Source organism: Bos taurus, chromosome 15 (genome assembly GCF_002263795.3).
Source record: "Bos taurus isolate L1 Dominette 01449 registration number 42190680 breed Hereford chromosome 15, ARS-UCD2.0, whole genome shotgun sequence".
Taxonomy (NCBI): Eukaryota; Metazoa; Chordata; class Mammalia; order Artiodactyla; family Bovidae; genus Bos; species Bos taurus.
Genome location: NC_037342.1, coordinates 13458558 through 13530646, shown reverse-complemented (window position 1 = coordinate 13530646; position 72089 = coordinate 13458558).

The window sequence follows — 72089 nt, the reverse complement described above, 5'->3', positions numbered from 1 at the left end:
TTCTGAATGTTGAGCTTTAAGCCAACTTTTTCACTCTCCTCCTTCACTTTCATCAAGAGGCTTTTTAGTTTCTCTTCACCTTCTGCCATAAGGGTGATGTCGTCTGCATATCTGAGCTTATTGATATTTCTCCTAGAAATCTTGGTTCCAGCTTGTGCTTCTTCCAGCCCAGTGTTTCTCATGATGGATTCTGCATATAAGTTAAATAAGCAGGCTGACACTATACAGCCTTGACGTACTCCTTTTCCTATTTGGAACCCGTCTGTTGTTCCATTTCCAGTTCTGACTGTTGCTTCCTGACCTGTATATAGGTTACTCAAGAGGCAGATCAGGTGATCTGGTAGTCCCATGTCTTTCAGAATTTTCCACAGTTTATTGTGATCCACACAGTCAAAGGCTTTGGCATAGTCAATAAAGCAGAAATAGATGATTTTCTGGAACTCTTTTGCTTTTTCGACAATCCAACAGATGTCGGCAATTTGATCTCTGGTTCCTCTGCCTCTTCTAAAACCAGCTTAACATCTGGAAGTTCACGGTTTACGTATTGCTGAAGCCTGGCTTGGAGAATTTTGAGCATTACTTTACTAGCGTGTGAGATGAGTGCAATTGTGTGGTAGTTTGAGCATTCTTTGGCATTGCCTTTCTTTGGTATTGGAATGAAAACTGACCTTTTCCAGTCCTGTGGGCACTGCTGAGTTTTCCCAATTTGCTGGCATATTGAGTGCAGCACTTTCACAGCATCATCTTTCAGGATTTGGAATAGCTCAACTGGAATTCCATCACCTCCACTAGCTTTGTTCATAGTGATGCTTTCTAAGGCCCACTTGACTTCATACTCCATTGTGCACATTAAACTAATGCAACATTTAAATAAACTATATTTCAAAATATTTTATTTTCCCACTTATCAAAAAACCTATTTTTCCTGAATAAATGGCATTATAATTCCTCCATGAGATAAGCAAATATCTAGAATTTGTTCTTGATCTTTTCCTTTTCCTCATGCTACACACTCATCTTTCACTCTTTCAATGGAGTGTACCTCTAAACATCCTTCATATTTATCTGTATATTTTCATTTGCACCTCACTGTGTGTATCTAAGACACCACCATTCTTTGATACTTGGCCATAATTCCCTTTCCCCCCTTTTGCATCCATTCTCCTCTTATTAGCCAGAAGAGTTTATTAAATATATGTTAATCATATAACTACTCAACTTCACATTGTGTAGAAATAAAAGCCAAATTCTGTTCTCTGTTCTGAAGGATTTTCCATGATATGGTGCCTGCCTACTTCTCCCATCATCTTATAATGCTCTTTCTTGCTTCATGTGCTTCAGTCACATGGGCCCTCTCTTTTATTTAAACATGACAAATTCATTACTCCCAGATGAACTTTGAACTCACTGTTGTTTTCTCTGGAGTTTTAGTCTCCAAAGTTGTTCATGACTAATTCCTTATTATCATTCAGACTTTGACTTAAATGTGGCCTCCTCAGGGAAGCAATCTTCTGTCACACAATCTCTAAGAAGTGCGTCAAATGCACCCTGTAATTCTCTTAAAAATCACCCAGCTTTATCTTCAAATTAGTCCTCATTGCCATGTATGCTTTCTTATCTGTTTGTTTTCTTCTGTTTCCCCCTATTAAGATATAAAATTCTTGATAATGAGGATCAAGTCAGTTACATTAAATCCATCTCTTTCAGTACTATCTTGTAATTTATTAAGTGAGCCAAAAGTAGTGGAGTGTTTTAACAAAGGAATGATATGCCATGACTTGTATTTCAGAAGGATTATTTTTGCAGAAATTATTTGGTGAAGGAGTACAACAAGGCTCATTGTCACTCTTCTTATTTAACTTATATACAGAGTACATCATGTGTAATGCCAGGCTGGATAAATCACAAGCTGAAATAAAGACTGCCAGGAGTAATATCAACAGTCTCAGATATGCTGATGATACCATTCCAATTGCAGAAAGTGAAGAGGAACTAAAGAGCCTCTTGACGGGAAGCAGGAATGAAGGAGATGAGTAGTAGGGAGGCTTTTGCATTTTTTCATTGGAAAAGGATCTGAAGTAGATCACAGGCAATAGGATAGGCACAAAAAAAATGTTTGACGCATATATATTTAGGAAGAAAATCAGGAGAATTTAATATCAGATTAAAAGTGAGAAAAAGCTTAACATAACTGGTAGCATACTGTCTTGTGTATCACTGTTGTTGCCAGAGAAAAAGAACAACATGTTTGAATAGGAATATGTTAAGATACATCTTGGATATGTTGATTTCAGACATGCAGCTATAATATTAGGAGCAAATCAAGATATGTAGCAAAATATACAGAAACAGAACAGAGTTCTTTATGTTTTAGAACACATAACATATTTTAAATGTAGAATATTCATTTATGGAAATTTGGGTGGTGGGATGTTTTATGCAAAGTCAATATGTTGATATTATAAATTATGACAATCATTATCACGAATTGATCAGCTAGCTCAATTTTTGAAATAGTTAGAAAAGCGCTACAAAATTAAAAAGAGCAGCATTTTAAATTGTCCTGGTGAGGCTTTAATGCTCCATTTTTGTTCCATAAAATAAGGTTCTAAATGCTAGAGTGGCTATAATGAGGTCTTACTGGTATTTTTGCTCTATTTTATTATTGCCTTCAGGCAGGCTATGAGCTTTATGAATTTTTAGCTCACCAGAGCAGATATTTAGGAAAGGAAGACTTTTTCTTTTCTTATTAGTATTTAGTGCATTTTCCGTACTTTAAAATTGATTTAAACTAACAAAACTACAGAAACTCCTTAGCAGGGCCTAAAAAAATCATTTTATACTCAAGTTCAATATTATCTTTCATACCTCACTCTTTTATAGCTCTTTCTTTGGAGGGCTATTTGAAAATTCCCCAATACAGCATATTTTTATAACTACATATTTGCTTGAGCTGATTCCCTCTAGTTGCAAGGTCTTTCCTTTTCCACCTTCAAAATTCAGTTCAAATACCATGTCCACTATGAGACCTTCCCCAATACCAACTATTTCCTTTATCCCTAAAGGTTAGATCCTATATAGTTTGTAACAAGAAACAAGGCCCTAATTTCAAGATCAGCAGTATCATGGGTAATTTGCAAACAAAATTAAAATAAAAACAAAAAGAAACAAGAAACTTACATGAAATTCTCTAATATCCTAAGAGACTTTTTCTTCATTCTAAATGTGAACCATCTTCACTGGGGAAAAAATAAAGCATAGAATATTGTTTCTTCAAAATTGATACATATCTCCAGGTCTCTTCTGTTTAACTGAAATTTATCTAACGTTCATTTACTTGCCTTCATCATTACACTGAAATGTTAGTTCAAACTACCATCAACTATTGTGTAGATTTCTATAATTGTATTTTAAATGGATTCCCTGATTTGTTGCTTACTAACCTTCAATGTGTTCTCTGGGACACGGCTTGGCAAACAGAAGCCCAGTGGCCAATGTGAGCATGCTGCCTGATTTTGTATGTCCTGAGAGTAAGATTAATTTTCTTTCACTTTCTTCGGTTGGTAAAAAATTTCAAAGAAAAAGTAGTAGTTTTTGACCCATGAAAATTGTCTGTAAATTAAATGTGATGTCCACATTTAAAGATTCCCATTGTTTGTGTCCCAGATCATATCTTAAATCAATAGAAACAATGTTATTATCATAACAAATATCCTTTTCATGAAATTAAACAGTTCTTATTTAGATAATGATGGACAGGTGGTTGAGATCACACATTTTGATTTCTGTGAATCTTTAAGAGAAGCCATAGTGTAGATTGTGGGGATGAAGTAAAAAATGGCTTCTGTACCCCAATACTGAATTCTGTGAGGTAGAATGTTAGGTAAAGTAGAAAAGCATAGATTTATTGCTTTGACAGGCAAAGGGGGCCACAATGGACTTGTTCAGTCGCTCAGTTTTGTCTGATACTTTGTGACCCCATGGACTGCAGCACACCAGGCTTCCCTGTCCTTCATTATCTCCCAGAGTTTGCTCAAACTTGTGTCTATTGAATTGGTGATGCCATCCAACCATTTAATCCTCTGTCATCCCCTCCTCCTCCTGCCCTCAATCTTTCCCAGCATTAGAGTCTTTTCTAATGAGTCAGCTCTTCCCATCAGGTGGCCAAATATTGGAGCTTCAGCTTCAGCATCAGTCCCTTCATTGAATATTCAGGGTTGAAATCCCTTTAGGACTGACTGATCCTCTTGTAGTCTAAGGGACTCTCAAGAGTCTTCTTTGACACCATAGTTCAAAAGCATCAATTCTTCAATGCTCAGCCTTCATTATGGTCCAACTCTCACATCCATACATGACTACTGGAAAAACCATAGCTTTGACTAGACAGGCTTTTGTTGGCAAAGTAATATCTCTGTTTTTTTAATGTGCTGTCTAGGTTTGTCATAGCATTTATTCCAAGGAACAAGCGTCTTTTAATTTCATGGCTGCAGTCACCATCCACAGTGATTTTGGAGCCCAAGAAAATAAAGTCTGTCACTGTTTCCGTTGTTTCCCCATCTTTTTGCCATGAAGTGATGGGACCGGATGCTTTGATCTTTGTTTTTTGACTGTTGAATTTTAAGTCAGTTTTTTCACTCTCCTCTTTCACTTTCATCAAGAGGCTCTTCAGTTCCTCTTCACTTTCTGCCATAGCGGGGTATCATCTATATATCTGAGGTTACTGATATTATTCCTGGCAATCTTGATTCTAGCTTGTGCTTCATCCAGCCCATCATTTAGCATGATGTACTCTGCTAAATGTAATACGTCATTTAGCATGACAATATACAGCCTTGACCTACTCCTTTCCCAATTTGGAACCAGTCCATTTTTCCATGTCTGGTTCTAATTGTTACTTCTCAACCTGCATACAGGTTTCTCAGGAGGAAGATAAAGTGGTCTGGTATTCCCATCTCTTTAAGAATTTCCCACAATAAACTAATACCCTTAAAACTATGTGTCCCAACCTGGAGGGGGAAGCAAGGAGTTTTATAATAATCGCTCAAAGAGAGAGTGATCAGTCTGTGGACATTCTTCTCATTCATTGGTGGTGAGGTAACTGCGAGTTCACATCATCCAGTCTTCTGGTTCCAGTGGTCTAAGGGGCTTGTGAATAGCACAGTGCATAATGTTAGTCACTCAGTCACTTCCAACTTTTTGTGACCCCATGGACTGTAACTGGCCAGGCTTTTATGTCCATGGAATTCTCCAGGCAAGAATACTGTAGTGGGTTGCTATTTCCTTCTTCAGGAGAACTTCCAAACCCAGGAATCAAACCCGGGTCTCCTGCATTGCAGGCAGATTTTTTTCAAACCATCTGTGCCACCTGGGAAGCCCTGTGAATAGCACATAATCTGGTGGGTGTTTCAAGGTCTGAAAAACCCCTCAAATATATTATTATGTATATCTCCTGAAGGGGAACAAAGACTGCCCCAAGGCTGAACTATTGCTTCTTTTGACTCTTCCACGCTTTTCTCTACATCCACCTCCCGTATCTAGTTAGCAACTATTTGAATCTGCTCAACTGAGCTCAGGGAAGACCTTGAGGCTGAACGAAGTCTGTTTTCTGTTATCAAGAAATGTGGGACATGGAAAGGCTTCTGTGCCCAGGAGCCCATAGGGTTCTGCTTGGTATCAGGGCAGGAAGTGGAGGTAGTGGTGGTAACATTTTCAGATATCAAGTAAACCAAGGCTTAACCACTTAGCAGTACAGTAAGAGTTAAGAGTATGACAACTGGCCTTGTCCTGTCAGCAGCAATGTAGTTAGTCTGCTCTAGGTTTTAATGTGAAATAAAGTGCCAGGTACTGCCGGGGTCCAGCCCCGGTGGATCCAGGGAATTCGAAGCGGGGACGGCGTCGGCGAGGATCAGGAAACAACTGCTTAATTAAACATCAATTAAGGATATACAGAGTAATAGAATAAGGATAGCTCAGTGAGGAATTTCAGTGGAGAAAAGAGGCTGAAATAAGGATAGCTCAGTGAGGAAATTCAGTAGAGAAAAGAGGCTGAATAATTCAGCCAGAAGGTAAGAGAAAGAACCACACGGGGAGACCAAGTTTCAGTGAACAGGGCCCGCACTTTATTTTCCAAAGTAGTTTTTATACCTTAAGTTATGCATAGAGGATAATGGGGGAAGGGGTAGAGTCATGCAGTAAGCCAGGCTTTCTTCCTGCAAACTTATCATATGCAAAAGTTTAGGTGATTTGCATCATTTTCTGGCCTGTTAACATTTTAAGACCCTTTCTTCAGAAAACTTATTTTTCTCTAAAGGTGATAAGTCAAGCGCCACCCTCCAAAAGCATTAGATAAAGTTGCATTCCTACAGAGCAAAGGTGTGGTGGGCTATAACAAGAAAAATAATTAACTCAAGGGTCCCAGGTTACAAACATTAAAGCTACTACTTACACCAATTATATTAATCAATACACTGCCAGGGATATGGAAACTTAGCAGCAAACATGGGCCCAACAAGTGAAAATCCCTTCACCAATACAATTTCTAATCAATCTTTTAACTGCTCAAAGGAATCTGTATTTAGACAGTTTAGAACATCTCATGCCTCTCACAGTTGGGAGGCTCTGAGCAATCACATGTGGCCGAAAAACCTATTCAGGCAGGCTAGAGGACTTCCAAAGGAGTTTGTAGGTTGAAACACTGTCACACCCAGGAATTATTAACTGGAGCTGTAAGCTAACTCTTTTTTCAGAGAGAGGTAGTGGGGGACAGCCCCCCATAAAGTCAGAGGTGTAGGTGAAAGCAAAAAGCAGAAAGTAGACAGACTCTGATTTTGGGGGTAGATGCTCAAGAATTTCCAGGGAGACTCCTGAGGCTTGATCCCGCCTTTGCGTATGCCAAGCCTCCTTCCTCAAGACCTTTGCCAGGGGCGGAGCTTGCTCCCCACAAGGTACATAGTAGGCAATCACAAGTAGTGTCTTATTATCGTTGTAAGTATGAAAGTACCTGAAACTGACATTCAGTTCTTTCCCCCTGACATTAGGAGTGGGCTGGGAGAGATAGATGCAGCTATAAATAAAAATTGTTTTCTTTCTTCATTTAAGTAAACTGATTTCATTCTGTTTCTGAGAAGTCGGCCTTTTTGGAAAGGCTATGTGATTTATCACATTCAATTTTGAACTAGGTTTCAAAAATTAATTTTTGTTTCCAACTCCATCACTTATCAGCTTATCACCTTATTGGGCTCCTGCTGGAAAGCATTTGCTAAATAATCCATTTTCCTTCAGAAAATAAACATGACTTGTATTCAGCCGATTAGGGAAAAATGTTTGTTTTCATTGCAACTTTTGGAGGTTTTATCTAAAAGTGTATTCTTACTACAAACATTTTCAATCATGGTAGTTTATTTTGATAGAGATGCTTTCAAAGGAACTGGTGTTTTTGAATAGATCAAATAAACATTTGCTCTTAGAAAAGATCTCGTGTAGCTATTTCGATCCTACATTTTATAAAATGTCCTTGCAAATGCATGCACACACACACAGTCAAATAAACATGTATACATGTAACTTTCATTCAATGCCTTGTCTCTGACATGTAGCATCATCACCATAATTAGTCAGCATTTATTGATTATCTGTGCTTTTCATTGCATGAATTTGAAATATGGGGAATAAGTGTATAGTTTTAGAAAATGATAATAACTTTATCCTCATAGTACCACTATCACTTAGGTTGTTTTGAGTAAGATACTTGCTCTTACTTTTTTCTCCATTAAAATTGCAATAAAACATTAGTTTCTTCATGCATATGTGAAATCATAATGAACATTAATAAAAGTCCATATTTAGTTGGGAAATTGACACAGAGTCCTAAAGAGACTAATAATTTTTTCATGGAGTATTTTAGGCTAAATTCCCATGATATAGCTTTAAATAAAATTTGTAAAAAAAAAAAAACAGAATGTATTAAGACATTATGATTGTCTTTTGGGGCCACTATGAATTACTCTGGTTACTGAAGTGCACAAAAGTTCATTAATCATCTGGTTCCTTCCATTTATATCTGATAACAAGAACAATAAAAACTAATAGAACATAATCTGTGGTAGGGCATAAAGGTTGGAGAAATTACCTATTGTTACACCATTTTCTCAGGAGGATATGGCTTTAAGATGGCATATTAGGTATTAGTCATATTATTTTCTTAGTGCAGTATGGAATAGTTTACATATAGATTATTTTATCATCAGTATGTGATATTTGGCTATTATTAGGCTTACTTGGTGATACATAGCTTTTTAGAAGTTTTGTCACATTTTAACAGAAAATAGGTGATTATCTACAAAATGATAGACTTACAAATCAAAGCAGTGAAATATCATCTCATTGTTAGAATGGCTATCATCAAAAAGTCTATATATAACAAATGTCACCAATGATGTGGAGAAAAGGGTATCCTTGTACACTGTGGGAGGGAATGTAAATTGGTATAGTCACTATAGAAAACAGAATAGAGGTTCCTCAAAAGACTGAAATCAGAACTACCATATTTTCAGCCATTCAACTTGTGGCTATGTATTTTGAAAAAGCAAAAACACTAATTCAAAAAGATACTGCACCCCAATATTTACAGCAGTGCTATTTACAATAGCCAAGATATGGAAGCAACCCCAAATGCTCATCAACAGATGAATGGATAAAGAAAATGTGGTATATATAAACCACATTTTCTTTTCTTCATATATATATATGTATGTAACAGGATACTACTCAGTAGTAAAAAAGAACAAATTGTGATTTGCAGCAGTGTGGATGTACATAGAGAATATCATACTTAGTGAAGTAAGTCAGAGAGAAAAAGTTAAATACAGTGTGATATCACTTTTCTGTGGCATTTAAAAGCAAAACAAATATATATAGAAAACAGACTTACAGATTTAGAAAACAAACTAGTGGGGAGAGCGCCATTTACCAGTGGGGAGAGTGCCATGTGCTGTGACATGGAGAGAGACGAAGCCTGAGTATTTGCTGGGGTAGGGGTAGGGATGGGGTACCTGCTGAGGTGGTCTGCAGGAAACCAGGCAGCTGCTGGAGCAGACCTCTTTCTGCCTTGCCTGGAGGCAAGCCCATGTGTGGAAGCCCATGTGTGGAAAGGCTTCCCATTGCCCTCCTGGTAGTTGCAGTGGTCCTTCAACCCACCAAAGGGTCAAAGATGTGAGGCAGCTGTAACTCTCATTCTTTGATGAGAGTGTAAATTGCTACCAACATTTAAGAAAATTCTTTAGCATTATCTATCATAATTAGGTGGGCTTGCCTCATAGCTCAGTCGGTAAAGCATCTGCCTGCAATGCGGGAGACCCAGATTCTATTCCTGAATTGGGAAGATCTCCTGGAGAAGGAAATGGCAACTCACTCCACTATTCTTGCCTGGAAAATCCCATGGACAAAGAAGCCTGGCGGGCTACAGTCCATGGGGTCACAAGAGTCTGAGACGACTTGGCGACTAAACCACCACCACCACCATAATTAAGCAAGAGCATATCCTGTGGCCAATCAATCTAATAACTGGGTATATACTCCAAAGAGATGCATGCATCTAGGCAAACAAAAAATACTTAGAATGTTTATAGCATGATCACATGTAATAGGAAAAAAAAACAAAAACAAAAACAAAAAACCTCTAGAATTAACCCAAAAGCCCATCAACAGGAGAATGGGTAAGTAAAGTATATATTTTTCAATAGAATAGTAATCAGCAATAAAATTAACCACCAAGTACTAGTCACGAAATCACAGTTGAAGATACAATGTTGAACAAAGAAAAATGAGAGTATACTGCAGGATTCCAATTATAAAAGTTCAAAAAGGTATAATATTAATCCTCCTTTTTTCTTCCTTAATTGTTTTATAATAAGAGTTTATGCTTGTAAGATCCTAGTTATACAGTTAATAGAGTTATACACAAAGATAGAAGGAATACAGGCAAATCACACTTTTCTCACTTAATAAACAGGATGTGCTGCTGCTGCTGCTGCTGCTAAGTTGCTTCAGTCATGTCCAACTCTGTGTGACCCCATGGACTGCAGCCTACCAGGCTTCTCCATCCATGGGATTCTCCAGGCAAGAACACTGGAGTGGGTTGCCATTTCCTTCTCCAGTGCATGAAAGTGGAAAGTGAAAGTGAAGTCACTCAGTCGTGTCTGACTCTTAGCGACCCCATGGACTGCAGCCTACCAGGCTCCTCCATCCATGGGATTTTCCGGGCAACAGTACTGGAGTGGGGTGCCATTGCCTTCTCCCTAAACAGGATGTACTAAGAGGCAAAAAAAGTTTTCAAAACATGAAGAACCAATTCAACAGTCTGTTTAAATGTAAAATAATACATCATTCTTTTCTCAAACTTTATTTCTTTATACAATGTGTTATATAAAGTTGAATAAAATGCAAAAATAAAATTATTTATACTGTCCTGAACATAGCTGTAGCTTGTCAGGCTCCTATATCCATGGAATTCTCCAGGCAAGAATATTGGAGTGGGTTGCCGTGCCCTTCTCCAGGGGATCTTCCCAACCCAGGCATTGAACCTGGGTCTCCCACATTGCAGGCAGATTCCTGACCATCTGAACCACCAGGAAAGCCCAAGTCAAAATAAAACCGAGGTCAAATTACAATTTAGGATCACACAAAATCTCATAGAATTAACATAAACGATGTTAAGTTGTTCTTGTGCAGCAAGCAGATTTGTGTGATTATACACTTCCACCAAATGTCTCCTGGAAATCTGAAGGACATCTTTGATACCTGTATTAAAATATAATTGTTGAATATTTCTTAATATTCCCTGCAATTAGAGCAAAGGCTATGGAAAAGACATATTTCACTTATGGTGTCTCTCACACCATATCCCACAAATCTAGTTTTCTAAACTTGAGTTTCCTGCAATTCAAAGCTTATTTACCCACTTTATTTGTCACTCTTGATGGATGTGCTTCTTTTACTCACCTTTTTCCATATTACCAACATGTTCTCCATACATGGGAAAAGGCAGATGAAAATACACCGTCATATATTACCAGACTCCATTATGATTCTCATAGCAAAGCTTATTTTTGGTAGTATTAAATTATCATATAAAATTTAAAATTATATTTAAAATTATATGACATAGCTGATACTAACAGTCTAGGATCATTCAACTTGGCTTATTCAACTTTTGAACAAGTTTTAGACATATACAATTTTATACCAGAAATTTATATTATCAATTTATATACTCCAATTCTATCACTGTATCATTTCATATATGAAGATACAGGAATGTAAGCCTCACAAAAGCACAATTTGGGTTCTATTAGAGGTGAGAAGTAAACTAGTAACTTCAAATTGTTCATTAGAATTGATTAGGATCATCTAAGGGCTTTCCTGGTAGATCAGCTGATGAAGAATCTGCCCACAATGCAGGAGACCCTGGTTTGATTCCTGGTTGGAGAAGATACCCTGGAGAAGGAATAGGTTACCCACTCCAGTATTCATGGGCTTCCATGGTGGCTCGTATGGTAAAGAATCTGCCTGCAACACAGGAGACTTGGGATCAGTCCCTGGGTTGGGAAGATCCCCTAAAGGAGGGCATGGAAACCCGCTCTGGTATTCCTACCTGGAGAATCCCCATGGACAGAGGAGCCTGACGGGCTACAATCCATGGGGTAACGAAAGAGTCAGACATGACTTACCAACTAAGCACAGCATAGCACAGGATCATCTAAAGGAGGCTTCTTGAAGAAATAGAACTTTCTTTTTATGTAGGTAAAATTAACATATACTTTGAATCTCTGTACATGATAACTTTAAGTTGTCTGATGTACATTATGTAGTTTGACAAATGTGTCTGCTTGTATAATAAACATTCCAGTCTAGATAGAGCATTTTTATCACCTAGAAATTTCCTAGTTCCCTTTAGGAAACCTATCCTTTTCCCCCAAGTTTTATTGAGGTATAATTGGCATATAATAACATCCTATAAGTTTAAGGTATACAACATAGTGATTTGATTGTGTGTATATTTCAAAATGATTATCACAATAAGCTTAGTTAACATTCATCACTTAGTTAACTTTTATCATAGATATAATTCTTTTCATGTGATTCTGATTTCTTTCATCACAGATTAAACTTTGCCTACTATTCAACATAAAAATTAATCCATATAGTATTCACTTAATTTTTATTTTATTTTATATTGGAGTATAGTCAGTTAACAATGTTATAATAGTTTCAGGTGGACAGCAAAGGGACTCAGCTGTACATATACATGCATCCATTCTGTTTGGTTTCTTTTAATCAACACAGGGAATTTGAGATATTTATATTGCTGAGTATTCCATTGAATTAATATACAACAATTTGTTGATTCATACTCTTGTTAATTAGCGTTTGAGATGTTTCCAGTTTTTTATGATATGGGATATATACTTTAGATTTTACAGCAGACATATATTTAACTTCACAAGAAAGTGTCAAGTAAATTGCCAAAGTGGTTATACCACTTCACATTCTCATTAGCAATGAATAAGACTTTATTTGCCCACTTTCTTACCTGGCTCAGACAGTAAAGCGTCTGCCTACAATGCAGGAGACTTGGGTTCAATCCCTGGGTCAGGAAGATCGGGAGAAGGAAATGGCCACTCCACTCACTCCAGTATTCTTTCCAGGAAAATCCCATGGGTGGACGATCCAGGTAGGCTACAGTCCATGGGGTTGCAAAGAGTCGGACATGACTGAGCGACTTCACTTTCTTTCTACATTCTTATTTGCCCCATTTTCTTACCAACATTTGGTGTTGTGGGATTTTTTATTTTAGCTATGATACTGAGTGTGAAGTGGTATCATATTATGATTTAATTTGCATTTTCCTGATGACTGATTTGAAGAAAAATTAATGTTCTTATTAGCAATTTTGGTATCTTCTTTTGTCAGGTTTCTGTTTAAATGTCTTGTGTATTATAAAAATAGGTTACTTGTGTTTTATTAGGGATTTACAGTTCTTTCATATTCTGTCAAATATATGCATTGCAATATTTTCTTCAAATGTAAGGTTTATATTTTCACTTTCTTAATGTGTTTCACCGACTCAGTGGACATGAGTTTGAGTAAACTCCAGGAGTTGGTGATGGACAGGGAGGCCAGGCATGCTGCAATTCATGGCATCGCAGAGTCAATGTGACTGAGCGACTGAACTGAACTGAACTGATCTGAATGTTGTATTTGATGAACAGAGATTATAATTTGAATGAAGGCTGATTTACAATTGGTTTATGCTTTTGGTCTCGCATAAATCTCTGTCTACCCAATGCCACTACGATATTATCCTTTGTTATCTCTGGGAACTTTTATAATTTAACTTTCATATATAGGCCTATCATTCTATAGTATTGCATTAAAAAAATATATCCACTTTATTTTCTGTCAATTTAGTTGTCAAGTCATGTCCAACTCTTTGCAACCCCATGGACTACAGGCTTCCCTGTCCATCAACAACTCACAGAGCTTGTTCAAACTTATGTCCATTGAGTGGCAGATGCCATCCAACCATCTCATCCTCTGTGGATCCCTTCTCCTCCTGCCTTCAATCTTTCCCAGCATCAGGGTCTTTCCCAATGAGTCAGTTCTTCACATCAGTTAGCCATGTCTCCTTTATTTTTTGATCACTGAAAATCTCCTTGCCTGAAGTTTATCTTTTTCGATGTTAATATATGCTCACCAGTTTTCTGAAGATGACAGCATATCTTTTCAAAATCTTTTTATTTAGAATGCAATATTTTAGACAGCATATAATTTGGTCTTGATTTTATCCACTCCTGTTTATATCTTAATTCATGTATTAGTTTAGTTATATTTAATGTAATTATCAATATGGTTTTGTCTTTATCATTCTAGTTGTTTCATATTTATGTTACTTACTTTTTTCTACTTTTCCTAACTTCTTTTATTTTAACAGAATAATTTTTAATGTTCTATTTCTATTCATCTTTTATACTTTAAAATCTATACTTTTTTAGCATTCCTTTTTTAGTGATTACTTTAAATATTATAACATATGACCCTTTTCTTACCACAATCTACTTTGGTACTTCTTCACCAAAATATAAGAACATCGAACAGTATCTATCTTGTCAGCTCCATTTTTTAATAATATTTTTGCAACATATTTGATTTTTACATACATATGAACTCTAGTAGAAAGTTATTATTTTTACTTTAAACGACCAATTTTCTTAGAGATTAAGAAAAAAGTTTCCTTTCAAATATCCATATCTATATGATTTTGCACTCAATTTTTGCTTTGGTTATAGTATGTAAAAAAAAATCCAGCATCACACAGTTATGTAGTTTGAAAAGTGATAAGAATTATAATATCTTTTTCAGATAATTGTGGATATTCCTATTTGATACTAACCAAAACTTGACAAATGTTAGTTTCTTTGAACTTAGTTTTAATGTGGAATCTGAAATGTGGAATCATGTAGATTCCACAATTAATGTGGAATCATGACTTTTTGTGGGTATTTTTTTTTAAAGAAGCAGCATACTTTTTATTATCTTAAAAAATTATGAGTATAATTGCTTTACAATAAAGTGTTAGCTATTGCTTTATAACAAAGTGAATCAACTATATATATAAGTATGTGTGTGTATAATATATATATATATAAAACCTCCTTTTCTCAATTTTTTTTTTTATTAAAAGATAATTGCTTTACAGACTTTTGTTGTTTTCCATCAAGCCTCAACATGAATCAGCCATAGGTATACAAATGTCCCCTATGTTTTGAAACTCCCTCCCATCTCCCTCATCATCCCACCCCTCTAGATTGATACAGAGCCACTATTTGAGTTGGTGAGGAGATACCCCTCGCCCAAGGTAAGGAGCAATGGCTACTCTTTGCTGGAGCAGCCGTGAAGAGATACCCCACGCCCAAGGTAAGAGAAACCCAAGTAAGACTGTAGGTGTTGCAAGAGGGCATCAGAGGGCAAACACACTGAAACCATTCTCACAGAAAACCAGTCAATCTAATCACACTAGGACCACAGCCTTGTCTAACTCAATGAAACTAAGCCATGCCCGTGGGGCAACCCAGGATGGGAGGGTCATGGTGGAGAGATCTGACAGAATGTGGTCCACTGGAGACGGAAATGGCAAACCACTTCAGTATTCTTGCCTTGAGAACACCATGAACAGTATGAAAAGGCAAAATGATAGGATACTGAAAGAGAAACTCCCCAGGTCAGTAGCTGTCCAATATGCTACTGGAGATCAGTGGAGATATAACTCCAGACAGAATGAAGGGATAGAGCCAAAGCAAAAAGAATACCCAGGTGTGGATGTGACTGGTGATGGAAGCAAGGTCCGATGCTGTAAAGAGCAATATTGATTAGGAACCTGGAATGTCAGGTCCATGAATCAAGGCAAATTGGAAGTGGTCAAACAAGAGATGGCAAGAGTGAATGTTGACATTCTAGGAATCAGCGAACTGAAATGGACTGGAATGGGTGAATTTAACTCAGATGACCATTATATCTACTACTGCGGGCAGGAATCCCTCAGAAGAAATGGAGTAGCCATCATGGTCAACAAAAGAGTCTGAAATGCAGTACTTGGATGCAATCTCAAAAACGACAGAATGATCTCTGTTCATTTCCAAGGCAAACCATTCAATATCACAGTAATCCAAGTCTACACCCCAACCAGTAACGCTGAAGAAGCTGAAGTTGAATGGTTCTATGAAGACCTACAAGACCTTTTAGAACTAACACCCAAAAAAGATGTCCTTTTCATTATAGGGGACTGGAATGCAAAAGTGGAAGTCAAGAAACATCTGGAGTAACAGGCAAATTTGGCCTTGGAATATGGAATGAAGCAGGGCAAAGACTAATAGAGTTTTGCCAAGAAAATGCACTGGTCATAACAAACACCATCTTCCAACAACACGAGAGAAGACTCTATACACGGACATCACCAGATGGTCAACACCGAAATCAGATTGATTATATTCTTTGCAGCCAGAGATGGAGAAGTTCTATACAGTCAGCAAAAACAAGACCAGGAGCTGACTGTGGCTCAGACCATGAACTCCTTATTGCCAAATCAGACCGAAATTGAAGAAAGTAGGGAAAACCACTAGACCATTCAGGAATGACCTAAATCAAATCCCTTATGATTAGACAGTGGAAGTGAGAAATAGATTTAAGGGCCTAGATCTGATAGATAGAGTGCCTGATGAACTATGGAATGAGATTCGTGACATTGTACAGGAGACAGGGATCAAGACCATCCCCATGGAAAAGAAATGCAAAAAAGCAAAATGGCTGTCTGGGGAGGCCTTACAAATAGCTGTGAAAAGAAGAGAAGCGAAAAGCAAAGGAGAAAAGGAAAGATATAAACATCGGACTGCAGAGTGCCAAAGAATAGCAAGAAGAGATAAGAAAGTCTTCTTCAGCGATCAGTGCAAAGAAATAGAGGAAAACAACAGAATGAGAAAGACTAGAGATCTCTTCAAAAAAATCAGAGATACCAAGGGAACATTTCATGCAAAGATGGGCTCGATAAAGGACAGAAATGGTATGGATCTAACAGAAGCAGAAGATATTAAGAAGAGATGGCAAGAATACACAGAAGAACTGTACAAAAAAGATCTTCATGATCCAGATAATCACGATGGTGTGATCACTGACCTAGAGCCAGACATCCTGGAATGTGAAGTCAGGTGGGCATTAGAAAGCATCACTATGAACAAAGCTAGTGGAGGTGATGGAATTCCAGTTGAGCTATTCCTAATCCTGAAAGATGATGCTGTGAAAGTGCTGTACTCAATATGCCAGCAAATTTGGAAAACTCAGCAGTGGCCACAGGACTGGAAAAGGTCAGTTTTCATTCCAATCCCAAAGAAAGGCAATACCAAAGAATGCTCAAACTACCGCACAATTGAACTCATCTCACACGCTAGTAAAGTCATGCTCAAAATTCTCCAAGCCAGGCTTCAGCAATACATGAACCATGAACTTCCTGATGTTCAAGCTGGTTTTAGAAAAGGCAGAAGAACCAGAGATCAAATTGCCAACATCCGCTGCATCATGGAAAAAGCAAGAGAGTTCCAGAAAAACATCTATTTCTGCTTTATTGACTATGTCAAAGCCTTTGACTATGTGGATCACAATAAACTGTGGAAAATTCTTCAAGAGATGGGAATACCAGACCACCTGATCTGCCTCTTGAGAAATCTGTATGCAGGTCAGGAAGCAACAGTTAGAACTGGACATGGAACAACAGACTGGTTCCAAATAGGAAAAGGAGTACGTCAAGGCTGTATATTGTCACCCTGTTTATTTAACTTATATGCAGAGTACATCATGAGAAAAGCTGGACTGGAAGAAACACAAGCTGGAATCAAGACTGCCGGGAGAAATATCAATAACCTCAGCAGATGACACCAGCCTTATGGCAGAAAGTGAAGAGGAACTCAAAAGCCTTTTGATGAAGGTGAAAGTGGAAAGTGAAAAAGTTGGCTTGAAGCTCAACATTCAGAAAATGAAGATCATGGCATCTGGTCCCATCACTTCATGGGAAATAGATGGGGAAACAGTGGAAACAGTGTCAGACTTTATTTTTCTGGGCTCCAAAATCACTGCAGATGGTGACTGCAGCCATGAAATTAAAAGATGCTTACTCCTTGGACGGAAAGTTATGACCAACCTAGACAGCATATTCAAAAGCAGAGACATTACTTTGCCAACAAAGGTCCGTCTAGTCAAGGTTATGGTTTTTCCTGCTGTCATGTATGGATGTGAGAGTTGGACTGTGAAGAAAGCTAAGCACCAAAGAATTGATGCTTTTGAACTGTGGCATTGGAGAAGACTCTTGAGAGTCCCTTGGACTACAAAGAGGTCCAACCAGTCCATCCTAAAGGAGATCAGGTCCTGGATGTTCATTAGAAGGACTGATGTTGAAGCTGAAACTCCAGTACTTTTTCCACCTCATGCGAAGAGTTGACTCATTGGAAAAGACTCTGATGCTGGGAGGGATTGGGGGCAGGAGGAGAAGGGGATGACAGAGGATGAGATGGCTGGATGGCATCACTGACTCGATGGATGTGAGTCTGAATGAACTCCGTGAGTTGGTGATGGACAGGGAGGCCTGGCGTGCTGGGATTCATGGGGTCGCAAAGAGTCGGACACGACTGAGCGACTGATCTGGTCTGTTCTGCTGTCCTTTTTGGTGTCAACTTAATGACTGGGTTGCTCAGAGAGGTCTTTTCACTTTGACTGGAATTATAACACACCCCATAGGGCTTCTGGGATTTCTATTCGGCTCCCACCTTTGTGATAATCTCTCTCTACTTGGCCTAACAGAATTTTGCTACATTCATGTGCAGTTCAGTTTTGCTCTTAATCAAATGGTAAAGCCTCATACAAAATTCTGCCAGTCATCCAAGCTCTGTCCTCTTTAGAGCCCTGTGACACAAATTACCATAATTTCAACACTCAAATTACAATAATTTCAACACTCAAATGCTTATGTTGCTTGGCCTTTTCAGTTTAGTGAGTCTTCAGTGTTTTGCAGAGCAGTCTTACGAGTGGCAGCAGAAAAGAAACCCGGCGATGGTGGTTGTAGCCATGGCAGGGACACACATGTACATTTTCCTCCTTTCAAATATCAGTCTTAAGCTGCCTACTGTCCAACGTCTGAATATGACTGCCTTATATATTTTATCCTATTTTTAGAGATGTTTGTAGCATGAGATAACTGGGGAATCCTTCATTCTCTTAGGGTAGAATCAAAGTTCAGATAGTTTTGAACAACTCACTATTGTAGGGAATGTGGGTATTAAGGAAATTATATAACATATTTACTGATTAATGTACAGAAAATGACACACAAACAAATGTGAAGGAAATTACAGATACGTTTGCTAAATAGACACATTTAAAAGTGTGTTTCCCAACTCAATTCCCAATATTTGGCAACAGGTCACAATAATTGATACTAATACAAAAACAATAAAAAATATACTTTTATTTGAAGGTTGACATATTACTCCAGTAGGACAAAAATCCATCTATCTTGCTAACATATAAAAGAGCAAACACAAGTTTCATGTATTTTTAAAGGTAAGTAGCTGATAGTAGATTCTATTATTAAATCTAGTATTAGGCACTAGACTGGTAATAAAAAAAATACTGAATCTAAGTGTAAGATTATATGTATGCAAGAGATAAATAAGGAATACTTTAATGGTGTTTTGATTATTATTCTATCAGGCTTCCAGTGTTGTGTTGATTACTTAATATGTCTATGAAAACCTAATATACATTTTGGATAATCTCAAATCTGGAGAATAAATATAATAATATTGTCTTTAGAAGCTGAAGATTCAAGGGCAAGTTTTAAAAGATGAGAGAATGATTGTAAATAAATGGGGAGTTTATTCATTAACAAAATGAACAGAACTGAGTATCTACCAAGTTCTTAGGGGCTATGGAGGCAGAGACACTTCAGAGAGGATACTATTTCTTCTCTAGGAGTCTGCTAAATAAGATGCATAAATAAATATATAATCACAAGAGAGAATGAAAAATGTTCCCCCCCCACCCCCAGAGGTTTTATGGGGTATTTTGAGAGTTGCTGCTGCTAAGTCGCTTCAGTCGTGTCCGACTCTGTGCGACCCCATAGACGGCAGCGCATCAGGCTCCACCGTCCCTGGGATTCTCCAGGCAAGAACACTGGAGCGGGTTGCCATTTCCTTCTCCAATGCATGAAAGTGAAAAGTGAAAGTGAAGTCGCTCAGTCGTCTCCGACTCTTCGCGACCCCATGGACTGCAGCCTACCAGGCTCCTCCATCCACGGGATTTTCCAGGCAAGAGTACTGGAGTGGGGTGCCATTGCCTTCTCCATTTTGAGAGTAGAGACAGGATTATATTTTTCACTAAGGAAGTTAAACAAATCTCCAGAGAAACAATGACAGTTGAAGAACATTGAAAACTGAGTAGATGTAGAAAGTTAAAGGACAAGAAAAGATATCTTAGTACTAAGGATCACAGGAGCAAAAGTATAAAACCAAGAGGAAATATTTTTCATGGAACTGTAAACAGACCACTGTTTACAAAACTGGATCAAATGATAGGAGACAATACTCAAAGGTTGAAATCAAATGGAAAGGCCTCGGTAGATCAGTTCAGTTCAGTTCAGTTCATTTCAGCTGCTCAGTCGTGTCCGACTCTCTGCGACCCCATGAATCGCAGCACGCCAGGCCTCCCTGTCCATCACCAACTCCCAGAGTTCACTCAAACTCATATGTCCATCGAGTCGGTGATGCTATCCAGTCATCTCATACTCTGTCACCCCCTTCTCCTCCTGCCCCCAATCCCTCCCAGCATCAGAGTCTTTTCCAATGAGTCAACTCTTCGCATGAGGTAACCAAAGTACTGGAGTTTCAGCTTTAGCATCAGTCCTTCCAATGAACACCCAGGACTGATCTCCTTTAGGATGGACTGGTTGGATCTGCTTGTAGTCCAAGGGACTCTCAAGAGTCTTCTCCAACACCACAGTTCAAAAGCATCAATTCTTTGGTGCTCAGCTTTCTTCACAGTCCAACTCTCACATCCATACATGACCACTGGAAAAACCATAGCCTTGACTAGAAAGACCTTTGTTGGCAAAGTAATGTCTCTGCTTTTCAATATGCTATCTAGGTTGGTCATAACTTTCCTTCCAAGGAGTAAGCGTCGTTTAATTTCAAGGCTGCAGTTACCATCTGCAGTGATTTTGGAGCCCCTCCCACCCCTCCAAAAAATAAAGTCTGTCACTGTCTCCATCGTTTCTCCATCTATTTTCCATGAAGTGATGGGACCAGATGCCATGATCTTAGTTTTCTGAATGTTGAGCTTTAAGCCAACTTTTTCAGTCTCCTCTTTCACTTTCATCAAGAGGCTTTTTAGTTCCTCTTCACTTTCTGCCATAAGGGTGGTGTCATCTACATATCTGAGGTTATTGATATTTCACCCAGCAATCTTGATTCCAGCTTGTGCTTCTTCCAGCCCAGTATTTCTCATGATGTACTTACTACTCTGCATATAAGTTAAATAAGTAGGGTGACAATATATAGCCTTGACGTACTCCTTTCCCTATTTGGAACCAGTCTGTTGTTCCATGTCCAGTTCTAACTGTTGCTTCCTGACCTGCATATAGGTTTTTCAAGAGGCAGGTCAGGTGGTCTGGTATTCCCATCTCTTTCAGAATTTTCCACAGTTGATTGTGATCCACACAGTCAAAGGCTTTGGCATAGTCAATAAAACAGAAATAGATGTTTCTCTGGAACTCTGTTGCTTTTTCGATGAAGCAGCAGATGTTGACAAATTGATCTCTGGTTCCTCTGCCTTTTCTAAAACCAGCTTGAACATCAGGAAGTTCACGGTTCACATATTGCTGAAGCCTGGCTTGGAGAATTTTGAGCATGACTTTACTAGCGTGTGAGATGAGTGCAATTATGTGGTAGTTTGAGCATTCTTTGGCATTGCCTTTATTTGGGATTGGAATGAAAACTGACTTTTTCCAGTTTCAAAAGTCCGTCAAGATATGGTGACAGTTAAGCTGGGGGCAGTAATGGAATTGGAATGAAGATACACTTTTGGATTAGAATAAAGAACTGCCATAAGTTGAACACTCAGTTAAGGTCCCAGAATTTAAAGAAAGAGTAAGGTGTAGTTAGAGATGAATTTTATACTTGTGCTCTTCCTAATGTCAGTCATTAAAGGGGTAGGGGGTTTGAGCGGCATAGGATATGAAGAATGGGGAAAATTAGTTCAGTTTATAACATATCGAGATTCTCCTTTTTACAGATATTAGCCAGAGATAGACAGATTAGATTTCAATCAGAAAGAAAGGCAATGCCAAAGAATGCTCAAACTACTACACAACTACTCTCATCTCATATGCTAGCAAAGTAATGCTCAAAATTCTCCAAGCCAGACTTCAACAGTATGTGAACCATGAACTTCCAGATGTTCAAGCTGGATTTAGAAAAGGCAAAGGAATCAGAGATCAAATTTCCAGCCTCCTCTGTATAATAGAAAAAGCAAGAGAATTCCAGAAAAAACATCTATTTCTGCTTTATTGACTATTGACTGCCAAAGCCTTTGACTGTGTGGATCACAGCAAACTGGAAAGTTCTTCAAGAGATAGGAATACCAGACCACCTGAAATGCCTCCTGAGAAAGCTGTATGCAGGTCAAAAAGCAACAGTTAGAACTGGACCTAGAACAACAGACTGGTTCCAAATTGGGATAGGGGTATGTCAAAGCTGTATATTATCACCCTGCTTATTTAACTTATATGCAGAGTACATCATGATAAATGCCTGGCTGGGTGAGGCACAAGCTGGAATCAAGATTGCCAGGAGAAATATCAATAACCTCAGATACATAAATGACACCATCCTTATGGCAGAAAGTGAAGAGAAACTGAAGAGTCTCTTGATGAAAGCGAAAGAGGAGAAGGAAAAAGTTGGCTTAAAAGTCAACATTCAAAAATAAAAGATCATGGCATCTGGTGCCATCACTTCATGGCAAATATGTGGGGAAACAATGGAAACAGTGAAAGACTGTTTTCTTGTTCTCCAAAGTCACTGCAGATGGTGACTGCAGCCATGAAATTAAAAGACACTTGCTCCTTGGAAGAAAAGCTATGACCAACATAGACACATAGACAGCATATTAAAAAGCAGAGACATTACTTTGCTGACAAAGGCCCACCTAGTCAAAGCTATGGTTTTCCCAGTTGTCATGTATGGATGTGAGAGTTGGACTATAAATGTGAGCATCAAAGAATTGATGCTTTAGAACTGTGGTGTTGTAGAAGACTCTTGCGAGACCCTTGGACTGCAGGGAGATAAAACCAGTCCATCTGAAAGGAAATCAGTCCTGAACATTCATTGGAAGTACTAGTTCTGAAGTTGAAACTCCAATAATTTGGCCATCTGATGCGAAGAATTGACTCATTGGAAAAGACCCTGATGCTGGGAAAGATTGAAGGCAGGAGGAGAAGGGGATGACAGATGACGAGATGGTTGGATGGCATCACTGACTCAATGGACATGAGTTTGAGTAAGCTCTGGGAGCTGTTGATGGACAGGGAAGCCTGGCGTGGTGCAGTCCATGGGCTCACAAAGAATCAGACAGTCAAAGTGAACAATGAGTGAAAAATATATTTCTGTATGTTTTTAATAAAAAAATAAATTGTTGTTTGTAAACACATAATAGCATGAGTGATCAATGGCTAGCAAAAGAACAAACTTATTTTGTCATAAATAAATGGTAAAATTAGTTGTACTTCAGCTGCTGAGTCCTCTATTCAAGCTACTAGAATGAAAGTTTTTACTGAATTGCAGCCACCTCTCTTAGAAGCAAAAAAGAATTTGTTATATAACAAATGTGTCAACATATGATAATGGTAGCTGTTCAGCAAAGCCCTCCTACTTTAAGGTCTTGCCATTGGGAGAGTGCCAATCACTTCTAAAATAAACAGTCATTCTGAATCTTATCTTTATCCATACAATATAATATGTCCCATTCCATGTTGATGTTATTTGTTTCTCTTTAGCTTTCAATCATTCTAGATCCTCTCTTTTTAGTGGCTCAATTTAACTATTTCTCTGCTTCCATCAACAGTGATATTATGGAAATGGTACAGAGATTGTAGTTTGGACAAGTCACTTAATTCGGTTTTATTATCTGGAAAATGAAGAGAATCCTGGTAGAGTACTTATTATGAATTAAAATACCATGCATGTAAAGCACTATCTGTAAAATGTGTGTTGCAGTTTGTAGGTACCTGGCAAGTATTGTGCAACTACCTTCCTTAAAACTCTTTTTCTTGGAATTCCTTCTTGTTCCTGTAAGTTGCTTCTATGAGAAAAAACTGTGTGTAGATATTCTGGGCTATCTACCCTCTTTCTTTAGGGAAGAGCCAGGCATGAAGAAAAAACAGGGTGTTTTAGGTTGACAACGATCATCAAAGCTAATGTTTGTATAAAATTATCCACTAACATTTTTATATTATTAGCTCACTTTTCGTTAATGTAGAAAGACCTGAATAGAATAGAATAGATAGACCATAACATGTGTGATCACTATATATATTTTTTGCCTTTGAATGTAATGTGCACCAAGGTCAATGGTAACCAGATTTCTCAGTTGAAAAGTGGAAAACCTATCAGAGTGACCCCATGAATCAGATTGCATGACATTTACTATCTTTGACATGAAGAGATTAATAATTCATTCTGTTTCATCAATGTAGATGCTTATCTGAAAAACCGTTCTGTTTTCTAAATAATTTTGTGTCAATTGATACTAAATAAAATCTATATCCCCCTTGTGAATTAAAATTAGTATCTTTGCTCACAGCTAATTTAACATTTTAATTTTCTTTGCATGAATTCTATTTTTGTAGGATTCTGAAATGCATTCTTTTCAAAAGGAGGTTTTTCAAAAAGCCCAGATGGTACCAATAATTATTTATTATCTTTAGCTTTCACCATTATCTGTCATCCAATCTGTTATGTTATAAATCTGGTTCAGTACACAGAGTTGCTGTACCAAATCTGTGAGAAAATATGCTCATGTAGGTTCAGAGGAATCTAGCACATTATAAAGGTAAAACTACTTTCCAAGCTTTAATTAAAAGTAGTCCAAAGGTTGTGATGACTTTGTATTAGAGTTTTATGAATAGTTGCATATGCTCTAATCTTTTTTTTTTTGTTTGTTAATTTCTAATTCACTGAATAATGCCCAAGTGTATTTCTGTTAAAAAAAAAAAAAAAAAAAGGAAAAGTGAAAATGTTAGTCACTTAGTCATGTCTGACTCTTTGCAACTCCATGGAGTGTAACCCACCAGGCTCCTCTGTCCATAGAATTTTCCAGAAAAGAGTACTGGAGTGGGTAGCCATTCTTTTCTCCAGGGGATCTTTGTGGCCCAGGGTTCAAACCCGGATCGCCTGCATTGCAGGCAGATTCTTTACCATCTGAGTCACCAGTGAAGCTCAGAACTTGTCATAACATGAATTCAAAAGTTTCCTTTTCACCACTGCAAAGCTGGGAGATTTCATCCACAGAGGTGCTTTTCTCAACTTAATAACTAAGATCCTTTAGCAAATTTTCTCTTGAAGGAAATTATGGAATTCTTTCTGTTAGTGCGGGGTGTCTTACTAGAATGTGCTCATCAAAGTCAAGAAATTCCTGTTTCATTATTTTTTACTTCAGCCCCCGAAGCAGTAAATTTCAATACATACCAAGCTATTTCTAGTTTCTGGAATCTTCTTTAATCTCTTTATTTTATTTTTTAACTTTACAACATTGTATTGGTTTTGCCATATATCAACATGAATCCACCACAGGTATACACGTGTTCCCCATCCTGAACCCTCCTCCCTCCTCCCTCCCTGTACCATCCCTCTTGGTCGTCCCAGTAAACTCTTTTGTATCTGTTAAAGTTATTTATTCACCAAGCTTTTCTTTTCAAACAGAATTTGTCATTCTATTGGAGTGTTCCCTTACCACTTTCTGTTTATCTGTGATATAATACTTGTTGCATTTTCTTATGATTTGTTTTCATTTATCTCTACTATTAGTGATAACAGAGGACAAAGTCTGTACTTGTCCTATAAATCTTTGTCTTCAGTATATAGCAAGGTATAGTACATATATTATCTATTCAAAAATATCCTTTGAATTAATTGATAATTAACATTCATGAGTGCTACTGTGTTTATATATGCTTGTGTACACCAGTCATAAAGCATGCCTTATTGTTAGCACATAATATTTCAGTGGGCAGCTAAAACTACTAATTTTCTTTTATACCTTCTTTTTCTCTCTTCTTTTTTGTATTATAGATTGCTATTATATTTCTTCTCCTAATATGCAAAAGGTAATTAAATTTTAAAAGATCTAAAAATATTTAAAATATTTAAAAAAATTTTATAAGACTCTAACATTGGGTCTTGTTATTCAGTGTTTCACCCTATTAAAATATTTTAAAAATAAAATACCTCACCTAAAATTATTTTTGAAAATTTGATTTAAAGACATTTGTATATTTATTTAAATTGTTCAGAAGCAGCTGAATGAATGATATAAAACAAAATTCGGAGCCACTGGAGACCTTCTTCCAAAATTAGGCTAATTTATTAATCAACTCACTGATTATATTAAGTTATCTAACTGTGAATCTACTTAGTTGTAATATTGTCTAGCTCATATTCCTGTACACTCTCCACAAAGATTTGATAAAATTTTTTTCTGAAAGTTTCTTAAGATTAGAATGCTATGCTAAAAAGTACCATAAACTATTATCTCTATAGAAAACAAGTGACATTAACATGAATGATGGTGTAAAAACTTTTGAAAATTCTCTTTTTCATAAAACCAATGGGAACCCTGGGAAAATTGATGAAATCAAAATTTCCAGAACTATGTAAATTAAACCAAAACTTTCATCATTTTTGTAAGCATTTATTCAAGAGAAACTGTTCAGTCTTTATAAGAACAATGAGCTTTGTGGTGTTTTAACTTACTTTGTCCCCATTATTCTTCTCTCTGTGGTATCCTTATAAACCAAGAGCCACATAGTCTCATTGAAAACTAGTAATCTAGCAGCCACTGGAGAATGTGTATGAGATTGGAGCACTTTCAAATCCCCATTCTCAGCTTTCATTATTTGCACTATGTAGCACTTCTCGGTGTTCATTGGAAGGACTGATGCTAAAGCTGAAACTTCCAGTACTTTGGCCACCTCATGTGAAGAGTTGATTCATTGGAAAAGACTCTGATTCTGGGAGGGATTGGGGGCAGAAGGAGAAGGGGACGACAGAGGATGAGATGGCTGGATGGCATCACCAACTCGATGGACATGAGTTTGAGTAAACTCCAGGAGTTGGTGATGGACAGGGAGGCCTGGCGTGCTGCGATTCATGGGGTTGCAAACAGTCAGACACGACTGAGTGACTGAACTGAACTGAACTGAGCAGTTGCCTAGAAAGTACCACTTTCAAGACTTGTCTTTATTTGATCTGACTCAGAGCTCATTCAGTGTAAACAGCATTTTCTCCAGGGGAACATTTATTGAAAACAAACAAAGGTAATTACCTGAGGTAGTGATAACCGTTGGGTCAAAGGAAAAGCTGATAACAATTTAAAAGGAAAAACTTCTGGATATACCCAGAAGAGGTTTAAAAAGTTCTGACTGTACCTGTGAATCTAGAAGTTCTTTCACATACATAGATCTGCATTCATATATAAGGCTATGTACATGTTTGGAAAAGACTTGAGAGGGCCCTGAACTCTTACCTCTAGATGACCTTGAAGTTCTGCACAAGAAGGAAGTGAGGGCTAAGGCAGAGTTGTAAACTACCAGACTGAGTGCTAAGGCATGCCCCAACAGACATGCAGAGACCTTTGGGGAAAGCTGGAAACTTAGTGGTTATAGGCACTCAAAGAAATCTATGTCCAATTACTAATAGATGGTTTAACTGAGCAGAGGCTTTAGTGATTCCACACTACAAAGAACACAGGCTTTAAAGACTTCATTCAGGAAAGTCACTAAGCATATTACAAGCAGCAGAAATAACAATATAAACAAATAACACCAACACAACCCTGGGACTTCTGCAAACTGATTTGCAAAATGGCCACAGTATATAACTTTCAATGTCCACTTTTAACAAAAAGTTAAGTAAACAAAAATGTATGGTCCCTCAAAAGAAAAAAGAAGTCAATTTTCATGTAATCTTTATGGAAATATCCCTGAGGAAAATCAAATATGCATTTACTAGACAATGACTTTAATTTGGCTATCTTAAATATGTTCAAAGATAAAGAAGATAATAAGAAAAGAACAAATATCTGAGTGATTTGTCACCAAACAGAAAATATCAATGAATAAGCAGAAACTATATTTTAAAAAGACTAAACAGAAATACTGGGATTGAAAAGTATATAATTTGAAATTAAAAACTTACGAGATGGGTTCGATGGTGTATTTGAGCTTGTAAACAGCATATTTGAGTTGAATATAGGTCAACTAAGTTTTCCTAGTTAGAGTAACAGAGGGAAAATAAATAAAGATAAATGAACAGATCCTCAGAAACTGTAGGATATCATCAAGAGTAGAACACACACATAATGGTGGTTACAAATTAGTGGAGAGAGAAAAAGAAGAAAATGCATTTGAAGTAATAATGACAATCTTTCAAAATTCGATGAAAAAAAAAAAAAGAATCCTAGATAGGATAAACTCAAAGAGATCTGAGGTAGAAATTCCTAGGTAATTAGTGTAGGACTCAGAGACTTTGGTCTTGTTTACTTTTTAAAATTTATTTATTTATTGGAGGCTAATTACTTTATAATATTGTATTGGTTTTGCCATACATTGACATGAATTCTCCATGGGTGTACATGAGTTCCCCATCCTGAACCCCCCTCCCAACCTCCCTCCCCATCTGTTTCCTCTGGGTCATCCCAGTGCACCAGCCCCGAGCATCCTGTATCATGCCTCGAACCTGGACTGGTGATCCATTTCACATATGATAATATACATGTTTCAATGCCATTCTCCCAAATCATCCCACCATCACCCTCTCCCACAGAGTTCAAAAGACTGTTCTATATATCTATGTCTCTTTTGCTGTCTCACATATAGGATTATCATTACCATTTTTCTAAATTCCATATATACGCATTAGTATACTCTATTGGTGTTTTTCTTTCTGGCTTACTTCACTCTGTATAATAGGCTCCAGTTTCATCCACCTCATTAGAACTGATTCAAATGTATTATTTTTAATGGCTGAGTAATATTCCATTGTGTATATGTACCACAGCTTTCTTATCCATTTGTCTGCTAATGGACATCTGGGTTGCTTCTATGCCCTGGCTGTTATAAACAGTGCTGTGATGAACATTGAGGTACACGTGTCTATTTCAATTATGGTTTCCTTGGTGTGTATGCCCAGCAGTGGGATTGCTGGTTCATATGGCAGTTCTAGGAGAAGGCAATGGCACCCCACCCCAGTACTCTTGCCTGGAAAATCCCATGGATGGAGGAACCTGGTAGGCTGCAGTCCTTAGGGTTGCCAAGAGTCAGACATGACTGAGCAGCTTCACTTTCCCTTTTCACTTTCATGCATTGAAGAAGGAAATGACAACCCACTCCTGTGTTCTTGCCTGGAGAATCCCAGGGACAGCGGAGCCTGGTGGGCTGCTGTCTATGGGGTCGCACAGAGTCGGATACGACTGAAGTGACTTAGGAGCAGTGGACTCAGTCAAAAAGGAAAGATTGGAGAATAAATTCACGACCATTCTCCAAATATATACTGTTTATAAAGACACATTTTATTTTTCTTGTTTTATTTTATGAAATGCTAATTCATCATGCTTTTCAAAATTTGTATTTACCTCTTTACATTCTGTAGAAATTGGTAATAGAAAATGAATGAATATTTTATTATTTGATCCATTAATTACTCTAAGATTGAATACACATTTGTGTACCAAAACTGTTATGACTGAAGGGTATAGGAATAAGTGTCTAGGTAAAAAATTTGATCAACTGTCCAAAAACGTCAGAGAAAGGGGCACAGGAGTCAGAGGAAGAGATGTGATGACAGAAGCAGTCAAGAATGACATGATATAGGAAAGATTCAACTCCTACTTGTTAGTTTATAAAGGAATCAGGCCATTAGCCAAAAAATATGGGCAGCCTCTATAAGATGAAAATTTCAAGTAAATTAATTATCCTCTATAGCCTTCAAGAAGAAAGAAATGCAGTCTTGCTGATTCATTGATTTTAGCCCAGATTAGTGATATTCATGTTGAACTCCTAACATACAGAATTATTAGATAATATATTTATGACATTTTAAGTCAATAAAAATGTGGTAATTTGTTTCAGCTGTCAAAATAAAATATACTAAACATGACAAATTAGGATTTATCCCAGAATGCAAGGTTTGTACAACATACAAAAATCATAAGTGATACAATATATTAATAAAAGGTGAAAACCACAAAATTATCACAGTAGACACAAAAAAATCATTTGGCATATCCAACACCATTTGATTAGGAAACTCAACAACTTAAGAATAGAATTCCCTCAATGTTTGAGAGGGCATATACAAGAAAATAAAACAAAGCATATAGTTAATATTATATTAAATGGTAAAAGACTGAAAAATTTCCCCCTAATATTAGGAACAAGATAAGAGTGTACACTTTTAAAAATTTTATTCAACACTATAGTGAAAGATGGACATGAGTTTGAGTAAACTCTGGGAGTTGGTGATGGATAGGGAGGCCTGGCTTACTGCAGTCCATGGGGTCTCAAAGAGTTGGACACAACTGAGCAACTGAACTGAACTGAACTTATAGTGAATGATATAATTAGGGGAATCAGGCAAAAAAAAAAAAAAAAAAAATGAAGCAAAACTCACTCTGAATGGAAGTTAGGAGGCAAAGTAATTTCTATTTACAAATGACATGACTGTGTATATTGAAAATCCTATGAAATCCACAAAGAAAACATAGAACTAATAAATGAATTTAGCAAGATTTCAAGATACAAAATCAGTATTCAAAAATCAACTTTATTTCTATATGCTAGTAATAAACAACCCAAAAATAAATTTAAGGAGACAATTCCATTTACAATTGCATCAATATGAATAATATACTTAGGAATAAGGTTAACTAAAAAGTACAAGGCTGTACACTGAAAACTACAAAGCACCATTATAAGAAATTAAATGTCTAAAGAAATGAAAAGGCATCTTATATTCACGAATTGAAAGACTTAATACTGTTAAGATGATAATATTCACCAAACTTACCTATAGATTCAGTGTAACCCCTATCAAAATTCCAACGGCCATTTTTTTTTTTTTTTTGCAGAAATGGATAAGCTTATTCTAATAGTCACATAAAAACGCAAGGGTCCTCAAATAGTCAAAATAATCTTTAAAAAGAAGATCAAAATTAGATAACTCATGTCTTTAGATTTCAAGTGAAGTGAAGTCACTTAGTCATCTCCGATTCTTTCCGACCCCACGGACTGTAGCCTACCATGCTCCTCCGTCCATGGGATTTTCCAGGCAAGAGTACTGGAGTACATGCCATTTCCTTCTCCAGAGGATCTTCCCAACCCAGGGGTCGAACCTGAGTCTCCCGCATTGTAGTCAGATGCTTTACCATCTGAGCCAACACTAACACTACACTAAGTCACTTCAGTCGTGTCCGACTCTGTGCAACCCCATAGACGGCAGCCCACCAGGCTTCCCCGTCCCTGGGATTCTCCAGGCAAGAACACTGGAGTAGGTTGCCATTTCCTTCTCCAATGCATGAAAGTGAAAAGTGAAAGTGAAGTTGCTCAGTCGTGTCCAACTCTGTGCGACCCCGTGGACTGCCGCCTACCAGGCTCCTCCGTCCATGGGATTTTCCAGGCAAGAGTAATGGAGTACATGCCATTTCCTTCTCCAGAGGATCTTCCCAACCCAGGGGTCGAAACTAAGTCTCCTGCATTGTAGTCAGATGCTTTACCATCTGAGCCAAAGCCCACTATAAATCTATAGTAATCAAGACAATGGGGTACTGGCATAAGGATACACAAACAGGTTAATGGAATAGAATTGGAAATAGATTTATATCATGCAAGAGAATCAAGTCAGACTCCTAACTCACACCATGTACAAGAATTAAAGTGTATCAAAGATCTAAATGTAACAGCTAAAACCATACAATTTAGGAGAAAAACTATGCATATATCTTTATGACTTTAGATTAGCGATAGTCTTTTAGATATGACACGGTAAGCACAAGTCACGAAAGAAAAAAATAAAATTGACTTAATAAAAAATAAGTGTTTATGTTTCAGTAGACACTATGCTGTGCTTAGTCGCCCAGTCATGTCCAAGTAGCCCACCAGTCTCCTCTGTCCATGGGATTCTCCAGGTAAGAATACTGGAATGAGTTGCCATGCCCTCCTCCAGGGGATTTTCCCAACCCAGGGATTGAACCCAGGTCTCCCGCATTGCAGGTGCATTCTTTACCATCTGAGCCACCAGGGAAGCCCTCAGTAGACACTATCCAGAAGAGAAAAGATAATCCACTAAATGTGAGAAAATATTTGCAAGTCATATTTATGATAAGAGACTAATATATAACATATCTAGATTACATTAGTCTCTTATTAGAAATGGAAAGCCCTTACATTATAACAATGAAGGTACATATAACTCAATTGAAAACTGAAAAACATTAGAATAGATATTTCTCCAAAGAAAATATACATACATGAGACACATAAAGCACTCAATATCAGTAATCAATAGGGAAATATAAATAAAGACCACAGTAATACCAGTTCACATTCACTAGGATGACTATAATTAAAAGATGGAGAATTATAAATGTTAGAAAGGATTAATGGATAAATGTTAGAAAGGACAAGTCAGAATTATTTGTAATGCTACAGCTGTTTAGGAAAACAATCTGCTAGTTACTATACGAGCCATCAATTCTACACCTAGATATATCAATATATAAAAGAGAAATGAATATATATGTTCATACAAAAGCTTGTATACAAATGTTTAAGTTAGCATTATTCATAATAACTAAGAAATAGAACCAGTCTGTACATAAGTATCAGATATCTGCTAGAAAACTTGTGGTCTGATTTTACACATCATTCTTATAAAGCTTTTAGTCTCTAACTCAGTCAAAATGCACAGTCAAGAAGACCTGAAACCACAAAATATTTGCAAATATTCAATAAAATACACACCAGAGTGAGAAATCTGATGGAGGATGTACCTGGAGATATATTTTTAGTCAAGACTCTGAAGAAGCTATAAACAGGGTAGGTTTAATATTGGCAAACTCTTTTAGTTTTTCTCATCTGAGGAGTTCTTTGTTTCTCCTAGAGTATCCCAAGTTGTAGGATTTTCCCTTCCAGCACTTGGAATATATAATAACACTGCTTTCTGGCCTGCAAATTTTCTGATGAGAAATCAGCTCATAACCTTTTGGGTATTCCCTTGTACAAGACTCTGTTTTTCTCTTGATTCATTTAGAATCTCTTGAACTTTTTCCATTTGGACTGGTATATCTTTGTGTGAATCTGAGTTCATCTTGGTTTGGTACCCTCTGTGATTCCTGTATCTGAACATCTGTTTCTTTCATCAGGTTTTAGAAGCTTTCAGTCAAAATTACCTTGAATACATTTATAATCCCCTTCTCTCTCTATTTTCCTTCTGGAACCCTTACAATGCAAATGTTGATACGCTAAATTTTATTCCAGAAATCTCTTAAATTATTTTAATTAAAAATTTTTTTCTTCAGTTTTGATGGGGTTATTTCCATTAGTCTATCTTCCAGATAGCTTATGCATTCTTCTGTGCTACTTGATCTGCTATTCATATTTTGTAGTGTGTTTTCCATTTTAGCTATTGAATTCTTTCTTTTCTTTTTTTTTTTTAAATTGAAGGATAGATGATTTACCATGTTGTGCCAATCTCTGCTGTACAGCAAAGTAACTTAGTTATGGGTGTCCCTGGTGACTCAGTGGTGAAGAATCTGCCTGCCAATGCAAGAAACACAGGTTTTATCCCTGGTCCAGGAGGATCCCATTTGCTTTACAGCAACTAAACCCAGGCACCGCAACTACTGAGCCTGTGCTCTAGATCCCAGGAGTCGCACTACTGAATCTATATGTTGCAACTAGTGAAGCCTGTGTGTCTAGAGCCCATGCTTCACAACAAGAGAAGCCACTGCAATGAGAAGTCCTCACACTGCCACTGGAGAGTAGTCTCTACTTGCCTCAACTAGAGAAAGTCCCACAGCAATGAAAATGAAGCACAGCCCAAATTGATAGATTAGGTAATTAATTTTTTTTAAAAAAGTGACTCAGTTATATATATATATATATAAATTAAAAAATTTAAAAGTGACATATATATATTATTTTTAAAATATTTTTTCAATTGTGGTTTATCCTAGAATTCTTAATTTCTGGTTGGGTCTTGTTGAAATTATTACTGTTTACACCTATTATTTTTCTTAATTTACTTAATATTTTCATTACCAATGCTGTCAATTCTTTTTCTGGTATATTGTTTATTTTTGTTTCAGTATTTTTTCAGGCATTTTCTTTTGCTATTTCACTTGAGAATATTTTCTCTGCCTTTTCATTTGCTTAACTTTCTCTGCCTCTATGAATGCAGATGAAATAACTACCTACTGTGATCTTCAAGGGGTGTTCTTATGTGGGAATGTTTCTATACAGACTGAATGACACTAATAATGCAGTCTCATGCAGCAGTCTCTTGGTGGGAGAGCTGGAGTTGATGTGAATGGAAGTCATGTCTTGTCTCAATGTCTGCTGGCAGCTATCCCATTGATAGGGGGTCAGGCTGGAGCTGGAGTGGTTAGAACTGGTGGCAGGTATTAGCAGTCCCCTCTGCTCAGCGGCCATCACCGCCTATGAGGAGCAGAGTCTGATCCTAGGTTGCTAGAGCAGAAGTCCTGAGGGTTGAGCCCGAGCTGGTTTTTTTCCTTTTAATTGTGTATTTCCCCCTCTGCCCTCAGCAGGACACTTGCCCCAGTTGGGAGGCGGGCTGAAGTAGTGCTGAAGGGATCTCAGCTCCTGTTGGCTACAGAGAGAAGTCCAAGATGTCTCTGACATGTTACCTGTGCAGGCACCCACATTGCTTCCCTTACTGTGCTCTGATGTAGCCTTGGGTACAAGTACTCTTTGTCCTTCATAACCCATCACTACCCTGAGCCTCTGCTGCCTCCATCTTGTGGAGCCACACTGCAAGGCATCCAGGGCACCCCCTCCCCAGCCCCCTACCCCCCCAACACACACACACACACACTCTTGGCAGGTATGTGGTAGACTGGCTGCTCTCAGAGATCTGGGCTACTTTCAGAGATCTGGGCTACTTCTATGTGCTACTTGAATAACTGCCAACCATGCCAGCTGCAGCCCCATCCAGGCTCTGCCCCAAGGCTAGGTTGCCTCTGCATCCCATAGCCAAGTCTTCTTCCCAGTCCAGGGTCACAATGTGTCATGGAGTGAGCGGGACTGGAATGTTTGTTTAGGAAACATGGCAACCATTAAGTGAACCTCTCTCCACCTGCCCCAGGGCTTAGCCAGCACCCAAAAGCTCCTCAGGAGCTGAGTTCAGACTTCCCACAGCTCTTCTGTTAGTCCCAGGGATCCTCTAGCCAGTCTACAGAGCTTATCTCCTCTGCATAGGAAATAAGCTCCTGTGAGACACTCAATCTGTGCTCAGCCTGCTCAGTCCACAAGATAGGTGTCCATTCCTGAACTTTACTTTTACTTTTTTTTCTCAATCCTTTTTCTTCCCTTCCCACTGGGTTGTATGTGTATCTTTCTTACACGTGTTGATTGTACTGGAGTCCTTCTGCCAGGTTCCAGTTAGTTTTCAATGAGAATTGTTCTATGTGTAGATGTAGTTTTGATGGGTTCTTGGCAGGTAGTGCTGGGTAAACCCAACTTCCTCTTTTCTACCATCTTGATGTATCTCCTCATTCTGAGCTGTTGTATTAATCAGTCTGGTTAGGAAAAAAGAAACAAATATGAGTACCTTTAAACTGGGTACATGAAGGTGCAACTGAGACCTTATTCCAGAAAATATTCCACTCCATATGCCCTTCATTGAAACATGATTACTGAACCTGAGGAGCCCCATGATCTGTTATCCATGAGCTAGAGGTCCAGGAAAGTTGATGCTGTGCTTCTAGTTTGAAATTCAGAGGCCCAAGTACCAGGGAAAGCAATGGGGTAAATCCTAATCTGACTAGGCCCAAGAATTGGTGGTCCAAGATGAAATGTTTGAGAAAGAGGACTCTGATATTCAAGGGCAGGAAATGGATGTCCCAGTCAAGCAACAGATGAAATTCTCATTATTCTACTTTATACTGTACATAATTTTATTTTCTGACATAGGCTTCTGTGATCAGATCACATAATCTGTACAACAAAGAGCTCTGGGTCACAGCCTGAATGACTAATATCGATATTCTTTCAATAGTATTTAAATACATATCAGTATATACACTTGCATATATGTATATTTCATTTTATATTTGATGTCAGATTTAATTACTTCATGATTTTGCATTAAGTTGAAAAAATATAATCATGTCAAAAATAACTTTGATTTTAAAGGTTTAAGTGAAATCTTTGAGGTGTGTAAATCTATGTGATTAAGATATACATGTATATAATCAGTCATCTCAATTATTATTTTGATTTGTGAAATAGAAAATTCTAAATTAAATTTTTATGTACATTACAGACTAGGACTAATTATGACATATTCATACATAAAATGACTGAAATTAAATGATGCTGTTGCTGACATTTTATATACTCTCATACAGAAAAATATAAATTACTTCTGCTTTTAAATTTTACTCTTTATGTCAAATAAATGCCCTGGTCCAGGGGCATTAAAAACTCAACTGAACCTAAAATTTAATAAAGTATAATACAACTTTTATACAGTAGATAGAAAAACATATTGTTTTTGGTAAGACTTCACTTTGTACTCATTTAAGTAACAAAATATTAAAAATCTGAAAATGCCAAATATTGATGAAGATGCCAGTGCAAGTACTTTCCAGTCCATTACTAAAGGATGTATACATTGATGTGACTACTTTGAAAAACAATTTGTCATTAACTCCTAAAGTTAGTTATTCACAAATCTTTGACACAAGAAATCCACCCATGGTAATTTATCCAAAAGTAGATCATAAGAATATCAGAATTTTGTACAAGAAATTTTAAATCAGCATTTCTGCATTACTAAAACCTTTAAACAATTAAGATATCCATTAATAGAATAATTGGTAAGTAAATTCCATTATACCATAGAACATTATGGAGCAGTCAAAAAAGAATGAACAAAAGTGATAATAGCAAAATGGATAGATCATAGCAATATATTAAGTGAAATTAGTCCTCAAAAGTTATATAAGTCATGATAGATTTTATGCACACACACACACACACACACACACACATACACACACACTCATACACACTCACAGACATTCAAATACACTTTAGGAAGAATTATGGTTGTTAATATACAGAAGTTAAAGCAAGAAAAACAAGTGCTGAACACAATACACATATATAACTTTGTGAAGTATATATTGCGGTGCAATCAAATTTGTAAAAAAAAAAAAGAAAAAGAAAATGCCAGAGGCTGCTGAATATAGATTTGAATAATGAAGGTTATTTTGTGTGCACAGGAGCAGGGGCATGTATTTGTGGTGAAGACCATATGTTTGAATGTAGGTCACTGATGCTTTTGTTCTGGGTGATGAATTAGAGCCATCAGGAGAGGCCTTCCTCTGCCTGTTCATATATTCTGATTCTACTTATCCCCTCAAGACAATTTTCTATTACAATTTTCACTGAGTTGTGTCTATCACCGTACTCTAAACTGATTTCCCTTCCTTTCCACCTGTAGAAAAATGTGTAATTCTGTAAAGGTTAGTTTAATTCAGCAATTAAATTATTTTCCATGTAGTAGTGTGATGGTTTGGAGCTGAAACATATTTTGAAACATCATAGAATCATGTTATTAATTATGAAATCAATGGCCACCATATTAACTAACTCATCAAAAGTAACTAATCAGAAGTTTTCTTTAAAAATAATGAGAAATATTTGGTAAATTTAATATCTCAACAAAAGAAGAAATATTGTTAGACTGAAGAATAGATAGATTATTCTATGATGTCCATTAGTTTTTATTTCTGAAATTATTTTTAAGCAAACTACTGCTGGATTTCAAATTTACCAAAGATATTTTAAAGTTTCTAGTTTCTTAGTTATCATAGTTAATAACAGCTAAAGTTATTTGTCTTACCCATATTTATGAGAAGAAAATTTTCTTCTCTTTACCTACCATGTTTCCCCCCTTCCTTCATACTTCTTAGAAGAGAGATTTTTAGACATTATTCATTATTTAAATGATTATTGGTAGCCACAAGAATCCTATATTTCAAAAATTTTTCTGAGATGTTGCCTTAGTTTTTAAATCACATTTTTAGTAATTATTTGTACCTCAGTTGTCATGACTAACTGGTTTTAATGCTGTATATTATTATTTGAAAATTTTGACTTTCTTTACCAGAGTTCTTAATTTTGATTTCCATTTAAATCACCTAGAATATATCTACAATATATTTTCTAATAGATATAAGTGGTCATTTCAGAGCCTTGAATTTTCATGAATATTTTCCCACCTGAATAACAACTTCATAGGTAAAATTTTTGTGTAGAAATATGTTTTATCAGAACTTGCCATTATGTTTTCTTTGTACATGTTGTATTATTCATGAGAGACCTAAAACTTTTTACGGCTAACTTGCTTTTACAACCTGAGTGATTGTAGAATTTTTTTCTCTGCTATCTTTGGAGTTTAAAACTTTATTGAGAAAAATCAAATAAAACCTAAATAAAAGAGAGATATATAATTTTCATAGATTGGAAGACCTAAAGTGACATTAGTTTTCTCCAGAATGATCTCATTGATCAAATTCCTAGGACTAGTTTTTAGTGGAACATGATGGAATTTTTCCAATAATAATTATATCTGTCTATAGATCTTCCAATAATAATTATATCTGTCTTTCTATTAGATAAAGATATCATATATAGCCAAGAGCCAAGAAATCACTTGAAAAAGAAAATAGGTAGGAAGTTCATTGTAATAGATATTGTCTTAATAAAAAGCTACAAAAATTAAGACAGTGTGGTATGCTTACAATGAGAGAAACAAACCAAAAAACCCAACAAAACAGAAAAGAGAGCCTCAGAATTAGACTCATTCCATATGGACACCTGATTTATAATAAATACTGGAATACAGAGCTGTGTGAAAGGGACTACCTTTTCAATAAAAGTGCAAGGATGGTAGATATCCATCTGGAAGAAAATGAAACTCGATTCCCATCTCCCACTATATATAAAAATCAATTCCAATTATTAAAGGCAAAACAACAAAACTTGAGAAGATGAATGAAGAATATCTCCATGACCTTGCAGTAGGAAAACATTTTTTAAATAAGACACATTAGGCACTAACCATAAAAGAAGAAGGCTAATGAATTAGGAGATTAATACATTTGACTACTGGTAAATTGAGAACTTACGTTTATCAAATGTAATCATTGAGTTAAAATGCAAATCATATCGTGGGAGAAAATATTTTAAATATATTTAACTATCAAAGGACTTATGCAGAATTCCTACAAATCACTGAGAAGAAAACTGATGCACCAGTAGAGAAAATGTATAAAGGGATGAACAGCAAGTTCACAAACAGGATATTGAAGTAGCCAAATGAAACTGTATTCAATTCTAGTAGTTATTAGAGAAATGTAAATTAAAATTACATTATCATACTAGTGAATATCTGTCAGAATGGCTAAAATAAAAAATAAGGATAGTAAATGTTGGAAAAGGTGTAGATCAGTGGGAATTTTCAGGAACAATGTTGATATTATTGTCACTGAGGACAAACAATTTGAAAAATAGTTCAATATTGTCTACTAAAATTGAATGTAAACATATCTGTAACACAGCAGTTTCTGTTTCAGGTATAAAATCAACAGGAGGTGGGTCATAGAGAATCCTGCTGTGATTTATGTTGGAGAGTGTTTTGCTTATGTTCTCCTCTAGGAGTTTTATCGTTACTGGTCTTACATTTAGATCTTTAATCCATTTTGAGTTTATTTTTGTGTATGGTGTTAGAAAATGTTCTAGTTTCATTCTTTTACAAGTGGTTGGCCAGTTTTCCCAGCACCACTTGTTAAAGAGATTGTCTTTTATTCATTGTATATTCTTGCCTCCTTTGTCAAAGTTAAGGTGTCCACAGGTGCATTGCTTTATCTCTGGGCTTTCTATTTTGTTCCATTGATCTATATTTCTGTCTTTGTGCCAGGACCATACTGTCTTGATGACTTGCTTTGGAGTAGAGCCTGAAGTCAGGCATGTTGATTCCTGCAGTTCCATTCTTCTTTCTCAAGATTGCTTTGGCTATTCAAGTTTTTTTGTATTTCCATACAAATTGTGAAATTATTTGTTCTAGCTCTGTGAAAAATACCGTTGGTAGCTTGATAGGGATTACATTGAATCTATAGATTGCTTTGGGAAGTATACTCATTTTCACTATATTGATTCTTCTGATCCATGAACATGGTATATTTCTCCATCTATTAGTGTCCTCTTTGATTTCTTTCACCAGTCTTTCTTTTTATAGTTTTCTATATATAAGTCTTTAGTTTCTTTAGGTAGATACATTCCTAAGTATTTTATTCTTTTCGTTGCAATGGTGAATGGAATTGTTTCCTTAATTTCTCTTTCTATTTTCTCATTATTAGTGTATAGGAATGCAAAGGATTTCTGTGTGTTGATTTTATATCCTGAAACTTTACTATATTCATTGATTAGCTCTAGTAATTTTCTGGTGGAGTCTTTAGGGTTTTCTATGTAGAGGATCATGTCATCTGCAAACAGTGAGAGTTTTACTTCTTCTTTTCCAATCTGGATTTCTTTTATTTCTTTTTCTGCTCTGATTGCTGTAGCAAAAACTTCCAAAACTCTGTTGAATAGTAGTGGTGAGAGTGGGCACCCTTGTCTTGTTCCTGACTTTAGGGGAAATGCTTTCAGTTTTTCACCATTGAGGATAATGTTTGCTGTGGTTTCTTATATATAGCTTTTATTATGTTGAGGTATGTTGCTCCTATTCCTGCTTCCTGGAGAGTTTTTACCATAAATGAATGTTGAATTTTGTCAAAGACTTTCTCTGCATCTATTGAGATGATCATATGGCTTTTATTTTCCAATTTGACCTATGGTGGATTCATGTTGATGTATGGCAAAACCATACAATATTGTAAAGTAATTAGCCTCCAATTAAAATAAATAAATTTATATTAAAAAATCAACAGGAATACATGACTGTTTGTATTAAAAATATGCACTAGAATGGATGAATTATTCATAACAACCCAAGTTGGAAGCAATGCATTTAGTAGAATGATTGAATGAATTATGATATTTTCATACAATGGAATGTTATATGGAACTACACTACAAATACCCACACAATGTGAAAGAGTCCTACAAACGTAATTATTTTAGAACATTAGAAAAAAATATAGACATAATACATCCTGAAAAATATTAATCCATAACGTTAGAGACACATACATAGCTGATGTAACTATAAAAAAGCAAGGAGTTGATCAGCAAAAATTCAAGATAATAATTATTTTTTGAGATGAATGAGACTTTTGTAAGTGGAGAGAGGCTTGCTTAAGGCTTTGGTGATGTTGCTGATGCTCTAAATTTCTTGACCAGGGCAGTGGTTTCATGTTGGTAATTTTAATAATTTATCGATGTGAATATTTACCTTAGCCCCCGTGTCTAGAAGACTGTCTTAAAGCCAAAGTTTGTATTAAATTTGTGTGAAGGGTAAAGCCAAAGCTGAAGGAAGCTATGCACAGTCTTGAAGCACCTATATTTCTTTACTTTTCTTTCTTTCTTTCTTTTTTTGTATTGTCAATGGATTTAGTTGAATTAAATTTATTTTTAAAAATTTTATAATTATTATTTTTACTTTACAATATTGTATTGGTTTTGCCATACATTAAAGCAATTGCCCTTTTTAAAATGAAATATTTATTTTTGGCTTCACTGTGTCTTCATTGTTTTGTGAGGGCTTTCTCTCATGGCTGCAAGCTGGGGCTGCTCTCGAGTTGTGGGTGCAGGCTTCTCACTGAGGTGGCTTCTCTTGTTGCAGAGCACAGATTCTGGGATCACTGCCTTCAGTAGTTGTAGCATATGGGATCAGTAGTTGCAGCTAGCAGGCCCTAGGGCATGCAGCCTTCAATGGCTGTGGTGCATTGGCTTTGTTGCTCTGTAGCAGGTGGAATCCTCCTGGACCAGAGATTGAACCTGTATCACTAACACTGTCAGATATATTCTTACCCACTGCACCACAAGGGAAGTCTGAAACACTTTGATTTCTGCCTACTTTATATTCCTTAAGTTCAGTTCAGTTCAGTTCAGTTCAGTCGCTCAGTCATGTCCGACTCTTTGCGACCCCATGAATTGCAGCATTCCAGGCCTCCCTGTCCATCACCAATTCCCGGAGTTCACACAAACTCATGTGCATCGAGTTGGTGATGCCATCCAGTCATCTCATCCTCTGTCATGTCCTTCTCCTGCCCCCAATACCTCTCAGCATCAGGGTCTTTTCCAATGAGTCAACTCTTCGCATGAGGTGGCCAAAGTGTTGGAATTTCAGCTTCACCATCAGTCTTTCCAATGAACACAGGACTGATCTCCTTTAGGATGGACTGGTTGGATCTCCCTGCAGTCCAATGGACTCTCAAGAGTCTTCTCCAACACCACAGTTCAAGAGCATCAATTCTTTGAAGCTCAGCTTTCTTCACAGTCCAACTCCCACATCCATATATGACCACTGGAAAAACCATAGCCTCGACTAGATGGATCTTTGTTGGCAAAGTGATGTCTCTGCTTTTGAATATGCTATCTAGGTTGGTCATAACTCTCCTTCCAAGGAGTAAGCGTCTTTTAATTTCATGGCTGCAGTCACCACCTGCAGTGATTTTGGAGTCACAAGAATTAAAGTCTGACACTGTTACCACTGTTTCCCCATCTATTTCCCATGAAGTGATGGGGCCAGATGCCATGATCAAATTTTCTGAATGTTGAGCTTTAAGCCAACTTTTTCACTCTCCACTTTCACTTTCATCAAGAGGCTTTTTAGTTGCTCTTCACTTTCTGCCATAAGGCTGGTGTCATCTGCATATCTGAGGTTATTGATATTTCTCCTGACAATCTTGATTCCAGCTTGTGCTTCTTCCAGCCCAGCGTTTCTCATGATGTACTCTGCATATAAGTTAAATAAACAGGGTGACAATATATAGCCTTGACGTTCTTCTTTTCCTATTTGGAACCAGTCTATTGTTTCATGTACAGTTCTAACTGTTGCTTCCTGACCTGTGTATATGTTTCTCAAGAGGCAGATCAGGTGGTCTGGTATTCCCATCTCTTTCAGAATTTTCCACAGTTTATTGTGATCCACACAGTCAAAGGCTTTGGCATAGTCAATAAAGCAGAAATAGATGTTTTTCTGGAACTCTCTTGCTTTTTCCATGATCCAGAGGATGTTGGCAATTTGATCTCTGGTTCCTCTGCCTTTTCTAAAACTAGCTTGAATTTCTGGAAGTTCATGGTTCACATATTGCTGAAGCCTGGCTTGGAGAATTTTGAGCATTACTTTACTAGCGTGTGAGATGAGTGCAATTGTGCGGTAGTTTGAGCATTCTTTGGCATTGTCTTTCTTTATGCTTGGAATGAGAACTGACCTTTTCCAGTCCTGTGGCCACTGCTGAGTTTTCCAAATTTGCTGGCATATTGAGTGCAGCACTTTCACAGCATCATCTTTCAGGATTTGAAATAGCTCAACTGGAATTCCATCACCTTCACTAACTTTGTTCGTAGTGATTTTTTCTAAGGCCCACTTGACTTCACATTCCAGGATGTCTGGCTCTAGGTCAGTGATCACACCATGTTGATTATCTGGGTGGTAAAAATCTTTTTTATACAGTTCTTCTGTGTATTCTTGCCATCTCTTCTTAATATCTTCTGCTTCTGTTAGGTCCATACCATTTCTGTCCTTTATCAAGCCCATCTTTCATGAAATGTTCCCTTGGTATCTCTCATTTTCTTGAAGAGATCTCTAGTCTTTCCCATTCTGTTGTTTTCCTCTATTTGTTTGCAATGATCGCTGAGGAATGCTTTCTTATCTCTCCTTGCTATTCTTTGGAACTCTGCATTCAGATGCTTATATCTTTCCTTTTCTCCTTTGCTTTTCACTTCTCTTCTTTTAACGACTATTTGTAAGCCCTCCTCAGACAGCCATTTTGCTTTTTTGCATTTCTTTTCCATGGGGATGGTCTTGATCCCTGTCTCCTGTACAATGTCACGAACCTCCATCCACAGTTCATCAGGCACTCTATCAGATCTAGTCCCTTAAATTTATTTCTTTTTTCCACTCTATAATCATAAGGGATTTAATTTATGTCATATCTGAATGGTCTAGTGTTTTTCCCCACTTTCTTCAATTTAAGTCTGAATTTTGCAATAAGGAGTTCATGATCTGAGCCACCATTAGCTCCCGGTCTTGTTTTTGCTGACTGTATAGAGCTTCTCCATCTTTGGCTGCAAAGAATATAGTCAATCTGGTTTCAGTGTTGACCATCTGGTGATGTCCATGTGTAGAGTCTTCTCTTGTGTTGTTGGAAGAGGGTATTTGCTATGACCGCTGTGTTCACTTGGCAAAACTCTGTTTATTAGCCTTTGCCCTGCTTCATTCCATATTCCAAGGCCAAATTTGCCTGTTACTCCAGGTGTTTCTTGACTTCCTACTTTTGCATTCCAGTCCCCTATAATGAAAAGGACATCTTTTTTGGGTGTTAGTTCTAAAAGGTCTTGTAGGTCTTCATAGAACCGTTCAACTTCAGCTTCTTCAGCATTACTGGTTGGGGCATAGGGTTGGATTACCATGATATTGAATGGTTTGCCTTGGAAATGAACAGAGATCATTCTGTCATTTTTGAGATTGCATCCAAGTACTGCATTTCAGACTCTTTTGTTGACCGTGATGGGTACTCCATTTCTTCTAAGGGATTCCTGCCCACAGTAGTAGATATAATGGTCAACTGAGTTAAATTCATCCATTCCAGTCCATTTTAGTTAGCTGATTCCTAAAATGTCGATGTTCGCTCTTTCCGTCTCCTGTTTGACCACTTTCAATTTGCCTTGATTCATGAACCTAACATTCCAGGTTCCTATGCAATATTGCTCTTTACAGCATCTGACCTTACTTCTATCACCAGTCACATCCACAACTGGGTATTGTTTTTGCTTTGGCTCCATCCCTTCACTCTTTCTGGAGTTATTTCTCCACTGAACTCCAGTTGCATATTGCACTTACCACCCTGGGGAGTTCCCCTTTCAGTATCCTGTCATTTTGCCTTTTCATACTGTTCATGGGGTTCTCAAGGCAAGAATACTGAAGTGGTTTGCCATTCCCTTCTCCAGTGGACTACATTCTGTCCAACCTCTCCACCAGGACCCGTCTGTCTTGGGTGGCCCCACATGGCATGTCTTAGTTTCATTGAGTTAGACAAGGCTGTGATCTGTGTGATCAGATTGGCTAGGTTTCTGTGATTATGGTTTCAGTGTGTCTGCCCTTTGATGCATTATTGCAATACCTACCATCTTACTTGGGTTTGTTTTACCTTGGATGTGGGGTATCTCTTCACGGCTGCTCCAGCAAAGTGCAGCCACTGCTCCTTACCTTGGACGAGGTCCCCCCTCCTGACCTTGAATGCCTGGAGGTCAGGGGCGGTGGCTGAGAGATGCTACCCCATGTCCCAGGTCAGGGGCGGCGGCCAAGAGGAGCTACCCCACCTCTAAGGAGCAGCGGCTTCACGGGCACAGGAGGGCAGAGAGGAGCTATTCCTTAAGTCTTCAAATAAAAATCACTTGTGGTACATTCAGTTTGCAGTTAATCTGACTACAATGAAGGTTATATATATTCAACTCTTTTTTATTTATTATTGTTATTTTTTTACTTTACAATATTGTACTGGTTTTGCCATACATCAACATGCATCCGCCATGGGTGTACACGTGTTTCCCATCCTGAACCCCCCTCCCACCTCCCTTCCCACACCATCCCTCTGGGTCATCACAGTGCACCAGCCCCAAGTTTCCTGTATCCTGCATCAAACCTGGACTGGTGATTCGTTTCTTATATGATATTATACATGTTTTAATGCCATTCTCCCAAATCATCCCCCACGCCCCAATTATCAAATGTAGTTGATTTTCAATTTTGTGTTACTTTCAGGGGTACAGCAAAGTGAATCATTTACCTGTGTGGTGTGTGTGTGTGTGTCTATTCTTTTTCAGATTCTTTTCCCATGTAGGGTGTTCCAGAGTACTGAGTAGAGTTCCCTGTGCTGTATCAGATCAGATCAGATCAGTCCCTCAGTCATGTCCGACTCTTTGCGACCCCATGAATTGCAGCACGCCAGGCCTCCCTGTCCATCACCAACTCCCGGAGTTCACTCAGACTCACGTCCATCGAGTCAGTGATGCCATCCAGCCATCTCATCCTCTGTCGTCCCCTTCTCCTCCTGCCCCCAATCCCTCCCAGTATCAGAGTCTTTTCCAATGGGTCAACTCTTCACCTGAGGTGGCCAGAGTACTGGTGTCTCAGCTTTAGCATCATTCCTTACAAAGAAATCCCAGAGCTGATCTCCTTCAGAATGGAGTCCCTTGCAGTCCAAGGGACTCTCGAGAGCCTTCTCCAACACCACAGTTCAAAAGCATCAATTTTTCAGTGCTCAGCCTTCTTCACATGACCACAGGAAAAACCATAGCCTTGACTAGACAGACCTTTGTTAGCAAAGTAATGTCTCTGCTTTTGAATATGCTATCTAGGTTGGTCATAACTTTCCTTCCAAGGAGTAAGCGTCTTTTAATTTCATGGCTGCAGTCACCATCTGCAGTGATTTTGGAGCCCAGAAAAATAAAGTATGACACTGTTTCCACTGTTTCCCCATCTATTTCCCATGAAGTGATGGGACCGGATGCCATGATCTTCGTTTTCTGAATGCTGAGCTTTAAGCCAACTTTTTTTTTTTTAATTTTATTTTACTTTTAAACTTTACATAATTGTATTAGTTTTGCCAAATATCAAAATGAATCCACCACAGGTATACATGTGTTCCCCATCCTGAACCCTCCTCCCTCCTCCCTCCCTATACTATCCCTCTGGGTCGTCCCAGTGCACTAGCCCCAAGCATCCAGTATCGTGCATCGAACCTGGACTGGCATCTCGTTTCTTACATGATATTTTACATGTTTCAATGCCATTCTCCTAAATCTTCCCACCCTCTCCCTCTCCCTCAGAGTCCATAAGACTGTTATATACATCAGTGTCTCTTTTGCTGTCTCGTACACAGGTTATTGTTACCATCTTTCTAAATTCCATATATATGCGTTAGTATACTGTATTGGTGTTTTTCCTTCTGGCTTATTTCACTCTGTATAGTAGGCTCCAGTTTCATCCACCTCACTAGAACTGATTCAAATGTATTCTTTTTAATGGCTGAGTAATACTCCATTGTGTATATGTACCACTGCTTTCTTATCCATTCATCTGCTGATGGACATCTAGGTTGCTTCCATGTCCTGGCTATTATAAACAGTGCTGCGATGAACATTGGGGTACACGTGTCTCTTTCCCTTCTGGTTTCCTCAGTGTGTATGCCCAGCAGTGGGATTGCTGGATCATAAGGCAGTTCTATTTCCAGTTTTTAAAGGAATCTCCACACTGTTCTCCATAGTGGCTGTACTAGTTTGCATTCCCACCAACAGTGTAAGAGGGTTCCCTTTTCTCCACACCCTCTCCAGCATTTATTATTTGTAGACTTTTGGATCGCAGCCATTCTGACTGGTGTGAGATGGTACCTCATAGTGGTTTTGATTTGCATTTCTCTGATAATGAGTGATGTTGAGCATCTTTTCATGTGTTTGTTAGCCATCTGTATGTCTTCTTTGGAGAAATGTCTATTTAGTTCTTTGGCCCATTTTTTGATTGGGTCATTCATTTTTCTGGAGTTGAGCTGTAGGAGTTGCTTGTATATTTTTGAGATTAGTTGTTTGTCAGTTGCTTCATTTTCTATTATTTTCTCCCATTCTGAAGGCTGTCTTTTCACCTTGCTGATAGTTTCCTTTGATGTGCAGAAGCTTTTAAGGTTAATTAGGCCCCATTTGTTTATTTTTGCTTTTATTTCCAATATTCTGGGAGGTGGGTCATAAAGGATCCTGCTGTGATGTATGTCGGAGAGTGTTTTGCCTATGTTCTCCTCTAGGAGTTTTATAGTTTCTGGTCTTACATTTAGATCTTTAATCCATTTTGAGTTTATTTTTGTGCATGGTGTTAGAAAGTGTTCTAGTTTCATTCTTTTACAAGTGGTTGACCAGTTTTCCCAGCACCACTTGTTAAAGAGATTGTCTTTAATCCATTGTGTATTCTTGCCTCCTTTGTCAAAGATAAGGTGTCCATATGTGTGTGGATTTATCTCTGGGCTTTCTGTTTTGTTCCATTGATCTATATTTCTGTCTTTGTGCCAGGACCATACTGTCTTGATAACTGTGGCTTTGTAGTAGAGCCTGAAGTCAGGTAGGTTGATTCCTCCAGTTCCATTCTTCTTTCTCAGGATCGCTTTGGCTATTCGAGGTTTTTTGTATTTCCATACAAATTGTGTAATTATTTGTTCTAGCTCTGTGAAGAATACTGTTGGTAGCTTGATAGGGATTGCATTGAATCTATAAATTGCTTTGGGTAGTATCTAGAAAAGGAAGAAATGAAGAACCCCAGGATTAGTAGAAGGAAAGAAATCTTTAAAATTAGAGCAGAAATAAATGCAAAAGAAACAAAAGAGACCATAGCAAAAATCAACAAAACCAAAAGCTGGTTCTTTGAAAGGATAAATAAAATTGACAAACCATTAGCCAGACTCATCAAGAAACAAAGGGAGAAAAATCAAATCAATAAAATTAGAAATGAAAATGAAGAGATCACAACAGACAACACAGAAATACAAAGGATCATAAGAGACTACTATCAACAATTATATGCCAATAAAATGGACAATGTGGAAGAAATGGACAAATTCTTAGAAAAGTACAACTTTCTAAAACTCGGCCAGGAAGAAATAGAAAATCTTAACAGACCCATCACAAGCACGGAAATTGAAACTGTAATCAAAAATCTTCCAGCAAACAAAAGCCCAGGTCCAGATGGCTTCACAGCTGAATTCTACCAAAAATTTAGAGAAGAGCTAACACCTATCCTGCTCAAACTCTTCCAGAAAATTGCAGAGGAAGGTCAACTTCCAAACTCATTCTATGAGGCCACCATCACCCTAATACCAAAACCTGACAAAGATCCCACAAAAAAAGAAAACTACAGGCCAATATCACTGATGAACATAGATGCAAAAATCCTTAACAAAATTCTAGCAATCAGAATCCAACAACACATTAAAAAGATCATACACCATGACCAAGTGGGCTTTATCCCAGGGATGCAAGGATTCTTCAATATCCGCAAATCAATGTAATACACCACATTAACAAATTGAAAAATAAAAACCATATGATTATCTCAATAGATGCAGAGAAAGCGTTTGACAAAATTCAACACCCATTTATGATAAAAACTCTCCAGAAAGCAGGAATAGAAGGAACATACCTCAACATAATAAAAGCTATATATGACAAACCCACAGCAAACATTATCCTCAATGGTGAAAAATTGAAAGCATTTCCTAAGTCAGGAACAAGACAAGGGTGCCCACTTTCACCATTACTATTCAACATAGTTTTAGAAGTTTTGGCCACAGCAATCAGAGCAGAAAAAGAAATAAAAGGAATCCAAATTGGAAAAGAAGAAGTAAAACTCTCACTATTTGCAGATGACATGATCCTCTACATAGAAAACCCTAAAGACTCCACCAGAAAATTACTAGAACTAATCAATGACTATAGTAAAGTTGCAGGACATAAAATCAACACACAGAAATCCCTTGCATTCCTATACACTAATAATGAGAAAACAGAAAGAGAAATTAAGGAAACAATTCCATTCACCATTGCAACGGAAAGAATAAAATACTTAGGAATATATCTACCTAAAGAAACTAAAGACCTATATATAGAAAACTATAAAACACTGGTGAAAGAAATCAAAGAGGACACTAATAGATGGAGAAATATACCATGTTCATGGATTGGGAGAATCAATATAGTGAAAATAAACCAACTTTTTCACTCTCCACTTTCACTTTCATCAAGAGGCTTTTTAGTTGCTCTTCACTTTCTGCCATAAGGGTGGTGTCATCTGCATATCTGAGGTTATTGATATTTCTCATGGCAATCTTGATTCCAGCTTGTGTTTCTTCCAGTCCAGCTTTTCTCATGATGTACTGTGCATATAAGTTAAATAAGCAGGGTGACAATATACAGCCTTAACGTTCTCCTTTTCCTATTTGGAACCAGTCTGTTGTTCCATGTCCAGTTCTTCCTGTTGCTTCCTGACCTGCATATAAATTTCTCAAGAGCCAGATCAGGTGGTCTGGTATTCCCATCTCTTTCAGAATTTTCCACAGTTTATTGTGATCCATATAGTCAAAGGCTTTGGCATAGTCAGTAAAGCAGAAATAGATGTTTTTCTGGAACTCTCTTGCTTTTTCCATGATGCAGCGGATGTTGGCAAATTGATCTCTGGTTCCTCTGACTTGTCTAAAACCAGCTTGAACATCAGGAAGTTCACGGTTCACATATTGCTGAAGCCTGGCTTGGAGAATTTTGAACATTACTTTACTAGCGTGTGAGATGAGTGCAATTGTGCGGTAGTTTGAGCATTCTTTGGCACTGCCTTTCTTTGTGCTTGGAATGAAAACTAGCCTTTTCCAGTCCTATGGCCACTGCTGAGTTTTCCAAATTTGCTGGCATATTGAGTGCAGCACTTTCACAACATCATCTTTCAGGATTTGAAATAGCTCCACTGGAATTCCATCACCTCCACTAGCTTTATTCGTAGTGATGCTTTCTAAGGCACACTTGACTTCACATTCCAGGATGTCTGGCTCTAGGTGAGTGATCACACCATCGTGATTATCTGGGTTGTGGAAATCTTTTTTGTACAGTTCTTCTGTGTATTCTTGCCATCTCTTCTTAATATCTTCTGCTTCTGTTAGGTCCATACCATTTCTGTCCTTTATCAAGCCTATCTTTGCATGAAATGTTCCTTTGGTATGTCTGATTTTCTTGAAGAAATCGCTAGTCTTTCCCATTCTGTTGTTTTCCTCTATTTCTTTGCATTGATCGCTGAAGAAGGCTTTCTTATCTCTTCCTGCTATTCTTTGGCACTCTGCATTCAGATGCTTATATCTTTCCCTTTCTCCTTTGCTTTTCGCTTCTCTTCTTTTCACAGCTATTTGTAAGGCCTCCCCAGACAGCCATTTTGCTTTTTTGCATTTCTTTTCCATGGGGATGGTCTTGATCCCTGTCTCCTGTACAATGTCACGGACCTCATTCCATAGCTCATCAGGCACTCTATCTATCAGATCTAGGCCCTTAAATCTATTTCTCACTTCCACTGTATAATCATGAGGGATTTGATTTAGGTCATACCTGAATGGTCTGGTGGTTTTCCCCTGTGCTGTATAGTAGATCCTTATTATTTATCTATTTTTATATAATACTGTGCAGTGTGTATATGTTAACAGTGAGTGATTGAGTGAAGTTGCTGAGTTGTGTCTGACTCTTTATGATCCCATGGCCATAGCCCATCAGGTTGCTTCATCCATGGGATTTTCCTGGCAAGACTACTGGAGTCGATTGCCATTTCCTTCTCCAGGGGATCTTCCTAACCCAGGGATTGAACCCAGGTCTCCCGCATTGCAGGCAGACACTTTACCATCAGAGCCATCAGGGAAGTCACATATATGTTAATACCAATCTCCTAAGTTATCATTTCCCCCCGTTTCTGCTCTGATGACTATAAGCTTGATTTTGAGATCTGTAAGTTGGTATTTGCTTTGTAAAGAAGTTCATTTGTATCATTTTAATATTCAGCTCTTGATTGTCTTTTCAAAGTCTATTTCCTTACTTCTTCCAGGAAATATAGGTATCCTTAATTTAAAGCAACAGGTCTGTATCATTTAGTTTTATGTTTCAGAGGATCCATTGCATATCCCTACTAGGCCAGGATAGCTGCAAATAGAGTATAACAGTAACTTTATAAAGTTTGACCAGATTTGTCAAATCCTCTATACCAGCCTATAGCCTGGGGTCACTGAGTTTTCACCCTTGGTTGTTGGTTTCAGCTTTCTGGAATGTCCACAAACTACAACTTTATGAGTTATTCAGACTGTGTTAATTTGGCGATGTATCATTATTTAGTAATTTTAGCTTTAGCCTACAAAGAGGTAAATCCTTCTCTGTTGCATTTCTGTGATTTTATGTAAGTCATGACAAAATGACTAAATGAGATTTCAGATTCAGTTTTCCTTTGAGAAGCTGTTAGAGATCTTTAATTATACACTGAAACTTTTTGAGAGTAGGGAACATGAATAGGAGGGCATTGTTGGCCTTTATATTAGAGATAAATGTTTTAGTTTGTTTTGTGTGTGTTTTACAAGAGGGGATTCAACCAGGGCACCTGCATGATTGGTGAATGTCTTGTGATGCCTGTCCAGTGGACATCCTGCCAAGCCTAAATACTAATTAGAAGAGTGAATTGGCCTACTTGTAGTTAATCCCCTTTTAGTATAGACTCACTTTTTTAAACTGTCTTTTAATCAGCTCCTGTTTGGCACAGATGGCAAGAAAGCACATGACAGAATTTCAAGTCAAGCTCTGGGTCTATTGTGATTTGCAATGTATTTGGTCTTGAGAAGAGCATTTCCCAGGATGTCTGGGAGAAAATGCTTTTCTTCTGAGCAGAGTATCATAGGACATTAAGAGGGCATCAGAGGCCTCAGGCAGAAGTGGAAAAATCACCGTGTTCCTGAGGTAGAATCATTTTTCTATCAGATTTCTGATTGCCAGGAGCCAGTGAGGATGATTTTTTTTTTTTAATAGAATTTGCAGCTGCAAAACAGAGTTGAATTTTGGCTTCTACAGTTTCCTACTATGTGGTTTAAGATAATATTTCTCAATTTTGTGTTTCATTAAATGCCCCACTAAGAAGCCTTTTTGACATGTTTTCCTAATTGTTCCTTTATGAAATTTTAATAATGCCAGAAATACTGTGTATCCATTTACATACTATATGTATAGCTCTGCTTTATACGTATAAACAGTAAGCAGAAGGCTTACTTTTTATTCATTACAGGGCTAAGAATGACTAAAATAACATTTTTAAGTTAAAAAAAATTCAAAATTGAAGAGGAGCTACAAACACTTAACTTTCTAATTCTGCTAAGTAACTTTAATGTAATTTATTTACTTATATAAATTACAATATATCAAATTATAGGTAAATTAGCCATTTATACAAGTATGTAATATTAATAATAGAAGTGTAATAAAATTTTGAAAGATTCTTCAAAACAGTTACTTTTCCAGCAAAAGTAAAACAATCAAAACACAATTTCTTAGAAGGATTTTAGTACTTTTAACTTTGTTTGGTATGAGAAAATACTTTTTAACTAGCTGCTAGATATTCATTCAAATGTGGTCAACATGTTTCTTTTTAGGACTGGAAAAAAAAATTTTTTGGTTGAATATATTTTAAAAAATTAAATAATAAGATATATACTATTATTTACTTAATTTTCAAAGCTCAAGTCACACAATAAAGCCCTAAGTATTAAATGACATCTGCAAGGCAGCCAACAGCAACCAATAGACATGCATAGGCACTGAACAAATCAATGTAGAGAAAGCCCTCCAATCACACTCATTTAATCATCATAATTTTATAACCATGTGTTATATACATTTTGTGCATGTTTCATGAACTCAGTGTTATTGGAACTTGTGTGATCCTTGAGACAGCTCAAGACAGAATAAGATTTGTCAGGTAGGCAGACATTGTAATCCCTGAAATGATTTTCTCCCTCCAAGAACCAGTTTTAATCCAATTGGAGATGATATCACCTGCACTGAGAATATATGGTTTAAGACAAGGTCTTACAAGGGGAGATTTAACAATTTATCTGCATGATTGGTTAATCCAAGGTCTCTGAGAGCCTTCAAGTCTTAGTTAAAAGTATAGGAATGTTATCAAACTCAGGTTTAAATGGTGGAAGCAATGATGCAGTGCTTGATTATGTACTTTATTATTGTTCAAGCAGCATCTTTTGAGTATTAACTATGTGACAGACATGATGGTAGGTAATAGGGACATATAGTTGAATAACACTAATGACATATGTTTCCTACTCTTCAAAAGTTTGCAATATAAATACATTGATAAACAGGCAGGCAGTAGTTTAATACAATTTGGTAAGAGCATTTGTAGCAGTGGGCAAAGAGGAGGAATTGTTATCAAGCCCAAACGTACTCTGCTTGCCTCACTAGAGGCCAGTGAATCCGTGGGATGAGGTGCTGAGGCAAGGAATGTGACTTTATGTATAAAGTTGGCTGACCAAGAAGATGATAGACTAATGTCTCAGGATATCCGTCTTGTCTGGATCTGGATGCCAGGTTCTTTCATTTGTGGGGGGAGGTGAGGAAAACACAGTAAAAAGTCCATTTAATCTTGCAAGTATCTCCTAGAGTGGCAATTTCAGGCAGAGGGATGGCCAATTTCTTCCTTCCTGTTATCTACAGGTGGACAGGGTTCTGAACAAAGAAAGTTTTAACTTAGCAGTTGGGCAGAGGGTCAAGATTCTCTGAAAAAGGGAAATTAAAAGTCAGTCAGTCATGTCCGACTCTTTGTGACCCCATGGACTATACAGTCCATGGAATTCTTTACCAGAGTAGGTAGCCTTTCCCCTCTCCAGGGGATCTTCCCAACCCAGGGATAGAACACAGGTCTCCTGCACTGCAGGTAGATTCTTTACCAGCTGAGCCACAAGAGAAGCCCAAGAATACTGGAGTGGGTAGCCTATCCCTTCTCCAGTGGATCTTCCTGACCCAGGAATCAAACAGGGGTCTCTGGCATTGCAGGTGGATTCTTTACCAACTGAGATATTAGGGAAGAAAGATCTAACAGGGAATAGTCAAAATTGACACTTCTTGGTTATAGAATCTTAGCTTAGATTTTCCTGTGGGACAAGGAAACATTAAAATGACAGACTGATTTCATCTTAAAGGTGAAAAAAAAATGAATTTGCAAGAAGACTCTTGGTATCTGGGAACATGAGGTGAGCAATCTAGGTGTGGGAAACAACATATGTAATGACAACGTGAACCGACACAATTATGCAACATTTGTTGAAGGAAGAACAATTCTAAACATCTAAGAGGTAGCTTAAAGTAGCAGTGTTCTGGGAGATGAAACTGGGCTATAACTGTAAGATAAATCACAGAGAACAATCATTGTAATGTTATATAGATAGGCTTTTATTTTATCAGAGCTTTTTGATTTTTCTCACCAAAGTACATGTAACAACAGATATTGCTATAAAAATACTGCACTATTTTATCATTTAACTTAAACTTTAATGTAAATTTTGGATTTCTTTCATTACATGTCTATTTACTGATATAGTAATAATTTAAAAATTACTTGCTAGTTAAATTGCTTGCAAAACTATTTGAGTAAAATTGATGTTCTAGAGAGATGTGCTTTTTTTTTTTGCTTTGAGTTTCTCTTGGTACAGTTCTGTGTGGTAATAGACATGTCTGAGTTTGAGAAATATAATCTTAAGTTATGAGGAATATTTATGGATCATAGAGAGGTGGTAATATGTCATATTTTCTTCAAATAGAATATTCAGGGAGCAGAGAGGAGGATGAATTTGAAGTAGACAAGAGTGGAAATAAATAGGGTGCTATTGAAAGTAATTCAAGTAAGTGTTAAAGAAGTTAGGCTTCTACCCTCCGATGGAAACTGAGAGACTGGCTCTATCTTCCTTGATGATTACAATTTCAAAAGGATGGCTCTTAGGTCCTTTAGACACTCATTCCTGGGTTGCAAAACTAGCAAGGAGTTTTTAAAAAGATTTACATGTCAAAGGGGTAGGAAAAACTACAATGTACAATTTCTAATACAAACGCGTCAAAAAACCTAAAATTGGGGTGGGGGTGGCTATAGTAAGGAAAAGTTCTATGTACAATTTACTCAAGATGAGGGAAACATTTATGACATATTTTTCAGGTCTTGACTACATTTTAAAGTTGGTCTCCAACAATTTGTACAAAGAATAACGAAAGAAAGAGAAAAAGACAAAAAGTCAATATACAGATAGAGACATATGTGCATAACAAACAAAGAGAAAAGACCAGTGATTGCACGGACGTGGGGCCTCTTATGCACCTTTTTTGCTGTGAAAGGTTCACTTGATCAGAAGCAATGCTATTTGGAATATTATTACAGTGGATAATCAAGATCAATATTCTGCAAAATATCAGTAGATAGTCTGTAAATGGTGGTTCTGGCAAGAGCATTATGTGCAGGGAAGGTTAATCCATGTCCAGAATACATGTGTATAGTTCAATGAAGATGAATCTCCGATCCTTTAATGGAAAAATTTCATTATAATCAACTGCCACTAGTTGTTTGGCTGATTCTCCACTACCCTGAAAGGCGTCTCAGGGTTGGTCTCTTCTGTTGGCAGATTAGACATATTTATCAGTAATAATAGGTCAGACTTGGTAACAGAAGATCTAAGTTTTGAACCTAAGCATTGCCTCCATCCCTGCCACCAAGGACACTTTATATATGGGCTCATTTACCTTGTAATGAAGTGGCTATGGATAAGGACAGGTTGATGTGTGTAATTTTGTCTACTGACCTATTGAAAGCTTCTTTTGGTGAGCAGTCATATGGGACAAAAATATTTCACAGTATTTGCCCATTTTGAAAGGGTCATCCATATAAGTCTTTCCAGACGTTTTGTCACTTATGTTTCAACCCTATTCATTCCAAGTCTATGATTATCTAGTCAAATCATCAGCAACTGCCTATGAGTCAGCTATCTTTCAGTCCCAAGTAGAAAACTAAATGCACTACTTGAATTTTTGCACCTAGGGAGTACTTTCCTTTACTGCTGTCATTCACTGTCACACTTGCAGGGGTCTGTATTGCTGCATATATCCACTTTATTTCTTCCTATTTGTCGGGCACTCTATAGAAGAGGAGAAAATAAAGTCTGAGTTACTGTTGAAGGAGTTTGAGCTACCTGCTCATACATCTTATATCTTCTATACCTGTCTGAACTCAGATTATCTTATACTTTTTTCCTTTGATTACAAATTATGCCAAACATACCCCAAATTATGATTTTGTCTATCAGATCCCAGTTTATGACAGGAAGCTCAGGTTGCATGAACAATTGATGTTAAATGGATAGACTTTCAGTCTCTATGAAGGCCCAGTAGCAAGCTAGAAATGATTTTATAAACAGGAGAATAGTTATATGTAGAAGAAATATAGATTGCTCCCAAATTATGTCTTTAGGGAATCTCCTATTTGCACTTTCAGTCTCCATATAGCATTCTCATTTGCCAAAGACAATGTTGTTAGGTCTACACTCAAAAGACCCGAGTGGAAAATCAGTTTTCATGGCAGTCTGGACTTGCCTTCCTTTTCTCAAACCCAGCAAACTTACTGGTGACTTTATAAGTGGTCAGAGTTGCACATTTAAATATTGCCTCACAAATTCATAAAGACTTACCTTGTATTGTACCTATATTTTCATGATAGGTTGTAAGAGATGCAGCAACTCATTTTTCAAACTCAAGAGGATAGAATCAGTTCAGTTCAGTTCAGTCACTCAGTCGTGTCCGACTCTTTGTGACCCCATGAATCACAGCATGCCAGGCCTCCCTGTCCATCACCAACTCACAGAGTTCACTCAAACCTATGTCCATCGAGTCAGTGATGCCATCCAGCCATCTCATCCTCTGTCGTCCCCTTCTCCTCTTGCCCCCAATCCCTCCCAGCATAAGAGTCTTTTCCAATGAGTCAACTCTTCACATGAGGTGGCCAAAGTATTGGAGTTTCAGCTTCAGCATCATTCCTTCCAAAGAACACCCAGGACTGATTTCCTTTAGAATGGACTGGTTGGATCTCCTTGCATTCCAAGAAACTCTCAAGAGTCTTCTCCAACACCACAATTCAAAAGCATCAATTCTTCGGTGCTCAGCTTTCTTCACAGTCCAACTCTCACATCCATACATGACCACTGGAAAAACCATAGCCTTGACTAGATGGACCTTTGTTGGCAAAGTAATATCTCTGCTTTTGAATATGCTGTCTAGGTTGTTTATAACTTTCCTTCCAAGGAGTAAGCGTCTTTTAATTTCATGGCTGCACTCACCATCTGCAGTGATTTTGGAGCCTCCCAAAATAAAGTCAGACACTGTTTCACATGCTCTAAACAATTTTACCTCTAGAATTTTCACTGAAGTATAGGTCCATGAATTTTCATGAGATTTATTCCTTATTCTCTGAATATCCTGGCTTACTAAAGCATCTAAAGTACTTGTTACTTCCTATTTATCAGATCCACTTATCATTGTTGAACCAATATGATATTTTTCAGAATATTGAGTTGACCAGCATCTTATGAACTATGTCATAAGAGAGAGCAGAAGAGTTGTATTAACCCTGAAATAAGATTGTAAAGGTATAATTTTGTCATTTTCAGGTAAAATAAACTACTTTCGTTTGCTCTCATATATTGTTGTGGGAAAATACATTAGCCAGGTCAGTAGCTGCATACTAGGTGTGAGGGGTTATGTCAATTTGCTCAAGTAAATATATTACATCTGGGAGTACCCACTCTTGCCACTATTATTCAATATATTTTGGAAGTCCATGCAAAATAATCAGAGAATTAAAAGAAATAAAAAGAATCCAGATTGGAAAAGAAGAAGTAAAACTCTCACTGTTTGCAGATGACATGATACTATACATAGAAAACCATACAGATGCCACCAGAAAATTATTAGAGTTAATCAATGAATTTAGTAAAGTTGCAGGATACAAAATTAACACACAGAAATCTTTTGCATTCCTATATACTAATAATGAAAAATCAGAAAGAGAAATTAAGGAAATAATCCAACTCATCACTGCAACAACAACAACAAAATACCTAAAAATAAACCTAAATCAAATCCCCTATGATTATACAGTGGAAGTGAGAAATAGATTTAAGGGCCTAGATCTGATAGATAGAGTGCCTGATGAGAGGTTCGTGACATTGTAGAGGAGACAGCGATCAAGACCATCCCCATGAAAAATGCAAAAAGGCAAAATGGCTGTCTGGGGAGGCCTTACAAATAGCTGTGAAAAGAAGAGAAGTGAAAAGCAACGGAGAAAAGAAAAGATATAAACATCTGAATGCAGAGTTCTAAAGAATAGCAAGAAGAGATAAGAAAGCCTTCTTCAGTGATCAATGCCAAGAAATAGAGGAAAACAACAGAATGGGAAAGACTAGAGATCTCTTCAAGAAAATTAGAGATACCAAGGGAACATTTCATGCAAAGATGGGCTCGATAAAGGACAGAAATGGTATGGGTCTAACAGAAGCAGAAGATATTAAGAAGAGATGGCAAGAATACACAGAAGAACTGTACAAAAAAGATCTCCACGACCCAGATAATCACGATGATGTGATCACTGACCTAGAGCCAGACATCCTGGAATATGAAGTCAAGTGGGCCTTAGAAAGCATCACTACGAACAAAGCTAGTGGAGGTGATGGAATTCCAGTTGAGCTACTTCAAACCCTGAAAGATGATGCTGTGAAAGTGCTGTACTCAATATGCCAGCAAATTTGGAAAACTCAGCAGTGGCCACAGGACTGGAAAAGGTCAGTTTTCATTCCAATCCCAAGAAAGGCAATGCCAAAGAATGCTCAAACTACTCCACAATTGCACTCATCTCACAGGCTAGTAAAGTAATGCTCAAAATTCTCCAAGCCAGGCTTCAGCAATATGTGAACCATGAACTTCCTGATGTTCAAGCTGGTTTTAGAAAAGGCAGAGGAACCAGAGATCAAATTGCCAACATCCGCTGGATCATGGAAAAAGCAAGAGAGTTCCAGAAAAACATCTATTTCTGCTTTATTGACTATGCCAAAGCCTTTGACTGTGTGGATCACAATAAACTGTGGAAAATTCTGAAAGAGATGGGAATACCAGACCACCTGATCTGCCTCTTAAGAAATTTGTATGCAGGTCAGGAAGCAACAGGAAGAACTGGACATGGAACAACAGACTGGTTCCAAATAGGAAAAGGAGTACGTCGAGGCTGTATATTGTCACCCTGCTTGTTTGACTTATATGCAGAGTACATCATGAGAAATGCTGGACGGGAAGAAACACAAGCTGGAATCAAGATTGCCGGGAGAAATATCAATAACCTCAGATATGCAGATGACACCAGCCTTATGGCAGAAAGTGAAGAGCAACTAAAAAGCCTCTTGATGAAAGTGAAAGTGGAGAGTGAAAAAGTTGGCTTAAAGCTCAGCATTCAGAAAATGATGATCATGGCATCTGGCCCCATCACTTCATGGTGACTAGATGGGGAAACAGTGGAAACAGTGTCAGACTTTGTTTTTCTGGGCTCCAAAATCACTGTAGATGGTGATTGCAGCCATGAAATTAAAAGACGCTTGCTCCTTGGAAGGAAAGTTATGACCAACCTAGATAGCATATTCAAAAGCAGAGACATTATTTTGCCAACAAAGGTCCGTCTAGTCAAGGCTATGGTTTTTCGAGTGGTCATGTATGGATGTGAGAGTTGGACTGTGAAGAAGGCTGAGCGCTGAAGTATTGATGTTTTTGAACTGTTGTTAGAGAAGCCTCTTGAGAGTCTCTTGGACTGCAAGGAGATCCAACCAGTCCATTCTGAAGGAGATCAGCCCTGTGATTTCTTTCGAAGGAATGATGCTAAAGCTGAAACTCCAGTACTTTGGCCACCTCATGTGAAGGGTTGACTCATTGGAAAAGACTCGGATGCTGGGAGGGATTGGGGGCAAGAGGAGAAGGGGACGACAGAGGATGAGATGGCTGGATGGCATCACTGACTCGATGGACCTGAGTCTGAGTGAACTCCAGGAGTTGGTTATGGACAGGGAGGCCTGGCGTGCTGTGGTTCATGGGGTCACAAAGAGTCGGACACGACTGAGCGACTGATCTGATCTGATCTGAAAGAGATAAAAGACTTGTATGCAGAAAATTGTAAGACTTTGATGAAAGAAGAGATGACACAAACAGATGGAGAAATATACCATGTTCTTGGAATGGAAGAATCAACATTGTTAAAATGACTATATTACCAAGAGCAATCTACAGATTCAATGCAATTCTATCAAATTACCAATGGCATTTTTCACAGAACTAGAAGAACAATTTTACAATTTGTATGGAACACAAGAGACCCTGAATTGCCAAAGCAATCTTGAGAAAGAAAAATAGAGATGGAGGAAAATACCTTCCAGACTTCAGATGATACTAAAAAGCTACAGTCGTCAAGACAGTATGTTACTGGCACAAAATCAGAAATATAGATCAATGATAGAAGATAGAAAAGTCAGAGCTAAACCCATGCATGTATGGGCACCTTATCTTTGACAAAGGAAGCAAGAATATACAATGGAGAAAAGACAGCCTCTTCAAGAAGTCGTACTGGGAAAGCTAGACACCCATGTGCAAAAGGATGAAATTAGAACACTCCCTAAAACCATACACAAAAATAAACTCAAAATGGTTTAAAGGCTTAAATGTAAGACCAGAAACTATAGAGCTTTTAGAGGAAAATATAGGCTGTACACTCTTTGACATAAAACATAGCAAGATCCTATTTGACCCACTTCCTGTAGTAATAGAAATAAAAACAAAAATAAACAAATGGAAACTAATTAAACTTAAAAACTTGTGCACAGCAAAGGAAATTATAAACAATGTAGAGAAATGCTCAGGAAGGGAGAAAATAATTGCAAACAAAGTGATCAACCAGTGATTAGTCTCCAAAATATGTAAGCAGTTCATATAGTTTAGTATCAGAAAAACAAAGAACCCAATCAAAAATTGGCAGAAAACCTAAATGACATTTATCCAAAGAATACACAGAGATGGCCAATAAACGCATGAAAAAATATTCAACACTGCTCATTAATAGAGAAATGCAAATCAAAACTACAATGAAGTATTCCCTCACACCAATCAGAATGGCCATCATCAAAAAATCTACAAACATTAATTGCTAGAGAGGATTTGGAGGAAATGGAATCCTCCTACACTGTTGGTGGGAATGTAAATTGATACAACCACCATGGAAAACAATATGGAGATTCCTTAAAAAATATGACTGCAATCCCACTACTTGTCATGTACCCTGAGAAAATCACAATTCAAAAAGACACATATACCCCAGTGTTCATTGCAGCACTATTTACAATAACCAGGACATGGATGGAATCTAGAAGTACATTGAGAGATGAACAAAAATAGTTGTGTTACATATTTTCTAGGCAAGAACACTAGAGAGGATTGTCATTTTCTCCTCCAGAGGATCTTCCTGACCCAGAGATTGAACCCATGTCTTCTGCATTGGCAGGCAGATTCTTTACTACTGAGGCACCTGGGAAGGCCCACAGGGTTCTCCTACAAGGAGACTCAAATTTCTCTCCAGTTAAAAGATATGGTTTTCAATAAATACAAGTATAAAATTTTTACATTATATAATGTATAAATTCTTAGCTCTGTCCATTGATAGGGTATGAGAGCAGTGATATCCCACTAGCAGAGAGCACATCTATCACCCAGATCTTGGTTTTGAAATACTATTCTCCACAAAAAGAAATCAGGGTTTTTTTTTTTTTTTTGAAGAAATGGCTGATTCTAAGACAAGGGTGGGGTAAGTATAAGATAAGTCTGGAATACCTTGTGCTGCCAAAAAGTAAGGAAGTACTACTCTAAGAATGACAGAAATATGTCAAAAGGATTTAGGAACTGATTTGAATGGGTTCCTAGTGGCCAAATCTGGAAAAAACAGTACATGAAAATAAATGATAATAGTAATAGATTATAGCAACTGAATAAAATAAGAACCATAAATCCACACACAGGTATAGCATTTTAAACGGATAAGTAAATGCGGAGAAGGAAGCCTTTATCTTGTGGTAAAAAGGCAAGTATTAAATGTAAAAGGGGTCATCGTATTAGAAATTCACCATTTGGCAACCGCCATAGTAATAATTAATTCAGACAAGAAGCAGCAAGAGAAGCTATAATAGAATTAGTGGATGAAGGGCGACTTTACACAGTGTCAAAGAACCTCTCAGAAAACCGATATTAAATACAAATACAAATACAAAACCGATATTAAATGCTAATTTCCCGAAATTATCACGTTTAGTGGAGAAATCTGAAGACACCATCTTAACCAAGGGATCAAAGTTAAAATCAACAGTAAGAGGATAAACAGACAGCTTCACATGCCACTCAATAGGTTTCCATGAAAAGAACACAACATTTATGATAGACTCACTGAAGATACATAACCTGGGTATAATGAAGAGGGAACAATGGGCAAACACAAATAGAGGAATGTTCCACAAAATAACTACAAAGTATACTTCAAAAATTTTAAACTCATGAAAATCAAAGACAAAGGAGTTGTTCCAGATAGAAAGAGCCTAGAGGATGTGACAACTGAGTGCCAAGTGCAATCCTGTATTGAACTCAGTAATGGATATTAATAGAATATTGCCAAAGCTTAAGTAGGGTAAGGAAATGGCACCCCACTCCAGTACTCTTGCCTGGAAAATCCCATGGACAGAGGAGCCTGGTAGGCTACAGTCCATGGGGTCGCAAAGAGTCAGACATGACTGAATGACTTCACAAGGGTGAAAGATATACAGGAGTTCTTTGTACAATTTTCACAAATTTCTGAAAAATGAAAAATAAAGTAAATTTTTAAAATAAAAAAATAAGAGATTCTGTGTCTTAGAATGACTTCAACTAAAAGGTTAAAATTTAGCACTGTGGTGACTCAAGTTAGGTTTTGCCAGTCAGACATAGTTATTTCTGTTGTATGGTTCGCATAGTACTTTTGCAAGCCACAATTTGTCTCATTACTAGGGACTCTGTGATCAATTAGTCACTGTCAGAGATCCTTTTTCATTTATTTTTTTGTCAAATATTCTTGAATGCCAAAATATTTTAAAAAATGTAACCCTTTATTTATAATATAACTTTTATAACACTATAAACTCGTTTCCCCTATTGAGGTTTTTTTTTGTTTTGCTATTTTGTCATATATTGTACATCTAAATATTATAAATTCCATATTACATTGTTATTTTCTATTTAATTTTAATTTGACTTGCTTTAAAAAACATTATATATATATATATATATATTTACATTTACTGAAATGTTTACCAGTTCTAGAACTCTGCATCACTTCAAGTAAATCCACATTTTCACTTGTCAATAGTTTCATTTCAATTTTAAGAACTTCCTTGAAGATTTTCTTTGGTGAGCTCTGATGACTAAAAATTCTCTCGGGCTTTGTTTTTCTAAAAATATTCTTATTATACCTTTTTTATTTCATTGAAAATATTCTTGTTATATCTTTATTTATATTTTATAGTTGATGTGCAATATAGTGATTCACAACTTTTAAAGGTTATAATCCATTTATAGTTAAAAAAAACGGATACATTCTCTATGTTGTACAATATATCATTGTAGTTTATTTTATACATAATAGTTTGTGTCTCTTAATCCCTTAAAATATTTTGATTACTGGCATATCCCTTGTTGCCTTTTGTGGCAAACGTGTTCATCTTGTCTTTGGCAGTTAAGTGCAGCCCTTTGGTCCCTGTGATTCTGGGAATCCCACCATCTATTGAAATCAAGAGCCCATCTCAATTGTTGCATCCTCCATTGTCATTTAACTATGGAGAAGCAGAGATTTTCAAGGATGAAGATGCTAACCTTTGTAACATTTGACAATGCATAATGAAAGGAGTGTCTTTTGGGTTTTCTTGGTCAATGACTGTTTAGATCACACATTAATCCACTTCACCATTCCCAACTCCTTAAGCTTTGATTCTCTCCTGCTCATCATTCAAGGGAAACCCTAACATTTCCTTCTCATTACATACAGCCATTTTACCCAGTGGCTCAGTGGTAAAGAAGCTGTGGAGATGTGGATTCAGTCCTTGGGTCGGGAAGATCCTCTGGAGAAAGAAATGACAACCAACTCCAGTATTCTTGCCTGGGAAATCCCATGGATGGAGGAGCCTGGCGGGTTACAGTCCACAGGGTTACAAAAGAGTCAGACATGACTTAGCGACTAAACAACAGCAACAATAGCAACAATATACAGCCATTAAATCCTGATTTCAGTCTTCCAATTAAGACTTCAGAACCAGTTACAGATACATGAAGCCACTCATTAAATTCAGATTATCTAGCAACTGCACTCATAAAATCACATTTTGCTTGACTTTGTATTGTAATCCACCTGCCCCCACTGAATTCACAATCTTTCAGTTCTTCAGAGTATATTTCATCTAGGTCTCACTGTTTAACTGATAGCTAGAGAGTACCCTTACAAGACATAAGCCCCAGATAAGGATATCACAGAGATTTCAAGCAAAAGAAGAGTGTTCTTCTCAGACAGAAGGGTACAAGCTGCTGGTAAGGGAGTTTCAATATGTCTCAAGAGATTCAAGATGCTAGTCTCATCTGAGTCCAGTGAGACTTCCTCATTTAAAATTTTAGCAGCTAATTGTTTCCAAATCAATATTTTAATATTCATCTTAGAGAATTCAAGTGATATGGCAGTAGCAAATGCAAAAAGTGGCTACTTTCTCTAGGATTTAGACATAGCAAACAAGGAAAGACTAAGAATTTATCAGATCTCTCTTACCACAAGACTGGGTTTCAAACCTGTTCAGAGAGAGTGAGTGGAACAGGAAATTTGTAGAATTTTCTCTGCTTGTGACAGAATAATTTGCCAGAGGTTGCAGGCCAGAGGTAGTCTGTAAGAGTGATTCTCTACCACAATTTCCTTATACATTCAACTGCCGATGGACATCTAGATTGCTTCCATGTCCTAGCTATTGTAAACAGTGCTGCTATGAACATTGGGGTACACATGTCTCTTTCCATTCTGGTTTCCTTGGTGTGTATGCCCAGCAGTGGGATTGCTGGGTCATATGGCAGTTCTATTTTCAGTTTTTTAAGGTATTTCCACACTGTTTTCCATAGTGGCTGTACTAGTTTGCATTCCCACCAACAGTGTAAGAGGGTTCTGTTTTCTCCACACCCTCGCCAGCATTTATTGTTTGTAGACTTTTTGATGGCAGCCGTTCTGACCGGCATGAGATGAGACCTCATTGTGGTTTTGATTTGCATTTCTCTAATAATGAGTGATGTTGAGCATCTTTTCATGTGCTTATTAGCCATCTGTATGTCTTCTTTGGAGAAATGTCTGTTTAGTTCTTTAGCCTACTTTTTGACTGTGTTGTTCATTTTTCTGGTATTGAGCTGCATGAGCTGCTTGCATATTTTGGAAATTAATTCTTTGTCAGTTGTTTCATTTACTATTATTTTCTCCCATTCTGAAGGCTGCCTTTTCACCTTGCTTATAGTGTCCTTTGTTGTGCAAAAGCGTTTAAGTTTAATTAAGTCCCACTTGTTTATTTTTACTTTTATGGTGGGAGGTGGGTCATAGAGGATCTTGTTGTGATTTATGTCAGAGAATGTTCTGCCTTTATTTTCCTCTATGAGTTTTATAGTTTCTGATCTTAAATTTAGATCTTTAATCCATTTTGAGTTTATTTTTGTGTATGGTGTTAGAAAGTGTTCTAATTTCATTCTTTTACATGTGCTTAACCAGTTTTCCCAATACCACTTGTTAAAGAGATTGTCTTTTCTCCATTGTATGTTTTTGCCTCCTTTATCAAAGATAAGGTGTCCATACGTGCATGGATTTATCTCTGGGCTTTCTATGTTGTTTCATCGATCTACATTTCTGTCTTTATGTGGTACATATACACAATGGACTATTACTCAGCTATAAAAAGAACACATTTGACTCAGTTCTAATGAGGTGGATGCAACTGGAGCCTATTATACAGAGTGAAGTAACTCAGAAAGAGAAATACCAAGACCATATATTAATGCATATTCATGGAATTTAGAAAGATGATAATGACTACTATAAGCAAGGCAGCAAAAGAGACACAGATACAAAGAACGACTTTTGGGCTATGCGAGAGAAGGTGAGGGTGGGATGATTTGAGAGAATAGCACTGAAACATGTACATTACCATATGTAAAATAGATGATCAGTGCAAGTTTGATGCATGAAGCAGGGCACTCAAAACAGGTGCTCTGGGACAACCCAGAGAGATGGGATGGGGAGGGAAGTGGGAGGGGTTTCAGGATGGGGGGAACACATGTGTACCTTTCATGTTGATGTATTCATGTTGATGTATGGCAAAACCCACCACAATATTATAAAGTAATTATCCTCCAATTAAAATAAATACACTTTTTTTTTTTTTAAAGAGTGATTCTCTACATCCTCTCTGTCCTCTGGAAATACTTGCCAGAGGTTGTTGGTTGGACAAAAATATTCTTATTTTTTTTTATAAGAAGAGCCAAACTGATGGTTGGGAAAACTTGCTGGGAAGAGCAGGCCATAGTTCTGTGAGAGTCATGAAGATGAACGCTACTGGGGCTACCTGTACACCTAGAGCCACTCATACACCAATCTCCTGGCAACAAAACAAAACCTGAACTCTAGCACAGGGAAAGTATAGCCTTGCCTCCTACTGTGGCTTTTCAGGGTCCCTCCATTACCTTCTTTTAACAAAGTCTAACAATAAGCTGGCTGGTAAATTGTTCAGAGTCCAGATACAGTATATTATAAAGCAAGGAAAAGAATGGTGGATTTGGAGCTGAGATGAATAAATTGTAACTAGTACAGATATGGTGACAAATATAGTTTTGGATGTTGGGATTATTGACTGAGAAAATAGATAACCTAAAAAAAAATGAGAAAAGGAAATGCATATTTCTGATTTAAAGCAGTTTGGAATAAAATGAATCTAAGTTTTTTTTTTTTTTTAATTTGGAGAGGTACAGGATTATTTTGAGAAGTTTGGTTTAAAAGGACAGACATGAAGCAGAGCTGGGGGTGTGATGCAGGTGGCAGCTGAATGATCAAACAAAATATCTAGCTTTGCAAGGGAAAAACTTGAATATTTTTTAGCCTGCAGACGTCCTTTACTTGGCTCACATTTTGTTCTTTTTTAAGAAATGTGACCTTAATATAAATAAAAATGTGATCTTGAAAGTCTTGGAAGGGGGGGGGGCATGAATTCTCTATTATCTTTCATCCATCTAGAAACATTTATTTATGCTACCTGCCTTATTTCTGCAGATATTTTAGAACACTGACATTTTCAATGCATGTTTCTTGAATTTGAATGAACAGACAGACAAAAGGAGATTGTTAGTAATTCTTCAAGAAAAGCAATTTATAGCATTATAAATACAATGAACACTGGGATTTTAAAACAACTTTGAAATAGTTGATCTCCATGCCTTCATTTAATATTTGTGTCCTAAGACAAATGTTCCCCTAAGACCACCAGAGGTAAATGACCTTCTCAAGATCACACAAGCAATAAGTGGAATTTTGTGGCTAAAACTGAGGCTTTTATCCACTTCACTCTTAAGGAAATCATCATAGTCTACACGGACACTTCCATTCCCATCTTGACACATTCTTAGTATTTAGGTTTAAGAAAAATGTGGGCCAAAGGGAAAGCTTAAAAACTCTTCTTTAGGAATTGACCAGAATGTATTTCATCACTTTTCTTTTTCAACCTGAAGATTTTCCCTATATATTATAAAGCAAGTTAAAGCTCTGATTTGCAACTTGCTAGCCCTGTTTATTAAAGTCAACAGTATCACTGATTTTCACCATACCTTAGATAATCTCTTGGTGTGATTCTTCTTTCAGTCATACTGAAATGGCTGAAAGAAGTGATTAGTAGAAATTATGTAGTGAAAGGTCAGTTTTCATTTCAATCCCAAAGAAAAGCAATGCCAAAGAATGCTCAAACTATTGCACAATTGCACTCATCTCATACGCTAGTAAAGTAATGCTCAAAATTCTCCAAGCTAGGCTTCAGCAATACGTGAACCATGAACTTCCAGATGTTCAAGCTGGTTTTAGAAAAGGCAGAGGAACGAGAGATCAAATTGCCAACATCTGTTGGATCATGGAAAAAGCAAGAGTTCCAGACAAAACACCTGTTTCTGCTTTATTGACTATGCCAAGCCTTTGACTGTGTGGATCACAATCAACTGTGGAAAATTCTGAAAGAGATGGGAATACCAGACCACCTGAAATGCCTCTTGAGAAACCTGTATGGAGGTCAGGAATCAACAGTTAGAACTGGACATGGAACAACAGACTGGTTCCAAATGGGAAAAGGAGAACGTTAAGGCTGTATATTGTCACCCTGCTTATTTAACTTATATGCAGAGTACATCATGAGAAACGCTGGGCTGGAAGAAGCACAAGCTGGAATCAGGATTGCCGGGAGAAATATCAATAACCTTAGATATGCAGATGACACCACCCTTATGGCAGAAAGTGAAGAGGAACTAAAAAGCCTCTTGATGAAAGTGAAAAAGGAGAGTGAAAAAGTTGGCTTGAAGCTCAACATTCAGAGAATGAAGATCATGGCATCTGCTCCTATCACTTCATGGGAAATAGATGGGGAAACAGTGGAAACACTGTCAGACTTCATTTTTCTGGGCTCCAAAATCACTGCAGATGGTGATTGCAGCCATGAAATTAAAAGACGCTTACTCCTTGGAAGGAAAGTTGTGACCAACCTAGATAGCATATTCAAAAGCAGAGACATTACTTTGCCAACAAAGGTTCATCTAGTCAAGGCTATGGTTTTTCCTGTGGTCCTGTATGGATGTGAGAGTTGGACTGTGAAGAAAGCTGAGCACCGAAGAATTGATGCTTTTGAACTGTGATGTTGAGAAGACTCTTGAGAGTCCCTTGGACTGCAAGGAGATCCAACCAGTCCATTCTAAAGATCAGTCCTGGGTGTTCTTTTGAAGGAATGATGCTAAAGCTGAAACTCCAGTACTTTGGCTACCTCATGCGAAGAGTTGACTCATTGGAAAAGACTCTGATGGTGGGAGGGATTGGGGGCAGGAGGAGAAGGGGACGACAGAGGATGAGATGGCTGGATGGCATCACTGACTCTATGGACGTGAGTCTGAGTGAACTCCGGGAGTTGGTGATAGACAGGGAGGCCTGGTGTGCTGCAATTCATGGGGTCGCAAAGAGTTGGACACAACTGAGCTGATCTGAGATACAGCATTTTTTAGTTAGTGAAATTGCTCTTTGTCTCTCATGAACAGAGATGAGGTAGAGTGAAGGAATAATGTTGATAAATTGCTTTGAGATCCTTAGATGTTAGTGGAAACCAAATACCAGAAAGAAATCTCATTTGGAGGCATTTTTCTCAGTTTTGCAGTACATAAAGAACCAAGGAAACAAATAATAAGGTACAGAAAAGGTAGCAACATGCTCAAACTGCTTTTGTACAAGTTTTCGTGGAGACAGGAAGGAAATGAAAAACCTGTTACTACTGGATGACCAAGTGGTCTTTCTGAGCAGTCTCACTGAGATCTAGCTTGCCCCTTTACCTACCTTATTTTTCACATGGAATGCAGAGATAGTAGAACATAGTAGTTAAGAATAGATTTCCAGAAAGACAGATGTGGGTATGATACAGGAGCTGCTTCTTGCTGTCAGTGAAAACCTGAGGCAGTGATAATCTCTTTGATTTTGTTTCCATTATTATCAAACAGAAATAAAATATTGTAACTCATTAGAATAAAAACAATGAAAATGTATATTAAGTGCTTAGCAAAGTGCCTCGTAAGCGTTTAACAAAAGTCATTATTATTTATTACTATTATTACTATATATAAGAATAATAGTAGTATTAAAAATAATCATATAGTCCTTATTTTGTCACTATTTTGGTATAAATCTTCCAGTGAATTCACTCAGCTCATGTCAAAAAGTTAAAGTTCAATAGCACGGATTCAGGGTCATGAAATTAGTTATTAACAGATTATAACATACACAGACACAAACACACTTTATACTACTTCTAGAATGGCTTGCTCATACTTCCCAAACATGTCAAATCATTTTGTATTTCTTTGGTACGTGTTTGTACCCTTCTCCACTTATGAAGAAAGCCTTTACCTCTACTGCTATTAAAAAAAAATATGTATTTAATTTTGTTTTGGGCTGCATTGGGTCCTCATTGCTGCTTGTGGGCTTTCTGTAGTTGCAGTGAGTGGGGGCTACTCCTCATTGTGTTGCACTGGCTTCTCATTGTGTTAGCTTCTCCTTTGCAAAGCTCTGGCTCAGTATTTCTGGCACATGGGGCTTGGCTGCTCTGGGGATGTGGTCTCCTCTTGGACAAGGGATCAAACCCATGTACCTGCATTGGCAGGTGGATTCTTAACCACTGGACCACCAGGGAAGTCCCTCTCTATTGCTATTTTAATTAAATCCTCTCATCAAAACACCTCTTAGAGAAAACATTTCTAATCTTCAAAATAGCAGTTTTTACATTCATTCTTTTATGGGTTCCCTGTTAAGAAGATTGTCTTGTGTATTAAATAAATTGTAAGCCCTTGGAATTATGGACTGTGCTATCTTTATCTGCACACACACAAGCACTGGACTAGTATTTTGTTAGTAAAGATGTTATACAGTCTGTGAAAAGAGCAAGTTCCTTTTGACTCCAGATCAAAAGGGCAGTGAGGCAGAGACGGACCTACTTATTGTCCCTTTTATTAGGTTGTCCTGCTTGGCTGATTGTCTCCCTTACCTGGCCGTAGATGGCAGTGGATGTAGTATTGTGTGACATATGACTATGCTCTGAGAACTAGGAGTATTGGAAGTAGACAGTATGAGGAGAGGGGGAGAGAGGCCACAGTGATGGGAAATCATCCCAGGCTTGCAAAGCTGACTCCATGTTTTAACTCCTACATTTATTAGCCACGTGACCTTGTGTGTATTCCTCAGCTTTCCAAGTCTTTGTTTCTTTACCTG